Raw genomic sequence first — 72,089 nt, forward strand, 5'->3', positions numbered from 1 at the left:
ATACCAGAAAGAGCCCAGTATCTGGCCAACAGGTATGCGAAAGATGCGAAAGTATGAGCCAGATGAGGGCAAATGCCAGACATAACCCAGACCCAACCGGTGTTATCCTCTAAACTATACATCGAAACCAGATTTAATTGACAGTTTCAGTGTGCTACGACATTACTGCGTGATCCAAACCAGAAGAAAATCCAGGATCTGGCCAACAAGTATGCGATTAATGCGAAAGTATGAGCCAGATGAGGGCAAATCCCTGACATAACCCAGACATAACCGGTGTTATCCTCTAGAATATTGAACCAATCCAAGTTTAATTGACAGTTTCAGTGTGGCACCACATTACTACGCGATCCAAACTTGAACATCCCAGGATCTGGCCATCAAGTATGGGATTAATGCGAAAGTATGAGCCAGATAAGGGCAAATCCCAGACATAACCAAGACCTAACCGGCGTTACCCTCTAGAATATAGATCGAAACCAGGTATAATTGACTGTTTCAGGGTTATCCAAACCAGAAAATGCCCAGGATCTGGCCATCAGGTATGCGAAAGATGCGATAGTATGAGCCAGGCGAGGGCAAATCCCAGAAATAACCCAGACCTAACCGGTGTCATCCTCTAGAATATTGATCCAATCCAAGTTTAATTGACAATTTCAGTGTGGTACCACATTACTACGTGATCCAAACCAGAAAATCCCAGGATCTGTCCAACAGGTATGCGAAAGATGCGACAGTATGAGCCAGATGAGGGCAAATCCCAGACATAAGCCAGACCTAACCGGTGTCATCCTCTAGAATATTGATCCAATCCAAGTTTAATTGACAATTTCAGTGTGGTACCACATTACTACGTGATCCAAACCAGAAGATCCCAGGATCTGTCCAACAGGTATGCGAAAGATGCGACAGTATGAGCCAGATGGGGGCAAATCCCAGACATAACCCAGACCTAACCGGTGTTATCCTCTAAAATATAGATCGAATCCAGGTTTAATGGACTGTTTCAGTGTGGTACCACATTTCTACGTGATGCAAACCGGTAATAACCCAGGATCTGGCTAACAAGTATGCGAAAAAAGCGAATGTATGAGCCAGATGAGGGCAAATGCCAGACATAACCCAGACCCAACCGGTGTTATCCTCTAAAATATACATCGAAACCAGGTATAATTGACTGTTTCAGGGTTATACAAACCAGAAAAAGCCCAGGATCTGGCCAACAGGTATGCGAAAGATGCGATAGTATGAGCCAGATGAGGTCAAATCCCAGACATAACCCAGACCTAACCGCTGTTATCCTCGAGAATATTGATCCAGTCCAAGTTTAATTGATAATTTCAGTGTGGTACCACATTACTACGTGATCCAAACCAGAAAATCGCAGGATCTGTCCAACAGGTATGCGAAAGATGCGGTACCATGAGCCAGATGAGGGCAAATCCCAGACATAACCCAGACCCAACCGGTGTTATCCTCTAAAATATAGATCGAAACCAGGTTTAGTTGACTATATCGGGGTTATCCAAACCTGAAGAAAACCCAGGATTTGGCCAAGAATTATGAGAAAAACGCGAACGTATGAGGAAGATGAGGGCAAGTCGCCTATCTAAACGAGACACAACCAGTGTTATCCTTTAAAATATTTGATCGTGGCCTGGTTTAATTGACTGTTTCAGTGTGGTACCACATTACTACGAGATCCAAGCCAGAAAGAGCCCAGGATCTGGCCAACAACTATGCGAAGAATGCGAAATTATGAGCCAGATGAGGGCAAATCCCAGACATAACCCAGACCAAACCGGTGTTATCCTCTAAAATATAGATCGAAACCAGGTTTAATTGACAGTTTCAGTGTGGTACCACATTACTACGTGATCCAAACCAGAAAACCCCAGGATCTTGCCAACAGGTGTGCGAAAGATGCGATAGTATGTTCCAGACGATGGCAAATCCCAGACATAACCCAGACCCAACCGGTGTTATCCTCTAAAATATAGATCGAATCCAGGTTTAATGGACTGTTTCAGTGTGGTACCACATTTCTACGTGATACAAACCGGAAATAGCCCAGGATCTGGCCAACAGGTATGCGAAAGATGCGAAAGTATGAGCCAGATGAGGGCAAATGCCAGACATAACCCAGACCCAACCGGTGTTATCCTCTAAAATATACATCGAGACCAGGTATAATTGACTGTTTCAGGGTTATACAAACCAGAAAAAGCCCAGGATCTGGCCAACAGGTATGCGAAAGATGCGATAGTATGAGCCAGATGAGGTCAAATCCCAGACATAACCCAGACCTAACCGCTGTTATCCTCTAGAATATTGATCCAATCCAAGTTTAATTGAAAATTTCAGTGTGGTACCACATTACTACGTGATCCAAACCAGAAAATCGCAGGATCTGTCCAACAGGTATGCGAAAGATGCGAAAGTATGAGCCAGATGAGGGCAAATCCCAGACATAACCCAGACCTATTCGGTGTTATCCTCTAAAATATAGATCGAAACCAGGTTTAGTGGACTGTTTCAGTGTGGTACCACATTACTACGTGATCCAAACCAGAAAACCCCAGGATCTTGCCAACAGGTATGCGAAAGATGCGATAGTATGAGCCAGATGAGGGCAAATCCCAGACATATCCCTGACCTAACCGGTGTTTTCCTGTAAAATCTACATTGAAACCAGGTTTAATTGACCGTTTCAGTGTGGTACGACACTACTGCGTGATCCAAACCAGAAGAAAACCCAGGATCTGGCCAACAAGTATGCGATTAATGCGAAAGTATGAGCCAGATGAGGGCAAATCCCAGACAAAACCCAGTCCTAACTGGTGTTATCCTCTAAAGTATAGATCGAAACCAGGTTTAATTGACAGTTTCAGTGTGGTACCACATTACTACGTGATCCAAACAAGAAAAAGCCCAGGATCTGGCCAACAAGTATGCGATTAATGCGAAAGTATGAGCCAGATAAGGGCAAATCCCAGACATAGCCAAGACCTGACCGGCGTTACCCTCTAGAATATAGATCGAAACCAGGTTTAACTGACCGTTTCAGTGTGGTACCACATTACTAAGTGATCCAAACAAGGAAACCCCAGGATCTGGCTAACAAGTATTGCGAAAAAAGCAAATGTATGAGCCAGATGAGGGCCAATCTCAGACAATAAACCAGACCTAACCCAAACCAGAAATAGTCCAGGATCTGGCCAACAGGTATGCGAAAGATGCGATAGTATGAGCCAGATGAGTGTAAATCCCAGACATATCCCTGACCTAACCGGTGTTTTCCTGTAAAATCTACATTGAAACCAGGTTTAATTGCCCGTTTCAGTGTGGTACGACACTACTGCGTGATCCAAACCAGAAGAAAATCCAGGATCTGGCCAACAAGTATGCGATTAATGCGAAAGTATGAGCCAGATGAGCGCAAATCCCAGACACGACCCAGACCTAACCGGTGTTATCCTCTAAAATATAGATCGAAACCAGGTTTAATTGACAGTTTCAGTGTGGTACCACAATACTACGTGATCCAAACCAGAAAACCCCAGGATCTTGCCAACAGGTATGCGAAAGATGCGATAGTATGAGCCAGATGAGGGCAAATCCCAGACATATCCCTGACCTAACCGGTGTTTTCCTGTAAAATCTACATTGAAACCAGGTTTAATTGACCGTTTCAGTGTGGTACGACACTACTGCGTGATCCAAACCAGAAGAAAACCCAGGATCTGGCCAAAAAGTATGCGATTAATGCGAAAGTATGAGCCAGATGAGGGCAAATCCCAGACAAAACCCAGTCCTAACTGGTGTTATCCTCTAAAGTATAGATCGAAACCAGGTTTAATTGACAGTTTCAGTGTGGTACCACATTACTACGTGATCCAAACAAGAAAAAGCCCAGGATCTGGCCAACAAGTATGCGATTAATGCGAAAGTATGTGCCAGATAAGGGCAAATCCCAGACATAACCAAGACCTGACCGGCGTTACCCTCTAGAACATAGATCGAAACCAGGTTTAACTGACCGTTTCAGTGTGGTACCACATTACTAAGTGATCCAAACCAGGAAACCCCAGGATCTGGCTAACAAGTATTGCGAAAAAAGCAAATGTATGAGCCAGATGAGGGCCAATCTCAGACAATAAACCAGACCTAACCCAAACCAGAAATAGTCCAGGATCTGGCCAACAGGTATGCGAAAGATGCGATAGTATGAGCCAGATGAGTGTAAATCCCAGACATATCCCTGACCTAACCGGTGTTTTCCTGTAAAATCTACATTGAAACCAGGTTTAATTGCCCGTTTCAGTGTGGTACGACATTACTGCGTGATCCAAACCAGAGGAAAACCCAGGATCTGGCCAACAAGTATGCGATTAATGCGAAATTGTGAGCTAGATAAGGGCAAATCCCACACATAACCAAGACCTAACCGTTGTTATCCTCTAGAGTATAGATCGAAATCAGGTTTAATTGACTGTTTCAGTGTGGTACGACACTACTGCGTGATCCAAACCAGAAGAAAACCCAGGATCTGGCCAACAAGAATGCGATTAATGCGAAAGTATGAGCCAGATGATTGCAAATACCAGACCTAACACAAACCTAACCGTTGTTATCCTCTAAAATATTGTTCGAATCCAGGTTGAATTGACTGTTTCAGTGTGGTACCACATTACTACGTGATCCAAACAAGTAAAACCCTAGGATCTGGCCAACAGGTATGCGAAAGATGCGACAGTATGAGCCAGATGAGGGCAAATCCCAGACATAAGCCAGACCTAAGCGGTGCTATCTTCTAAAATATAAATCGAAACCAGGTTTAATTTTCTGTTTCAGTGTGGTACAACATTTACTACGTGATCCAAACAAGAAAAAGCCCAGGATCTGGCCAACAGGTATGCGAAAGATGCGAAAGTATGAGCTAGATGAGGGCAATTGCCAGACATAACCCAGACCCAACCGGGGTTATCCTCTAAAATATACATCGAAACCAGGTATAATTGACTGTTTCAGGGTTATCCAAACCAGAAAATGCCCAGGATCTGGCCAACAGGTATGCGAAAGATGCGACAGTATGAGCCAGACGAGGGCAAATCCCAGAAATAACCCAGACCTAACCGGTGTCATCCTCTAGAATATTGATCCAATCCAAGTTTAATTGACAATTTCAGTGTGGTACCACATTACTACGTGATCCAAACCAGAAAATCCCAGGATCTGTCCAACAGGTATGCGAAAGATGCGACAGTATGAGCCAGATGAGGGCAAATCCCAGACATAAGCCAGACCTAACCGTTGTCATCCTCTAGAATATTGATCCAATCCAAGTTTAATTGACAATTTCAGTGTGGTACCACATTACTACGTGATCCAAACCAGAAAATCCCAGGATCTGTCCAACAGGCATGCGAAAGATGCGGTAGTATGAGCCAGATGTGGGTAAATCCCAGACATAAGCCATACCAAACCGGTGCTAGCCTCTAAAATATAGATCGAAACCAGGTTTAGTTGACTATATCGGGGTTATCCAAACCTGAGGAAAACCCAGGATCTGGCTAAGAATTATGAGAAAAATGCGAACGTATGGGCAAAATGAGGGCAAGTCGACTATCTAAACGAGACCCAACCGGTGTTATCCTGTAAAGTATTTGATCGTGGCCTGGTTTAATTGACTGTTTCAGTGTGGTACCACATTACTGCGCGATCCAAGCCAGACAGAGCCCAGGATCTGGTCAACAACTGTGCGAAGAATGCGAAATTATGAGCCTGATGAGGGCAAATCCCAGACATAACCCTGACCTACCCGTTGTTATCCTCTAAAATATACATCGAAACCAGGTTTAATTGACTCTTTCAGTATGGTACGACATTACTACGTGATGCAAACCAGAGGAAAACCCAGGATCTGGCGAACATGTTTGCGACAAATGCGAAAGTATGAGCCAGATGTGGGCAAACCCCAGACATATGCCAGACCTAACCGGTGTTATCCTCTAAAATATTGATCCAATCCAAGTTTAATTGACAGTTTCAGTGTGGAACCACATTACTGCGTGATCCAAACCAGAAATAGCCCAGGATCTGGCCAACAGGTATGCGAAAGATGCGAAAGTATGAGCCAGATGAGGGCAAATCCCAGACATAACCCAGACCCAACCGGTGTTATCCTCTAAAATATACATCGAAACCAGGTTTAATTGACTGTTTCAGTGTGGTACCACATTTCTACGTGATACAAACCAGAAATAAGCCAGGATCTGGCTAACAAGTGTGCAAAAGATGCGATAGTATAAGCCTGATGAGGGCAAATCCCAGACATAACCCTCACCTAACCGTTGTTCTCCTCTAAAATATTGATCCAATCCAAGTTTAATTGACTGTTTCAGTGTGGTACCACATTACTGCGTGATCCAAACCAGAAAATCCCAGGATCTGTCCAACAGGTATGCGAAAGATGCGATAGTATGAGCCAGATGAGGGCAAATCCAAGACAAAACCCAGTCCTAACCTGTCTTATCCTCTAAAATATGGATCGAAACCAGGTTTAATTGACAGTTTCAGTGTGGTACCACATTACTACATGATCCAAACCAGAAATCCCCAGGATCTGGCTAACAAGTATGCGAAAGATGCGATAGTATAAGCCTGATGAGGGCAAACCCCAGATATAACCCTCACCTAACCGTTGTTCTCGTCTAAAATATTGATCCAATCCATGTTTAATTGACTGTTTCAGTGTGGTACCACATTACTGCGTGATCCAAACCAGAAAATCCCAGGATCTGTCCAACAGGTATGCGAAAGATGCGATAGTATGAGCCAGATGAGGGCAAATCCAATACATAACCCAGTCCTAACCTGTGTTATCCTCTAAAATATGGATCGAAACCAGGTTTAATTGCCAGTTTCAGTGTGGTACCACATTACTACATGATCCAAACCAGAAATCCCCAGGATCTGGCCTACGGGTATGCGAAAGATGCGACAGTATGAGCCAGATGAGGGCAAATCCCAGACATAACCCAGACCTAACCGGTGTTATCGTCTAAAATATAGATCGAATCCAGGTTTAGTGGACTGTTTCAGTGTGTTACCACATTTCTACGTGATACAACCAGAAATAAGCCAGGATCTGGCTAACAAGTATGCGAAAACAGCGAATGTATGAGCCAGATGAGGGCAAATCCCAGACATAACCCAGACCTAACCGGTGTTATCCTCTAAAATATAGATCGAAACCAGGTTTAATTGACAGTTTCAGTGTGGTACCACATTACTACGTGATCCAAACCGGAATACCCCAGGATCTGGCCAACATGTATCCGAAAAATGCGAAAGGGTGAGTCAGATGAATGCAAATCCCAGACATATCCCTGACCTAACCGGTGTTTTCCTGTAAAATCTACATTGAAACCAGGTTTAATTGACCGTTTCAGTGTGGTACGACATAACTGCGTGATCCAAACCAGAAGAAAACCCAGGATCTGGCCAACAAGTATGCGATTAATGCGAAATTGTGAGCTAGATAAGGGCAAATCCCACACATAACCAAGACCTAACCGTTGTTATCCTCTAGAGTATAGATCGAAATCAGGTTTAATTGACTGTCTCAGTGTGGTACGACACTACTGCGTGATCCAAACCAGAAGAAAACCTGGGATCTGGCCAACAAGTATGCGATTAATGCGAAAGTATGAGCCAGATGAGGGCAAATCCCAGACAAAACCCAGTCCTAACCGGTGTTATCCTCTAAAGTATAGATCGAAACCAGGTTTAATTGACAGTTTCAGTGTGGTACCACATTACTACGTGATCCAAACCGGAAAACCCCAGGATCTTGCCAACAGGTATGCGAAAGATGCGATAGTATGAGCCAGATGAGGGCAAATCCCAGACATATCCCTGACCTAACCGGTGTTTTCCTGTAAAATCTACATTGAAACCAGGTTTAATTGACCGTTTCAGTGTGGTACGACATTACTGCGTGATCCAAACCAGAAGAAAACCCAGGATCTGGCCAACAAGTATGCGATTAATGCGAAATTGTGAGCTAGATAAGGGCAAATCCCACACATAACCAAGACCTAACCGTTGTTATCCTCTAGAGTATAGATCGAAATCAGGTTTAATTGACTGTTTCAGTGTGGTACGACACTACTGCGTGATCGAAACCAGAAGAAAGCCCAGGATCTGGGCAACAAGTATGCGATTAATGCGAAAGTATGAGCCAGATGATTGCATATACCAGACCTAACACAAACCTAACCGTTGTTATCCTCTAAAATATAGATCGAAACCAGGTTCAATTGACAGCTTCAGTGTGGTACCACATTACTACGTGATCCAAACAAGAAAACCGCAGGATCTTGCCAACAGGTATGCGAAAGATGCGATAGTATGAGCCAGATGAGGGCAAATGCCAGACATAACCCAGACCCAACCGGCGTTATCCTCTAAAATATAGATCGAATCAAGGTTTAATGGACTGTTTCAGTGTGGTACCACATTACTAAGTGATCCAAACCAGGAAACCCCAGGATCTGGCTAACAAGTATTGCGAAAAAAGCAAATGTATGAGCCAGATGAGGGCCAATCTGAGACATAACCCAGACCTAACCCAAACCAGAAATAGTCCAGGATCTGGCCAACAGGTATGCGAAAGATGCGATAGTATGAGCCAGATGAGTGTAAATCCCAGACATATCCCTGACCTAACCGGTGATTTCCTGTAAAATCTATATTGAAACCAGGTTTAATTGACCGTTTCAGTGTGGTACGACATTACTGCGTGATCCAAACCAGAAGAAAGCCCAGGATCTGGCCAACAAGTATGCGACTAATGCGAAATTGTGAGCCAGATGATTGCAAATACCAGACCTAACACAAACCTAACCGTTGTTATCCTCTAAAATATTGTTCGAATCCAGGTTGAATTGACTGTTTCAGTGTGGTACCACATTACTACGTGATTCAAACAAGTAAAACCCTAGGATCTGGCCAACAGGCATGCGAAAGATGCGAAAGTATGAGCCAGTTGAGGGCAAATCCCAGACATAAGCCAGACCTAAGCGTTGCTATCTTCTAAAATATAAATCGAAACCAGGTTTAATTTTCTGTTTCAGTGTGGTACAACATTTACTACGTGATCCAAACAAGAAAACCCCAGGATCTTGCCAACAGGTATGCGAAAGATGCGATAGTATGAGCCAGATGAGGGCAAATGCCAGACATAACCCAGACCCAACCGGCGTTATCCTCTAAAATATAGATCGAATCAAGGTTTAATGGACTGTTTCAGAGTGGTACCACATTTCTACGTGATACAAACCAGAAATAACCCAGGATCTGGCTAACAAGTATGCGAAAGAAGCGAATGTATGAGCCAGATGAGGGCAAATCTAAGACTAAACCCAGTCCTAACCTGTGTTATCCTCTAAAATATAGATGGAAACCAGGTTTAATTGACTGTTGCAGTGTTGTATCACATTACCACATGATCCATACCAGAAAGAGCCCAGTATCTGGCCAACAGGTATGCGAAAGATGCGAAAGTATGAGCCAGATGAGGGCAAATGCCAGACATAACCCAGACCCAACCGGTGTTATCCTCTAAACTATACATCGAAACCAGATTTAATTGACAGTTTCAGTGTGCTACGACATTACTGCGTGATCCAAACCAGAAGAAAATCCAGGATCTGGCCAACAAGTATGCGATTAATGCGAAAGTATGAGCCAGATGAGGGCAAATCCCTGACATAACCCAGACATAACTGGTGTTATCCTCTAGAATATTGAACCAATCCAAGTTTAATTGACAGTTTCAGTGTGGCACCACATTACTACGCGATCCAAACTTGAACATCCCAGGATCTGGCCAACAAGTATGGGATTAATGCGAAAGTATGAGCCAGATAAGGGCAAATCCCAGACATAACCAAGACCTAACCGGCGTTACCCTCTAGAATATAGATCGAAACCAGGTATAATTGACTGTTTCAGGGTTATCCAAACCAGAAAATGCCCAGGATCTGGCCATCAGGTATGCGAAAGATGCGATAGTATGAGCCAGGCGAGGGCAAATCCCAGAAATAACCCAGACCTAACCGGTGTCATCCTCTAGAATATTGATCCAATCCAAGTTTAATTGACAATTTCAGTGTGGTACCACATTACTACGTGATCCAAACCAGAAAATCCCAGGATCTGTCCAACAGGTATGCGAAAGATGCGACAGTATGAGCCAGATGAGGGCAAATCCCAGACATAAGCCAGACCTAACCGGTGTCATCCTCCAGAATATTGATCCAATCCAAGTTTAATTGACAATTTCAGTGTGGTACCACATTACTACGTGATCCAAACCAGAAGATCCCAGGATCTGTCCAACAGGTATGCGAAAGATGCGACAGTATGAGCCAGATGGGGGCAAATCCCAGACATAACCCAGACCTAACCGGTGTTATCCTCTAAAATATAGATCGAATCCAGGTTTAATGGACTGTTTCAGTGTGGTACCACATTTCTACGTGATGCAAACCGGTAATAACCCAGGATCTGGCTAACAAGTATGCGAAAAAAGCGAATGTATGAGCCAGATGAGGGCAAATGCCAGACATAACCCAGACCCAACCGGTGTTATCCTCTAAAATATACATCGAAACCAGGTATAATTGACTGTTTCAGGGTTATACAAACCAGAAAAAGCCCAGGATCTGGCCAACAGGTATGCGAAAGATACGATAGTATGAGCCAGATGAGGTCAAATCCCAGACATAACCCAGACCTAACCGCTGTTATCCTCGAGAATATTGATCCAGTCCAAGTTTAATTGATAATTTCAGTGTGGTACCACATTACTACGTGATCCAAACCAGACAATCGCAGGATCTGTCCAACAGGTATGCGAAAGATGCGGTACCATGAGCCAGATGAGGGCAAATCCCAGACATAACCCAGACCCAACCGGTGTTATCCTCTAAAATATAGATCGAAACCAGGTTTAGTTGACTATATCGGGGTTATCCAAACCTGAAGAAAACCCAGGATTTGGCCAAGAATTATGAGAAAAACGCGAACGTATGAGGAAGATGAGGGCAAGTCGCCTATCTAAACGAGACACAACCAGTGTTATCCTTTAAAATATTTGATCGTGGCCTGGTTTAATTGACTGTTTCAGTGTGGTACCACATTACTACGAGATCCAAGCCAGAAAGAGCCCAGGATCTGGCCAACAACTATGCGAAGAATGCGAAATTATGAGCCAGATGAGGGCAAATCCCAGACATAACCCAGACCAAACCGGTGTTATCCTCTAAAATATAGATCGAAACCAGGTTTAATTGACAGTTTCAGTGTGGTACCACATTACTACGTGATCCAAACCAGAAAACCCCAGGATCTTGCCAACAGGTGTGCGAAAGATGCGATAGTATGTTCCAGACGATGGCAAATCCCAGACATAACCCAGACCCAACCGGTGTTATCCTCTAAAATATAGATCGAATCCAGGTTTAATGGACTGTTTCAGTGTGGTACCACATTTCTACGTGATACAAACCGGAAATAGCCCAGGATCTGGCCAACAGGTATGCGAAAGATGCGAAAGTATGAGCCAGATGAGGGCAAATGCCAGACATAACCCTGACCTAACCGGTGTTATCCTCTAAAATATACATTGAAACTAGGTTTAATTGAATGTTTCAGTGTGGTACGACATTACTGCGTGACCCAAATCAGAAGAAAACCCAGGATCTGGCCAACAAGTATGCGATTAATGCGAAAGTATGAGCCAGATGAGGGCAAATGCCAGACATAACCCAGACCCAACCGGTGATATCCTCTAAAATATAGATCAAATCCAGGTTTAGTGGACTGTTTCAGTATGGTACGACATTACTACGTGATGCAAACCAGAGGAAAACCCAGGATCTGGCGAACATGTTTGCGATAAAAGCGAAAGTATGAGCCAGATGAGGGCAAATGCCAGACATAACCCAGACCCAACCGGTGTTATCCTCTAAAATATACATCGAGACCAGGTATAATTGACTGTTTCAGGGTTATACAAACCAGAAAAAGCCCAGGATCTGGCCAACAGGTATGCGAAAGATGCGATAGTATGAGCCAGATGAGGTCAAATCCCAGACATAACCCAGACCTAACCGCTGTTATCCTCTAGAATATTGATCCAATCCAAGTTTAATTGAAAATTTCAGTGTGGTACCACATTACTACGTGATCCAAACCAGAAAATCGCAGGATCTGTCCAACAGGTATGCGAAAGATGCGAAAGTATGAGCCAGATGAGGGCAAATCCCAGACATAACCCAGACCTATTCGGTGTTATCCTCTAAAATATAGATCGAAACCAGGTTTAGTGGACTGTTTCAGTGTGGTACCACATTTCTACGTGATACGAACCCAGAAATAACCCAGGATCTGGCAAACAAGTATGCGAAAAAAGCAAATGTATGAGCCAGATGAGGGCAAATATCAGACATAACCCAGACCTAACCGGTGTTATTCTCTAAAATATAGATCGAAACCAGGTTTAATTGACAGTTTCAGTGTGGTACCACATTACTACGTGATCCAAACCAGAAAACCCCTGGATCTGGCCAACAGGTATGCGAAAGATGCGGTAGCATGAGCCAGATGAGGGCAAATCCCAGACATAAGCCATACCAAACCGGTGCTAGCCTGTAAAATATAGATCGAAACCAGGTTTAGTTGACTATATCGGGGTTATCCAAACCTGAAGAAAACCCAGGATTTGGCCAAGAATTATGAGAAAAATGCGAACGTATGAGGAAGATGAGGGCAAGTCGCCTATCTAAACGAGACACAACCAGTGTTATCCTTTAAAATATTTGATCGTGGCCTGGTTTAATTGACTGTTTCAGTGTGGTACCACATTACTACGAGATCCAAGCCAGAAAGAGCCCAGGATCTGGCCAACAACTATGCGAAGAATGCGAAATTATGAGCCAGATGAGGGCAAATCCCAGACATAACCCAGACCAAACCGGTGTTATCCTCTAAAATATAGATCGAAACAAGGTTTAATTGACAGTTTCAGTGTGGTACCACATTACTACGTGATCCAAACCTGAAAACCCCAGGATCTTGCCAAGAGGTGTGCGAAAGATGCGATAGTATGTTCCAGATGATGGCAAATCCCAGACATAACCCAGACCCAACCGGTGTTATCCTCTAAAATATAGATCGAATCCAGGTTTAATGGACTGTTTCAGTGTGGTACCACATTTCTACGTGATACAAACCGGAAATAACCTAGGATCTGGCTAACAAGTGTGCGAAAAAAGTGAATGTATGAGCCAGATGAGGGCAAATGCCAAACATAAACCAGACCCAACCGGTGATATCCTCTAAAATATAGATCGAAACCAGGTATAATTGACTGTTTCAGGGTTATACAAACCAGAAAAAGCCCAGGATCTGGCCGACAGGTATGCGAAAGATGCGAATGTATGAGCCAGATGAGGGCAAATCCCAGACATAACCCAGACCAAACCAGTGTTATCCTCTAAAATATACATCGAAACCAGGTATAATTGACTGTTTCAGGGTTATACAAACCAGAAAAAGCCCAGGATCTGGCCCACAGGTATGCGAAAGATGCGAATGTATGACCCAGATGAGGGCAAATGCCAGACATATCCCTGACCTAACCGGTGTTATCCTCTAAAATATACATTGAAACTAGGTTTAATTGAATGTTTCAGTGTGGTACGACATTACTGCGTGACCCAAATCAGAAGAAAACCCAGGATCTGGCCAACAAGTATGCGATTAATGCGAAAGTATGAGCCAGATGAGGGCAAATGCCAGACATAACCCAGACCCAACCGGTGATATCCTCTAAAATATAGATCGAATCCAGGTTTAGTGGACTGTTTCAGTATGGTACGACATTACTACGTGATGCAAACCAGAGGAAAACCCAGGATCTGGCGAACATGTTTGCGATAATTGCGAAAGTATGAGCCAGATGTGGGCCAACCCCAGACATAAGCCAGACCTCACCGGTGTTATCCTCTAAAATATTGATCCAATCCAAGTTTAATTGACTGTTTCAGTGTGGTACCACATTACTGCGTGATCCAAACCAGAAAATCCCAGGATCTGTCCAACAGGTATGCGAAAGATGCGATAGTATGAGCCAGATGAGGGCAAATCCAAAACAAAACCCAGTCCTAACCTGTGTTATCCTCTAAAATATAGATCGAAACCAGGTTTAATTGACAGTTTCAGTGTGGTACCACATTACTACATGATCCAAACCAGAAATCCCCAGGATCTGGCTAACAAGTATGCGAAAGATGCGATGGTATAAGCCTGATGAGGGCAAATCCCAGACATAACCCTCACCTAACCGTTGTTCTCGTCTAAAATATTGATCCAATCCATGTTTAATTGACTGTTTCAGTGTGGTACCACATTACTGTGTGTTCCAAACCAGAAAATCCCAGGATCTGTCCAACAGGTATGCGAAAGATGCGATAGTATGAGCCAGATGAGGGCAAATCCAATACAAAACCCAGTCCTAACCTGTGTTATCCTCTAAAATATAGATCGAAACCAGGTTTAATTGACAGTTTCAGTGTGGTACCACATTACTACATGATCCAAACCAGAAATCCCCAGGATCTGGCCTACGGGTATGCGAAAGATGCGACAGTATGAGCCAGATGAGGGCAAATCCCAGACATAACCCAGACCTAACCGGTGTTATCGTCTAAAATATAGATCGAATCCAGGTTTAGTGGACTGTTTCAGTGTGTTACCACATTTCTACGTGATCCAAACCAGAAAACCCCAGGATCTTGCCAACAGGTATGCGAAAGATGCGATAGTATGAGCCAGATGAGGGCAAATCCCAGACATATCCCTGACCTAACCGGTGTTTTCCTGTAAGATCTACATTGAAACCAGGTTTAATTGACCGTTTCAGTGTGGTACGACATTACTGCGTGATCCAAACCAGAAGAAAACCCAGGATCTGGCCAACAAGTATGCGATTAATGCGAAATTGTGAGCTAGATAAGGGCAAATCCCACACATAACCAAGACCTAACCGTTGTTATCCTCTAGAGTATAGATCGAAATCTGGTTTAATTGACTGTTTCAGTGTGGTACGACACTACTGCGTGATCCAAACCAGAAGAAAACTCAGGATCTGGCCAACAAGTATGCGATTAATGCGAAAGTATGAGCCAGATGAGGGCAAATTCCAGACAAAACCCAGTCCTAACCGGTGTTATCCTCTAAAGTATACATCGAAACCAGGTATAATTGACTGTTTCAGGGTTATCCAAACCAGAAAATGCCCAGGATCTGGCCAACAGGTATGCGAAAGATGCGACAGTATGAGCCAGACGAGGGCAAATCCCAGAAATAACCCAGACCTAACCGGTGTCATCCTCTAGAATATTGATCCAATCCAAGTTTAATTGACAATTTCAGTGTGGTACCACATTACTACGTGATCCAAACCAGAAAATCCCAGGATCTGTCCAACAGGTATGCGAAAGATGCGACAGTATGAGCCAGATGAGGGCAAATCCCAGACATAAGCCAGACCTAACCGTTGTCATCCTCTAGAATATTGATCCAATCCAAGTTTAATTGACAATTTCAGTGTGGTACCACATTACTACGTGATCCAAACCAGAAAATCCCAGGATCTGTCCAACAGGCATGCGAAAGATGCGGTAGTATGAGCCAGATGTGGGTAAATCCCAGACATAAGCCATACCAAACCGGTGCTAGCCTCTAAAATATAGATCGAAACCAGGTTTAGTTGACTATATCGGGGTTATCCAAACCTGAGGAAAACCCAGGATCTGGCTAAGAATTATGAGAAAAATGCGAACGTATGGGCAAAATGAGGGCAAGTCGACTATCTAAACGAGACCCAACCGGTGTTATCCTGTAAAGTATTTGATCGTGGCCTGGTTTAATTGACTGTTTCAGTGTGGTACCACATTACTGCGCGATCCAAGCCAGACAGAGCCCAGGATCTGGTCAACAACTGTGCGAAGAATGCGAAATTATGAGCCTGATGAGGGCAAATCCCAGACATAACCCTGACCTACCCGTTGTTATCCTCTAAAATATACATCGAAACCAGGTTTAATTGACTCTTTCAGTATGGTACGACATTACTACGTGATGCAAACCAGAGGAAAACCCAGGATCTGGCGAACATGTTTGCGACAAATGCGAAAGTATGAGCCAGATGTGGGCAAACCCCAGACATATGCCAGACCTAACCGGTGTTATCCTCTAAAATATTGATCCAATCCAAGTTTAATTGACAGTTTCAGTGTGGAACCACATTACTGCGTGATCCAAACCAGAAATAGCCCAGGATCTGGCCAACAGGTATGCGAAAGATGCGAAAGTATGAGCCAGATGAGGGCAAATCCCAGACATAACCCAGACCCAACCGGTGTTATCCTCTAAAATATACATCGAAACCAGGTTTAATTGACTGTTTCAGTGTGGTACCACATTTCTACGTGATACAAACCAGAAATAAGCCAGGATCTGGCTAACAAGTGTGCAAAAGATGCGATAGTATAAGCCTGATGAGGGCAAATCCCAGACATAACCCTCACCTAACCGTTGTTCTCCTCTAAAATATTGATCCAATCCAAGTTTAATTGACTGTTTCAGTGTGGTACCACATTACTGCGTGATCCAAACCAGAAAATCCCAGGATCTGTCCAACAGGTATGCGAAAGATGCGATAGTATGAGCCAGATGAGGGCAAATCCAAGACAAAACCCAGTCCTAACCTGTCTTATCCTCTAAAATATGGATCGAAACCAGGTTTAATTGACAGTTTCAGTGTGGTACCACATTACTACATGATCCAAACCAGAAATCCCCAGGATCTGGCTAACAAGTATGCGAAAGATGCGATAGTATAAGCCTGATGAGGGCAAACCCCAGATATAACCCTCACCTAACCGTTGTTCTCGTCTAAAATATTGATCCAATCCATGTTTAATTGACTGTTTCAGTGTGGTACCACATTACTGCGTGATCCAAACCAGAAAATCCCAGGATCTGTCCAACAGGTATGCGAAAGATGCGATAGTATGAGCCAGATGAGGGCAAATCCAATACATAACCCAGTCCTAACCTGTGTTATCCTCTAAAATATGGATCGAAACCAGGTTTAATTGCCAGTTTCAGTGTGGTACCACATTACTACATGATCCAAACCAGAAATCCCCAGGATCTGGCCTACGGGTATGCGAAAGATGCGACAGTATGAGCCAGATGAGGGCAAATCCCAGACATAACCCAGACCTAACCGGTGTTATCGTCTAAAATATAGATCGAATCCAGGTTTAGTGGACTGTTTCAGTGTGTTACCACATTTCTACGTGATACAACCAGAAATAAGCCAGGATCTGGCTAACAAGTATGCGAAAACAGCGAATGTATGAGCCAGATGAGGGCAAATCCCAGACATAACCCAGACCTAACCGGTGTTATCCTCTAAAATATAGATCGAAACCAGGTTTAATTGACAGTTTCAGTGTGGTACCACATTACTACGTGATCCAAACCGGAATACCCCAGGATCTGGCCAACATGTATCCGAAAAATGCGAAAGGGTGAGTCAGATGAATGCAAATCCCAGACATATCCCTGACCTAACCGGTGTTTTCCTGTAAAATCTACATTGAAACCAGGTTTAATTGACCGTTTCAGTGTGGTACGACATAACTGCGTGATCCAAACCAGAAGAAAACCCAGGATCTGGCCAACAAGTATGCGATTAATGCGAAATTGTGAGCTAGATAAGGGCAAATCCCACACATAACCAAGACCTAACCGTTGTTATCCTCTAGAGTATAGATCGAAATCAGGTTTAATTGACTGTCTCAGTGTGGTACGACACTACTGCGTGATCCAAACCAGAAGAAAACCTGGGATCTGGCCAACAAGTATGCGATTAATGCGAAAGTATGAGCCAGATGAGGGCAAATCCCAGACAAAACCCAGTCCTAACCGGTGTTATCCTCTAAAGTATAGATCGAAACCAGGTTTAATTGACAGTTTCAGTGTGGTACCACATTACTACGTGATCCAAACCGGAAAACCCCAGGATCTTGCCAACAGGTATGCGAAAGATGCGATAGTATGAGCCAGATGAGGGCAAATCCCAGACATATCCCTGACCTAACCGGTGTTTTCCTGTAAAATCTACATTGAAACCAGGTTTAATTGACCGTTTCAGTGTGGTACGACATTACTGCGTGATCCAAACCAGAAGAAAACCCAGGATCTGGCCAACAAGTATGCGATTAATGCGAAATTGTGAGCTAGATAAGGGCAAATCCCACACATAACCAAGACCTAACCGTTGTTATCCTCTAGAGTATAGATCGAAATCAGGTTTAATTGACTGTTTCAGTGTGGTACGACACTACTGCGTGATCGAAACCAGAAGAAAGCCCAGGATCTGGGCAACAAGTATGCGATTAATGCGAAAGTATGAGCCAGATGATTGCATATACCAGACCTAACACAAACCTAACCGTTGTTATCCTCTAAAATATAGATCGAAACCAGGTTCAATTGACAGCTTCAGTGTGGTACCACATTACTACGTGATCCAAACAAGAAAACCGCAGGATCTTGCCAACAGGTATGCGAAAGATGCGATAGTATGAGCCAGATGAGGGCAAATGCCAGACATAACCCAGACCCAACCGGCGTTATCCTCTAAAATATAGATCGAATCAAGGTTTAATGGACTGTTTCAGTGTGGTACCACATTACTAAGTGATCCAAACCAGGAAACCCCAGGATCTGGCTAACAAGTATTGCGAAAAAAGCAAATGTATGAGCCAGATGAGGGCCAATCTGAGACATAACCCAGACCTAACCCAAACCAGAAATAGTCCAGGATCTGGCCAACAGGTATGCGAAAGATGCGATAGTATGAGCCAGATGAGTGTAAATCCCAGACATATCCCTGACCTAACCGGTGATTTCCTGTAAAATCTATATTGAAACCAGGTTTAATTGACCGTTTCAGTGTGGTACGACATTACTGCGTGATCCAAACCAGAAGAAAGCCCAGGATCTGGCCAACAAGTATGCGACTAATGCGAAATTGTGAGCCAGATGATTGCAAATACCAGACCTAACACAAACCTAACCGTTGTTATCCTCTAAAATATTGTTCGAATCCAGGTTGAATTGACTGTTTCAGTGTGGTACCACATTACTACGTGATTCAAACAAGTAAAACCCTAGGATCTGGCCAACAGGCATGCGAAAGATGCGAAAGTATGAGCCAGTTGAGGGCAAATCCCAGACATAAGCCAGACCTAAGCGTTGCTATCTTCTAAAATATAAATCGAAACCAGGTTTAATTTTCTGTTTCAGTGTGGTACAACATTTACTACGTGATCCAAACAAGAAAACCCCAGGATCTTGCCAACAGGTATGCGAAAGATGCGATAGTATGAGCCAGATGAGGGCAAATGCCAGACATAACCCAGACCCAACCGGCGTTATCCTCTAAAATATAGATCGAATCAAGGTTTAATGGACTGTTTCAGAGTGGTACCACATTTCTACGTGATACAAACCAGAAATAACCCAGGATCTGGCTAACAAGTATGCGAAAGAAGCGAATGTATGAGCCAGATGAGGGCAAATCTAAGACTAAACCCAGTCCTAACCTGTGTTATCCTCTAAAATATAGATGGAAACCAGGTTTAATTGACTGTTGCAGTGTTGTATCACATTACCACATGATCCATACCAGAAAGAGCCCAGTATCTGGCCAACAGGTATGCGAAAGATGCGAAAGTATGAGCCAGATGAGGGCAAATGCCAGACATAACCCAGACCCAACCGGTGTTATCCTCTAAACTATACATCGAAACCAGATTTAATTGACAGTTTCAGTGTGCTACGACATTACTGCGTGATCCAAACCAGAAGAAAATCCAGGATCTGGCCAACAAGTATGCGATTAATGCGAAAGTATGAGCCAGATGAGGGCAAATCCCTGACATAACCCAGACATAACTGGTGTTATCCTCTAGAATATTGAACCAATCCAAGTTTAATTGACAGTTTCAGTGTGGCACCACATTACTACGCGATCCAAACTTGAACATCCCAGGATCTGGCCAACAAGTATGGGATTAATGCGAAAGTATGAGCCAGATAAGGGCAAATCCCAGACATAACCAAGACCTAACCGGCGTTACCCTCTAGAATATAGATCGAAACCAGGTATAATTGACTGTTTCAGGGTTATCCAAACCAGAAAATGCCCAGGATCTGGCCATCAGGTATGCGAAAGATGCGATAGTATGAGCCAGGCGAGGGCAAATCCCAGAAATAACCCAGACCTAACCGGTGTCATCCTCTAGAATATTGATCCAATCCAAGTTTAATTGACAATTTCAGTGTGGTACCACATTACTACGTGATCCAAACCAGAAAATCCCAGGATCTGTCCAACAGGTATGCGAAAGATGCGACAGTATGAGCCAGATGAGGGCAAATCCCAGACATAAGCCAGACCTAACCGGTGTCATCCTCCAGAATATTGATCCAATCCAAGTTTAATTGACAATTTCAGTGTGGTACCACATTACTACGTGATCCAAACCAGAAGATCCCAGGATCTGTCCAACAGGTATGCGAAAGATGCGACAGTATGAGCCAGATGGGGGCAAATCCCAGACATAACCCAGACCTAACCGGTGTTATCCTCTAAAATATAGATCGAATCCAGGTTTAATGGACTGTTTCAGTGTGGTACCACATTTCTACGTGATGCAAACCGGTAATAACCCAGGATCTGGCTAACAAGTATGCGAAAAAAGCGAATGTATGAGCCAGATGAGGGCAAATGCCAGACATAACCCAGACCCAACCGGTGTTATCCTCTAAAATATACATCGAAACCAGGTATAATTGACTGTTTCAGGGTTATACAAACCAGAAAAAGCCCAGGATCTGGCCAACAGGTATGCGAAAGATACGATAGTATGAGCCAGATGAGGTCAAATCCCAGACATAACCCAGACCTAACCGCTGTTATCCTCGAGAATATTGATCCAGTCCAAGTTTAATTGATAATTTCAGTGTGGTACCACATTACTACGTGATCCAAACCAGACAATCGCAGGATCTGTCCAACAGGTATGCGAAAGATGCGGTACCATGAGCCAGATGAGGGCAAATCCCAGACATAACCCAGACCCAACCGGTGTTATCCTCTAAAATATAGATCGAAACCAGGTTTAGTTGACTATATCGGGGTTATCCAAACCTGAAGAAAACCCAGGATTTGGCCAAGAATTATGAGAAAAACGCGAACGTATGAGGAAGATGAGGGCAAGTCGCCTATCTAAACGAGACACAACCAGTGTTATCCTTTAAAATATTTGATCGTGGCCTGGTTTAATTGACTGTTTCAGTGTGGTACCACATTACTACGAGATCCAAGCCAGAAAGAGCCCAGGATCTGGCCAACAACTATGCGAAGAATGCGAAATTATGAGCCAGATGAGGGCAAATCCCAGACATAACCCAGACCAAACCGGTGTTATCCTCTAAAATATAGATCGAAACCAGGTTTAATTGACAGTTTCAGTGTGGTACCACATTACTACGTGATCCAAACCAGAAAACCCCAGGATCTTGCCAACAGGTGTGCGAAAGATGCGATAGTATGTTCCAGACGATGGCAAATCCCAGACATAACCCAGACCCAACCGGTGTTATCCTCTAAAATATAGATCGAATCCAGGTTTAATGGACTGTTTCAGTGTGGTACCACATTTCTACGTGATACAAACCGGAAATAGCCCAGGATCTGGCCAACAGGTATGCGAAAGATGCGAAAGTATGAGCCAGATGAGGGCAAATGCCAGACATAACCCTGACCTAACCGGTGTTATCCTCTAAAATATACATTGAAACTAGGTTTAATTGAATGTTTCAGTGTGGTACGACATTACTGCGTGACCCAAATCAGAAGAAAACCCAGGATCTGGCCAACAAGTATGCGATTAATGCGAAAGTATGAGCCAGATGAGGGCAAATGCCAGACATAACCCAGACCCAACCGGTGATATCCTCTAAAATATAGATCAAATCCAGGTTTAGTGGACTGTTTCAGTATGGTACGACATTACTACGTGATGCAAACCAGAGGAAAACCCAGGATCTGGCGAACATGTTTGCGATAAAAGCGAAAGTATGAGCCAGATGAGGGCAAATGCCAGACATAACCCAGACCCAACCGGTGTTATCCTCTAAAATATACATCGAGACCAGGTATAATTGACTGTTTCAGGGTTATACAAACCAGAAAAAGCCCAGGATCTGGCCAACAGGTATGCGAAAGATGCGATAGTATGAGCCAGATGAGGTCAAATCCCAGACATAACCCAGACCTAACCGCTGTTATCCTCTAGAATATTGATCCAATCCAAGTTTAATTGAAAATTTCAGTGTGGTACCACATTACTACGTGATCCAAACCAGAAAATCGCAGGATCTGTCCAACAGGTATGCGAAAGATGCGAAAGTATGAGCCAGATGAGGGCAAATCCCAGACATAACCCAGACCTATTCGGTGTTATCCTCTAAAATATAGATCGAAACCAGGTTTAGTGGACTGTTTCAGTGTGGTACCACATTTCTACGTGATACGAACCCAGAAATAACCCAGGATCTGGCAAACAAGTATGCGAAAAAAGCAAATGTATGAGCCAGATGAGGGCAAATATCAGACATAACCCAGACCTAACCGGTGTTATTCTCTAAAATATAGATCGAAACCAGGTTTAATTGACAGTTTCAGTGTGGTACCACATTACTACGTGATCCAAACCAGAAAACCCCTGGATCTGGCCAACAGGTATGCGAAAGATGCGGTAGCATGAGCCAGATGAGGGCAAATCCCAGACATAAGCCATACCAAACCGGTGCTAGCCTGTAAAATATAGATCGAAACCAGGTTTAGTTGACTATATCGGGGTTATCCAAACCTGAAGAAAACCCAGGATTTGGCCAAGAATTATGAGAAAAATGCGAACGTATGAGGAAGATGAGGGCAAGTCGCCTATCTAAACGAGACACAACCAGTGTTATCCTTTAAAATATTTGATCGTGGCCTGGTTTAATTGACTGTTTCAGTGTGGTACCACATTACTACGAGATCCAAGCCAGAAAGAGCCCAGGATCTGGCCAACAACTATGCGAAGAATGCGAAATTATGAGCCAGATGAGGGCAAATCCCAGACATAACCCAGACCAAACCGGTGTTATCCTCTAAAATATAGATCGAAACAAGGTTTAATTGACAGTTTCAGTGTGGTACCACATTACTACGTGATCCAAACCTGAAAACCCCAGGATCTTGCCAAGAGGTGTGCGAAAGATGCGATAGTATGTTCCAGATGATGGCAAATCCCAGACATAACCCAGACCCAACCGGTGTTATCCTCTAAAATATAGATCGAATCCAGGTTTAATGGACTGTTTCAGTGTGGTACCACATTTCTACGTGATACAAACCGGAAATAACCTAGGATCTGGCTAACAAGTGTGCGAAAAAAGTGAATGTATGAGCCAGATGAGGGCAAATGCCAAACATAAACCAGACCCAACCGGTGATATCCTCTAAAATATAGATCGAAACCAGGTATAATTGACTGTTTCAGGGTTATACAAACCAGAAAAAGCCCAGGATCTGGCCGACAGGTATGCGAAAGATGCGAATGTATGAGCCAGATGAGGGCAAATCCCAGACATAACCCAGACCAAACCAGTGTTATCCTCTAAAATATACATCGAAACCAGGTATAATTGACTGTTTCAGGGTTATACAAACCAGAAAAAGCCCAGGATCTGGCCCACAGGTATGCGAAAGATGCGAATGTATGACCCAGATGAGGGCAAATGCCAGACATATCCCTGACCTAACCGGTGTTATCCTCTAAAATATACATTGAAACTAGGTTTAATTGAATGTTTCAGTGTGGTACGACATTACTGCGTGACCCAAATCAGAAGAAAACCCAGGATCTGGCCAACAAGTATGCGATTAATGCGAAAGTATGAGCCAGATGAGGGCAAATGCCAGACATAACCCAGACCCAACCGGTGATATCCTCTAAAATATAGATCGAATCCAGGTTTAGTGGACTGTTTCAGTATGGTACGACATTACTACGTGATGCAAACCAGAGGAAAACCCAGGATCTGGCGAACATGTTTGCGATAATTGCGAAAGTATGAGCCAGATGTGGGCCAACCCCAGACATAAGCCAGACCTCACCGGTGTTATCCTCTAAAATATTGATCCAATCCAAGTTTAATTGACTGTTTCAGTGTGGTACCACATTACTGCGTGATCCAAACCAGAAAATCCCAGGATCTGTCCAACAGGTATGCGAAAGATGCGATAGTATGAGCCAGATGAGGGCAAATCCAAAACAAAACCCAGTCCTAACCTGTGTTATCCTCTAAAATATAGATCGAAACCAGGTTTAATTGACAGTTTCAGTGTGGTACCACATTACTACATGATCCAAACCAGAAATCCCCAGGATCTGGCTAACAAGTATGCGAAAGATGCGATGGTATAAGCCTGATGAGGGCAAATCCCAGACATAACCCTCACCTAACCGTTGTTCTCGTCTAAAATATTGATCCAATCCATGTTTAATTGACTGTTTCAGTGTGGTACCACATTACTGTGTGTTCCAAACCAGAAAATCCCAGGATCTGTCCAACAGGTATGCGAAAGATGCGATAGTATGAGCCAGATGAGGGCAAATCCAATACAAAACCCAGTCCTAACCTGTGTTATCCTCTAAAATATAGATCGAAACCAGGTTTAATTGACAGTTTCAGTGTGGTACCACATTACTACATGATCCAAACCAGAAATCCCCAGGATCTGGCCTACGGGTATGCGAAAGATGCGACAGTATGAGCCAGATGAGGGCAAATCCCAGACATAACCCAGACCTAACCGGTGTTATCGTCTAAAATATAGATCGAATCCAGGTTTAGTGGACTGTTTCAGTGTGTTACCACATTTCTACGTGATCCAAACCAGAAAACCCCAGGATCTTGCCAACAGGTATGCGAAAGATGCGATAGTATGAGCCAGATGAGGGCAAATCCCAGACATATCCCTGACCTAACCGGTGTTTTCCTGTAAGATCTACATTGAAACCAGGTTTAATTGACCGTTTCAGTGTGGTACGACATTACTGCGTGATCCAAACCAGAAGAAAACCCAGGATCTGGCCAACAAGTATGCGATTAATGCGAAATTGTGAGCTAGATAAGGGCAAATCCCACACATAACCAAGACCTAACCGTTGTTATCCTCTAGAGTATAGATCGAAATCTGGTTTAATTGACTGTTTCAGTGTGGTACGACACTACTGCGTGATCCAAACCAGAAGAAAACTCAGGATCTGGCCAACAAGTATGCGATTAATGCGAAAGTATGAGCCAGATGAGGGCAAATTCCAGACAAAACCCAGTCCTAACCGGTGTTATCCTCTAAAGTATACATCGAAACCAGGTTTAATTGACAGTTTCAGTGTGGTACCACATTACTACGTGATCCAAACCAGAAAACCCCAGGATCTTGCCAACAGGTATGCGAAAGATGCGATAGTATGAGCCAGATGAGGGCAAATCCCAGACATATCCCTGACCTAACCGGTGTTTTCCTGTAAGATCTACATTGAAACCAGGTTTAGTTGACCGTTTCAGTGTGGTACGACATTACTGCGTGATCCAAACCAGAAGAAAACCCAGGATCTGGCCAACAAGTATGCGATTAATGCGAAATTGTGAGCTAGATAAGGGCAAATCCCACACATAACCAAGACCTAACCGTTGTTATCCTCTAGAGTATAGATCGAAATCAGGTTTAATTGACCGTTTCAGTGTGGTACGACATTACTGCGTGATCCAACCAGAAGAAAACCCAGGATCTGGCCAACAAGTATGCGATTAATGCGAAATTGTGAGCCAGACGATTGCAAATACCAGACCTAACACAAACCTAACCGTTGTTATCCTCTAAAATATTGTTCGAATCCAGGTTGAATTGACTGTTTCAGTGTGGTACCACATTACTACGTGATCCAAACAAGTAAAACCCTAGGATCTGGCCAACAGGCATGCGAAAGATGCGAAAGTATGAGCCAGTTGAGGGCAAATCCCAGACATAACCCAGACCTAACCGTTGTTGTCCTCTAAAATATAGATCGAAACCAGGTTCAATTGACAGTTTCAGTGTGGTACCACATTACTACGTGATCCAAACAAGAAAACCCCAGGATCTTGCCAACAGGTAAGCGAAAGATGCGATAGTATGAGCCAGATGAGGGCAAATGCCAGACATAACCCAGACCTAACCGGTGTTATCCTCTAAAATATAGATCGAAACCAGGTTTAATTGATAGTTTCAGTGTGGTACCATATTTCTACGTGATACAAACCAGAAATAACCCAGGATCTGGCTAACAAGTATGCGAAAGAAGCGAATGTATGAGCCAGATGAGGGCAAATCTAAGACTAAACCCAGTCCTAACCTGTGTTATCCTCTAAAATATAGATGGAAACCAGGTTTAATTGACTGTTGCAGTGTTGTATCACATTACCACATGATCCATACCAGAAAAAGCCCAGTATCTGGCCAACAGGTATGCGAAAGATGCGAAAGTATGAGCCAGATGAGGGCAAATGCCAGACATAACCCAGACCCAACCGGTGTTATCCTCTAAACTATACATCGAAACCAGATTTAATTGACTGTTTCAGGGTTATCCAAACCAGAAAAAGCCCAGGATCTGGCCAACAGGTATGCGAAAGATGCGAAAGTATGAGCCAGATGAGGGCAAATCCCAGACATAACCCAGACCTAACCGGTGTTATCCTCTAGAATATTGAACCAATCCAAGTTTAATTGACAGTTTCAGTGTGGTACCACATTACTACGCGATCCAAACCAGAAAATCCCAGGATCTGTCCAACAGGTATGCGAAAGATGCGATAGTATGAGCCAGATGAGGGCAAATCCCAGACATAACCCTGACCTAACCGGTGTTATCCTCTAGAATATTGAACCAATCCAAGTTTAATTGACAGTTTCAGTGTGGCACCACATTACTACGCGATCCAAACTTGAACATCCCAGGATCTGGCCAACAAGTATGCGATTAATGCGAAAGTATGAGCCAGATGAGGGCAAATCCCAGACATAACCAAGACCTAACCGGCGTTACCCTCTAGAATATAGATCGAAACCAGGTTTAACTGACTGTTTCAGTGTGGTACCACATTACTAAGTGATCCAAACCAGGAAACCCCAGGATCTGGCTAACAAGTATTGCGAAAAAAGCAAATGTATGAGCCAGATGAGGGCCAATCTCAGACATAACCCAGACCTAACCCAAACCAGAAATAGTCCAGGATCTGGCCAACAGGTATGCGAAAGATGCAATAGTATAAGCCAGATGAGCGTAAATCCCAGATATATCCCTGACCTAACCAGTGTTTTCCTGTAAAATCTACATTGAAACCAGGTTTAATTGACTGTTTCAGTGTGGTACGACATTACTGCGTGATCCAAACCAGAAGAAAACCCAGGATCTGGCCAACAAGTATGCGATTAATGCGAAACTGTGAGCTAGATAAGGGCAAATCCCAGACATAAGCAAGACCTAACCGGTGTTTTCACCTAAAATATTGTTCGAATCCAGGTTTCATTGACTGTTTCCGTGTGGGAGCACATTACTACGTCATCCAAACCAGAAGAAAACCCAGGATCCTGCCAACAAGTATGCGATTAATGCGAAAGTATGAGCCAGATGATTGCAAATACCAGACCAACAGAAACCTAACCGTTGTTATCCACTAAAATATTGTTCGAATCCAGGATGAATTGACCGTTTCAGTGTGGTACCACATTACTACGTGATCCAAACAAGTAAAACCCTAGGATCCGGCCAACAGGTATGCGAAAGATGCGAAAGTATGAGCCAGTTGAGGGCAAATCCCAGACATAAGCCAGACCTAACCGGTGCTATCCTCTAAAATATAAATCGAAACCAGGTTTAATGTTCTGTTTCAGTGTGGTACAACATTTACTACGTGATCCAAAATAGAAAAAGCCCAGGATCGGGCCAACAAGTATGCGAAAAATGCGATAGTATGAGCCAGATGAGGGCAAATCCCAGACATAACCCAGACCTAACCGTTGTTATCCTCTAAAATATAGATCGAATCCAGGTTTAATGGACTGTTTCAGTGTGGTGCCACATTTCTACGTGATACAAACCGATAATAACCCAGGATCTAGCTAACAAGTATGCGAAAAAAGCGAATGTATGAGCCAGATGAGGGCAAATCCCAGACATAACCCAGACCTAACCGGTGTTATCCTCTAAAATATAGATCGAATCCAGGTTTAATTGGCTGTTGCAGTGTTGTATCACATTACTACCTGATCCATACCAGAAAAAGCCCAGTATCTGGCCAACAGGTACGCGAACGATGCGATAGTATGATCCAGATGATGGCAAATCCCAGACATATCCCTGACCTAACCGGTGTTTTCCTGTAAGATCTACATTGAAACCAGGTTTAATTGACCGTTTCAGTGTGGTACGACATTACTGCGTGATCCAAACCAGAAGAAAACCCAGGATCTGGCCAACAAGTATGCGATTAATGCGAAATTGTGAGCTAGATAAGGGCAAATCCCACACATAACCAAGACCTAACCGTTGTTATCCTCTAGAGTATAGATCGAAATCAGGTTTAATTGACTGTTTCAGTGTGGTACGACACTACTGCGTGATCCAAACCAGAAGAAAACTCAGGATCTGGCCAACAAGTATGCGATTAATGCGAAAGTATGAGCCAGATGAGGGCAAATTCCAGACAAAACCCAGTCCTAACCGGTGTTATCCTCTAAAGTATAGATCGAAACCAGGTTTAATTGACAGTTTCAGTGTGGTACCACATTACTACGTGATCCAAACCAGAAAACCCCAGGATCTTGCCAACAGGTATGCGAAAGATGCGATAGTATGAGCCAGATGAGGGCAAATCCCAGACATATCCCTGACCTAACCGGTGTTTTCCTGTAAGATCTACATTGAAACCAGGTTTAGTTGACCGTTTCAGTGTGGTACGACATTACTGCGTGATCCAAACCAGAAGAAAACCCAGGATCTGGCCAACAAGTATGCGATTAATGCGAAATTGTGAGCTAGATAAGGGCAAATCCCACACATAACCAAGACCTAACCGTTGTTATCCTCTAGAGTATAGATCGAAATCAGGTTTAATTGACCGTTTCAGTGTGGTACGACATTACTGCGTGATCCAACCAGAAGAAAACCCAGGATCTGGCCAACAAGTATGCGATTAATGCGAAATTGTGAGCCAGACGATTGCAAATACCAGACCTAACACAAACCTAACCGTTGTTATCCTCTAAAATATTGTTCGAATCCAGGTTGAATTGACTGTTTCAGTGTGGTACCACATTACTACGTGATCCAAACAAGTAAAACCCTAGGATCTGGCCAACAGGCATGCGAAAGATGCGAAAGTATGAGCCAGTTGAGGGCAAATCCCAGACATAACCCAGACCTAACCGTTGTTGTCCTCTAAAATATAGATCGAAACCAGGTTCAATTGACAGTTTCAGTGTGGTACCACATTACTACGTGATCCAAACAAGAAAACCCCAGGATCTTGCCAACAGGTAAGCGAAAGATGCGATAGTATGAGCCAGATGAGGGCAAATGCCAGACATAACCCAGACCTAACCGGTGTTATCCTCTAAAATATAGATCGAAACCAGGTTTAATTGATAGTTTCAGTGTGGTACCATATTTCTACGTGATACAAACCAGAAATAACCCAGGATCTGGCTAACAAGTATGCGAAAGAAGCGAATGTATGAGCCAGATGAGGGCAAATCTAAGACTAAACCCAGTCCTAACCTGTGTTATCCTCTAAAATATAGATGGAAACCAGGTTTAATTGACTGTTGCAGTGTTGTATCACATTACCACATGATCCATACCAGAAAAAGCCCAGTATCTGGCCAACAGGTATGCGAAAGATGCGAAAGTATGAGCCAGATGAGGGCAAATGCCAGACATAACCCAGACCCAACCGGTGTTATCCTCTAAACTATACATCGAAACCAGATTTAATTGACTGTTTCAGGGTTATCCAAACCAGAAAAAGCCCAGGATCTGGCCAACAGGTATGCGAAAGATGCGAAAGTATGAGCCAGATGAGGGCAAATCCCAGACATAACCCAGACCTAACCGGTGTTATCCTCTAGAATATTGAACCAATCCAAGTTTAATTGACAGTTTCAGTGTGGTACCACATTACTACGCGATCCAAACCAGAAAATCCCAGGATCTGTCCAACAGGTATGCGAAAGATGCGATAGTATGAGCCAGATGAGGGCAAATCCCAGACATAACCCTGACCTAACCGGTGTTATCCTCTAGAATATTGAACCAATCCAAGTTTAATTGACAGTTTCAGTGTGGCACCACATTACTACGCGATCCAAACTTGAACATCCCAGGATCTGGCCAACAAGTATGCGATTAATGCGAAAGTATGAGCCAGATGAGGGCAAATCCCAGACATAACCAAGACCTAACCGGCGTTACCCTCTAGAATATAGATCGAAACCAGGTTTAACTGACTGTTTCAGTGTGGTACCACATTACTAAGTGATCCAAACCAGGAAACCCCAGGATCTGGCTAACAAGTATTGCGAAAAAAGCAAATGTATGAGCCAGATGAGGGCCAATCTCAGACATAACCCAGACCTAACCCAAACCAGAAATAGTCCAGGATCTGGCCAACAGGTATGCGAAAGATGCAATAGTATAAGCCAGATGAGCGTAAATCCCAGATATATCCCTGACCTAACCAGTGTTTTCCTGTAAAATCTACATTGAAACCAGGTTTAATTGACTGTTTCAGTGTGGTACGACATTACTGCGTGATCCAAACCAGAAGAAAACCCAGGATCTGGCCAACAAGTATGCGATTAATGCGAAACTGTGAGCTAGATAAGGGCAAATCCCAGACATAAGCAAGACCTAACCGGTGTTTTCACCTAAAATATTGTTCGAATCCAGGTTTCATTGACTGTTTCCGTGTGGGAGCACATTACTACGTCATCCAAACCAGAAGAAAACCCAGGATCCTGCCAACAAGTATGCGATTAATGCGAAAGTATGAGCCAGATGATTGCAAATACCAGACCAACAGAAACCTAACCGTTGTTATCCACTAAAATATTGTTCGAATCCAGGATGAATTGACCGTTTCAGTGTGGTACCACATTACTACGTGATCCAAACAAGTAAAACCCTAGGATCCGGCCAACAGGTATGCGAAAGATGCGAAAGTATGAGCCAGTTGAGGGCAAATCCCAGACATAAGCCAGACCTAACCGGTGCTATCCTCTAAAATATAAATCGAAACCAGGTTTAATGTTCTGTTTCAGTGTGGTACAACATTTACTACGTGATCCAAAATAGAAAAAGCCCAGGATCGGGCCAACAAGTATGCGAAAAATGCGATAGTATGAGCCAGATGAGGGCAAATCCCAGACATAACCCAGACCTAACCGTTGTTATCCTCTAAAATATAGTTCGAATCCAGGTTTAATGGACTGTTTCAGTGTGGTGCCACATTTCTACGTGATACAAACCGATAATAACCCAGGATCTAGCTAACAAGTATGCGAAAAAAGCGAATGTATGAGCCAGATGAGGGCAAATCCCAGACATAACCCAGACCTAACCGGTGTTATCCTCTAAAATATAGATCGAATCCAGGTTTAATTGGCTGTTGCAGTGTTGTATCACATTACTACCTGATCCATACCAGAAAAAGCCCAGTATCTGGCCAACAGGTACGCGAACGATGCGATAGTATGATCCAGATGATGGCAAATCCCAGACATATCCCTGACCTAACCGGTGTTTTCCTGTAAGATCTACATTGAAACCAGGTTTAATTGACCGTTTCAGTGTGGTACGACATTACTGCGTGATCCAAACCAGAAGAAAACCCAGGATCTGGCCAACAAGTATGCGATTAATGCGAAATTGTGAGCTAGATAAGGGCAAATCCCACACATAACCAAGACCTAACCGTTGTTATCCTCTAGAGTATAGATCGAAATCAGGTTTAATTGACTGTTTCAGTGTGGTACGACACTACTGCGTGATCCAAACCAGAAGAAAACTCAGGATCTGGCCAACAAGTATGCGATTAATGCGAAAGTATGAGCCAGATGAGGGCAAATTCCAGACAAAACCCTGTCCTAACCGGTGTTATCCTCTAAAGTATAGATCGAAACCAGGTTTAATTGACAGTTTCAGTGTGGTACCACATTACTACGTGATCCAAACCAGAAAACCCCAGGATCTTGCCAACAGGTATGCGAAAGATGCGATAGTATGAGCCAGATGAGGGCAAATCCCAGACATATCCCTGACCTAACCGGTGTTTTCCTGTAAGATCTACATTGAAACCAGGTTTAGTTGACCGTTTCAGTGTGGTACGACATTACTGCGTGATCCAAACCAGAAGAAAACCCAGGATCTGGCCAACAAGTATGCGATTAATGCGAAATTGTGAGCTAGATAAGGGCAAATCCCACACATAACCAAGACCTAACCGTTGTTATCCTCTAGAGTATAGATCGAAATCAGGTTTAATTGACCGTTTCAGTGTGGTACGACATTACTGCGTGATCCAACCAGAAGAAAACCCAGGATCTGGCCAACAAGTATGCGATTAATGCGAAATTGTGAGCCAGACGATTGCAAATACCAGACCTAACACAAACCTAACCGTTGTTATCCTCTAAAATATTGTTCGAATCCAGGTTGAATTGACTGTTTCAGTGTGGTACCACATTACTACGTGATCCAAACAAGTAAAACCCTAGGATCTGGCCAACAGGCATGCGAAAGATGCGAAAGTATGAGCCAGTTGAGGGCAAATCCCAGACATAACCCAGACCTAACCGTTGTTGTCCTCTAAAATATAGATCGAAACCAGGTTCAATTGACAGTTTCAGTGTGGTACCACATTACTACGTGATCCAAACAAGAAAACCCCAGGATCTTGCCAACAGGTAAGCGAAAGATGCGATAGTATGAGCCAGATGAGGGCAAATGCCAGACATAACCCAGACCTAACCGGTGTTATCCTCTAAAATATAGATCGAAACCAGGTTTAATTGATAGTTTCAGTGTGGTACCATATTTCTACGTGATACAAACCAGAAATAACCCAGGATCTGGCTAACAAGTATGCGAAAGAAGCGAATGTATGAGCCAGATGAGGGCAAATCTAAGACTAAACCCAGTCCTAACCTGTGTTATCCTCTAAAATATAGATGGAAACCAGGTTTAATTGACTGTTGCAGTGTTGTATCACATTACCACATGATCCATACCAGAAAAAGCCCAGTATCTGGCCAACAGGTATGCGAAAGATGCGAAAGTATGAGCCAGATGAGGGCAAATGCCAGACATAACCCAGACCCAACCGGTGTTATCCTCTAAACTATACATCGAAACCAGATTTAATTGACTGTTTCAGGGTTATCCAAACCAGAAAAACCCCAGGATCTGGCCAACAGGTATGCGAAAGATGCGAAAGTATGAGCCAGATGAGGGCAAATCCCAGACATAACCCAGACCTAACCGGTGTTATCCTCTAGAATATTGAACCAATCCAAGTTTAATTGACAGTTTCAGTGTGGTACCACATTACTACGCGATCCAAACCAGAAAATCCCAGGATCTGTCCAACAGGTATGCGAAAGATGCGATAGTATGAGCCAGATGAGGGCAAATCCCAGACATAACCCTGACCTAACCGGTGTTATCCTCTAGAATATTGAACCAATCCAAGTTTAATTGACAGTTTCAGTGTGGCACCACATTACTACGCGATCCAAACTTGAACATCCCAGGATCTGGCCAACAAGTATGCGATTAATGCGAAAGTATGAGCCAGATGAGGGCAAATCCCAGACATAACCAAGACCTAACCGGCGTTACCCTCTAGAATATAGATCGAAACCAGGTTTAACTGACTGTTTCAGTGTGGTACCACATTACTAAGTGATCCAAACCAGGAAACCCCAGGATCTGGCTAACAAGTATTGCGAAAAAAGCAAATGTATGAGCCAGATGAGGGCCAATCTCAGACATAACCCAGACCTAACCCAAACCAGAAATAGTCCAGGATCTGGCCAACAGGTATGCGAAAGATGCAATAGTATAAGCCAGATGAGCGTAAATCCCAGATATATCCCTGACCTAACCAGTGTTTTCCTGTAAAATCTACATTGAAACCAGGTTTAATTGACTGTTTCAGTGTGGTACGACATTACTGCGTGATCCAAACCAGAAGAAAACCCAGGATCTGGCCAACAAGTATGCGATTAATGCGAAACTGTGAGCTAGATAAGGGCAAATCCCAGACATAAGCAAGACCTAACCGGTGTTTTCACCTAAAATATTGTTCGAATCCAGGTTTCATTGACTGTTTCCGTGTGGGAGCACATTACTACGTCATCCAAACCAGAAGAAAACCCAGGATCCTGCCAACAAGTATGCGATTAATGCGAAAGTATGAGCCAGATGATTGCAAATACCAGACCAACAGAAACCTAACCGTTGTTATCCACTAAAATATTGTTCGAATCCAGGATGAATTGACCGTTTCAGTGTGGTACCACATTACTACGTGATCCAAACAAGTAAAACCCTAGGATCCGGCCAACAGGTATGCGAAAGATGCGAAAGTATGAGCCAGTTGAGGGCAAATCCCAGACATAAGCCAGACCTAACCGGTGCTATCCTCTAAAATATAAATCGAAACCAGGTTTAATGTTCTGTTTCAGTGTGGTACAACATTTACTACGTGATCCAAAATAGAAAAAGCCCAGGATCGGGCCAACAAGTATGCGAAAAATGCGATAGTATGAGCCAGATGAGGGCAAATCCCAGACATAACCCAGACCTAACCGTTGTTATCCTCTAAAATATAGATCGAATCCAGGTTTAATGGACTGTTTCAGTGTGGTGCCACATTTCTACGTGATACAAACCGATAATAACCCAGGATCTAGCTAACAAGTATGCGAAAAAAGCGAATGTATGAGCCAGATGATGGCAAATCCCAGACATATCCCTGACCTAACCGGTGTTTTCCTGTAAGATCTACATTGAAACCAGGTTTAATTGACCGTTTCAGTGTGGTACGACAATACTGCGTGATCCAAACCAGAAGAAAACCCAGGATCTGGCCAACAAGTATGCGATTAATGCGAAATTGTGAGCTAGATAAGGGCAAATCCCACACATAACCAAGACCTAACCGTTGTTATCCTCTAGAGTATAGATCGAAATCAGGTTTAATTGACTGTTTCAGTGTGGTATGACACTACTGCGTGATCCAAACCAGAAGAAAACTCAGGATCTGGCCAACAAGTATGCGATTAATGCGAAAGTATGAGCCAGATGAGGGCAAATTCCAGACAAAACCCAGTCCTAACCGGTGTTATCCTCTAAAGTATAGATCGAAACCAGGTTTAATTGACAGTTTCAGTGTGGTACCACATTACTACGTGATCCAAACCAGAAAACCCCAGGATCTTGCCAACAGGTATGCGAAAGATGCGATAGTATGAGCCAGATGAGGGCAAATCCCAGACATATCCCTGACCTAACCGGTGTTTTCCTGTAAGATCTACATTGAAACCAGGTTTAGTTGACCGTTTCAGTGTGGTACGACATTACTGCGTGATCCAAACCAGAAGAAAACCCAGGATCTGGCCAACAAGTATGCGATTAATGCGAAATTGTGAGCTAGATAAGGGCAAATCCCACACATAACCAAGACCTAACCGTTGTTATCCTCTAGAGTATAGATCGAAATCAGGTTTAATTGACCGTTTCAGTGTGGTACGACATTACTGCGTGATCCAACCAGAAGAAAACCCAGGATCTGGCCAACAAGTATGCGATTAATGCGAAATTGTGAGCCAGACGATTGCAAATACCAGACCTAACACAAACCTAACCGTTGTTATCCTCTAAAATATTGTTCGAATCCAGGTTGAATTGACTGTTTCAGTGTGGTACCACATTACTACGTGATCCAAACAAGTAAAACCCTAGGATCTGGCCAACAGGCATGCGAAAGATGCGAAAGTATGAGCCAGTTGAGGGCATATCCCAGACATAACCCAGACCTAACCGTTGTTGTCCTCTAAAATATAGATCGAAACCAGGTTCAATTGACAGTTTCAGTGTGGTACCACATTACTACGTGATCCAAACAAGAAAACCCCAGGATCTTGCCAACAGGTAAGCGAAAGATGCGATAGTATGAGCCAGATGAGGGCAAATGCCAGACATAACCCAGACCTAACCGGTGTTATCCTCTAAAATATAGATCGAAACCAGGTTTAATTGATAGTTTCAGTGTGGTACCATATTTCTACGTGATACAAACCAGAAATAACCCAGGATCTGGCTAACAAGTATGCGAAAGAAGCGAATGTATGAGCCAGATGAGGGCAAATCTAAGACTAAACCCAGTCCTAACCTGTGTTATCCTCTAAAATATAGATGGAAACCAGGTTTAATTGACTGTTGCAGTGTTGTATCACATTACCACATGATCCATACCAGAAAAAGCCCAGTATCTGGCCAACAGGTATGCGAAAGATGCGAAAGTATGAGCCAGATGAGGGCAAATGCCAGACATAACCCAGACCCAACCGGTGTTATCCTCTAAACTATACATCGAAACCAGATTTAATTGACTGTTTCAGGGTTATCCAAACCAGAAAAAGCCCAGGATCTGGCCAACAGGTATGCGAAAGATGCGAAAGTATGAGCCAGATGAGGGCAGATCCCAGACATAACCCAGACCTAACCGGTGTTATCCTCTAGAATATTGAACCAATCCAAGTTTAATTGACAGTTTCAGTGTGGTACCACATTACTACGCGATCCAAACCAGAAAATCCCAGGATCTGTCCAACAGGTATGCGAAAGATGCGATAGTATGAGCCAGATGAGGGCAAATCCCAGACATAACCCTGACCTAACCGGTGTTATCCTCTAGAATATTGAACCAATCCAAGTTTAATTGACAGTTTCAGTGTGGCACCACATTACTACGCGATCCAAACTTGAACATCCCAGGATCTGGCCAACAAGTATGCGATTAATGCGAAAGTATGAGCCAGATGAGGGCAAATCCCAGACATAACCAAGACCTAACCGGCGTTACCCTCTAGAATATAGATCGAAACCAGGTTTAACTGACTGTTTCAGTGTGGTACCACATTACTAAGTGATCCAAACCAGGAAACCCCAGGATCTGGCTAACAAGTATTGCGAAAAAAGCAAATGTATGAGCCAGATGAGGGCCAATCTCAGACATAACCCAGACCTAACCCAAACCAGAAATAGTCCAGGATCTGGCCAACAGGTATGCGAAAGATGCAATAGTATAAGCCAGATGAGCGTAAATCCCAGATATATCCCTGACCTAACCAGTGTTTTCCTGTAAAATCTACATTGAAACCAGGTTTAATTGACTGTTTCAGTGTGGTACGACATTACTGCGTGATCCAAACCAGAAGAAAACCCAGGATCTGGCCAACAAGTATGCGATTAATGCGAAACTGTGAGCTAGATAAGGGCAAATCCCAGACATAAGCAAGACCTAACCGGTGTTTTCACCTAAAATATTGTTCGAATCCAGGTTTCATTGACTGTTTCCGTGTGGGAGCACATTACTACGTCATCCAAACCAGAAGAAAACCCAGGATCCTGCCAACAAGTATGCGATTAATGCGAAAGTATGAGCCAGATGATTGCAAATACCAGACCAACAGAAACCTAACCGTTGTTATCCACTAAAATATTGTTCGAATCCAGGATGAATTGACCGTTTCAGTGTGGTACCACATTACTACGTGATCCAAACAAGTAAAACCCTAGGATCCGGCCAACAGGTATGCGAAAGATGCGAAAGTATGAGCCAGTTGAGGGCAAATCCCAGACATAAGCCAGACCTAACCGGTGCTATCCTCTAAAATATAAATCGAAACCAGGTTTAATGTTCTGTTTCAGTGTGGTACAACATTTACTACGTGATCCAAAATAGAAAAAGCCCAGGATCGGGCCAACAAGTATGCGAAAAATGCGATAGTATGAGCCAGATGAGGGCAAATCCCAGACATAACCCAGACCTAACCGTTGTTATCCTCTAAAATATAGATCGAATCCAGGTTTAATGGACTGTTTCAGTGTGGTGCCACATTTCTACGTGATACAAACCGATAATAACCCAGGATCTAGCTAACAAGTATGCGAAAAAAGCGAATGTATGAGCCAGATGAGGGCAAATCCCAGACATAACCCAGACCTAACCTGTCTTATCCTCTAAAATATAGATGGAAACCAGGTTTAATTGACAGTTTCAGTGTGGTACCACATTACTACATGATCCAAACCAGAAAACCCCAGGATCTGGCCAACGGGTATGCGAAAGATGCGACAGTATGAGACAGATGAGGGCAAATCCCAGACACAAACCAGACCTAACCGGTGTTATTCTTTAAAATATAGATCGAGTCCTGGTTTAGTGGACTGGTTCAGTGTGGTACCACATTTCTACGTGATACAAACCAGAAATAAGCCAGGATCTGGCTAACAAGTATGCGAAAAAAGTGAATGTATGAGCCAGATGAGGGCAAATCCCAGACATAACCCAGACCTAACCGGTGTTATCCTCTAAAATATAGATCGAATCCAGGTTTAATTGGTTGTTGCAGTGTTGTATCACATTACTACCTGATCCATACCAGAAAAAGCCCAGTATCTGGCCAACACGTATGCGAACGATGCGATAGTATGATCCAGATGATGGCAAGTTCCAGACATAACCCAGACTCAACCGGTGTTATCCTCAAAAATATACATCGAAACCAGGTATAAATGACTGTTTCAGAGTTATCCAAACCAGAAAATGCCCAGGATCTGGCCAACAGGTATGCGAACGATGCGATAGTATGAGCCAGATGAGGGCAAATCCCAGACATAACCCAGACCTAACCGGTGTTATCCTGTAAAATATAGATCGAAACCAGGTTTAATTGACAGTTTCAGTGTGGTACCACATTACTGCGTGATCCAAACCAGAAAACCCCAGGATCTGGCCAACATGTATCCGAAAAATGCGAAAGTGTGAGTCAGATGTGGGCAAATCCCAGACAGAAACGTGTGGCAACAGGTGTTTTCCTCTAAAATATTGTTCGAATCCAGGTTTCGTTGACCGTTTCAGTGTAGTAGCACATTACTGCGTCATCCAAACCAGAAAACTCCAGGATATTTCCAACAGGTATGCGAAAGATGCGATAGTATGATCCAGATGATGGCAAATCCCAGACATAACCCAGACTCAACCGGTGTTATCCTCTAAAATATTGATCCAATCCAAGTTTAATTGACTGTTCAGTGTGGTACTACATTACTGCGTGATCCAAACCAGAAATAGCCCAGGATCTGGCCAACAGGTATGCGAAAGATGCGAAAGTATGAGGCAGATGAGGGCAAATGCCAGACATAGCCCAGACCCAACCGGGGTTATCCTCTAAAATATACATCGAAACCAGCTTTAATTGACTGTTTCAGTGTGGTACCACATTACTACGTGATCCAAACCAGTAAAACCCTAGGATCTGGCCAACAGGTATGCGAAAGATGCGAAAGTATGAGCCAGTTGAGGGCAAATCCCAGACATAAGCCAGACCTAACCTGTGCTATCCTCTAAAATATAGATGGAAACCAGGTTTAATTGACAGTTTCAGTGTGGTACCACATTACTACATGATTCAAACCAGAAAACCCCAGGATCTGGCCAACGGGTATGCGAAAGATGCGACAGTATCAGACAGATGAGGGCAAATCCCAGACACAAACCAGACCTATCCGGTGTTATTCTTTAAAATATAGATCGCGTCCTGGTTTAGTGGACTGTTTCAGTGTGGCACCACATTCCTACGTGATACAAACCAGAAATAAGCCAGGATCTGGCTAACAAGTATGCGAAAAAAGCAAATGTATGAGCCAGATGAGGGCAAATCCCAGACATAACGCAGACCTAACCGGTGTTATCCTCTAAAATATAGATCGAATCCAGGTTTAGTGGACTGTTTCAGTGTGGTACCACATTTCTACGTGATACGAACCAGAAATAACCCAGGATCTGGCTGACATGTATGCGAAAAATGCGATAGTATGAGCCAGATGAGGGCAAATCCCAGACATAACCCAGACCTAACCGGTGTTATCCTCTAAAATATACATCGAAACCAGGTTTAATTGACTGTTTCAGTGTGGTGCCGCATTTCTACGTGATACAAACCGGTAATAACCCAGGATCTGGCTAACAAGTATGCGAAAAATGCGATAGTATGAGCCAGATGAGGGCAAATCCCAGACAACCCAGACCTAACCGGTGTTATCCTTTAAAATATAGATCGAAACCAGGTATAATTGACAGTTTCAGTGTGGTACCACATTACTGCGTGATCCAAACCAGAAATAGCCCAGGAACTGGCCAACATGTATGCGAAAGATGCGAAAGTATGAGCCAGATGAGGGCAAATGGCAGACATAACCCAGACCTAACCGGTGTTATCCTCTAAAATATACATCGAAACCAGGTTTAATTGACTGTTTCAGTGTGGTGCCGCATTTCTACGTGATACAAACCGGTAATAACCCAGGATCTGGCTAACAAGTATGCGAAAAAAGCGAATGTATGAGCCAGATGAAGGCAAATCCCAGACATAACCCAGACCCAACCGGTGTTATCCCCTAAAATATACATCGAAACCAGGTATAATTGACTGTTTCAGTGTGGTACCACATTACTGCGTGATCCAAACTAGAAAAAGCCCTGGATCGGGCCAACATGTATGCGAAAAATGCGATAGTATGAGCCAGATGAGGGCAAATCCCAGACGTAACCCAGACCTAACCGGTGTTATCCTCTAAAATATAGATCGAAACCAGGCTTAATTGACAGTTTCAGTGTGGTACCACATTTCTACGTGATACGAACCAGAAATAACCCAGGATCTGGCTGACATGTATGCGAAAAATGCGATAGTATGAGCCAGATGAGGGCAAATCCCAGACATAACCCAGACCTAACCGGTGTTATCCTCTAAAATATAGATCGAAACCAGGTTTAATTGACAGTTTCAGTGTGGTCCCACATTTCTACGTGATACGAACCAGAAACAGCCCAGGATCTGGCTAACAAGTATGCGAAAGAAGCGAATGTCTGACCCACATGAGGGCAAATCCAAGACAAAACCCAGACCTACCCGGTGTTATCCTTTAAAATATAGATCGAAACCAGGTATAATTGAATGTTTCAGTGTGGTACCACATTACTGCGTGATCCAAACCAGAAATAGCCCAGGAACTGGCCAACAGGTATGCGAAAGATGCGAAAGTATGAGCCAGATGAGGGCAAATGCCAGACATAACCCAGACCTAACCGGTGTTATCCTCTAAAATATACATCGAAACCAGGTTTAATTGACTGTTTCAGTGTGGTGCCGCATTTCTACGTGATACAAACCGGTAATAACCCAGGATCTGGCTAACAAGTATGCGAAAAAAGCGAATGTATGAGCCAGATGAAGGCAAATCCCAGACATAACCCAGACCTAACCGGTGCTATCCTCTAAAATATAAATCGAAACCAGGTTTAATTTTCTGTTTCAGTGTGGTACAACATTTACTACGTGATCCAAACTAGAAAAAGCCCAGGATCGGGCCAACAAGTTTGCGATAAATGCGAATGTATGAGCCAGATGAGGGCAAACCCCAGACATAAGCCAGACGTAACCGGTGTTATCCTCTAAAATATTGATCCAATCCAAGTTTAATTGACTGTTCAGTGTGCTACTACATTACTGCGTGATCCAAACCAGACATAGCCCAGGATCTGGCCAACAGGTATGCGAAAGATGCGAAAGTATGAGCCAGATGAGGGCAAATGCCAGACATAACCCAGACCCAACCGGTGTTATCCTCTAAAATATACATCGAAACCAGGTTTAATTGACTGTTTCAGTGTGGTACCACATTACTACGTGATCCAAACCAGTAAAACCCTAGGATCTGGCCAACAGGTATGCGAAAGATGCGAAAGTATGAGCCAGTTGGGGGCACATCCCAGACATAAGCCAGACCTAACCGGTGCTATCCTCTAAAATATAGATCGAAACCAGGTTTAATTGATAGTTTCAGTGTGGTGCCACATTTCTACGTGAGACAAACCAGAAATAACCCAGGATCTGGCTAACAAGTATGCGAAAGAAGCGAATGTATGAGCCAGATGAGGGCAAATCCAAGACAAAACCCAGTCCTAACCTGTGTTATCCTCTAAAATATAGAGGGAAACCAGGTTTAATTGACAGTTTCAGTGTGGTACCACATTACTACATGACCCAAACCAGAAAACCCCAGGATCTGGCCAACGGGTATGCGAAAGATGCGACAGTATGAGACAGATGAGGGCAAATCCCAGACACAAACCAGACCTAACCGGTGTTATTCTTTAAAATATAGATCGAGTCCTGGTTTAGTGGACTGTTTCAGTGTGGTACCACATTCCTACGTGATACAAACCAGAAATAAGCCAGGATCTGGCTAACAAGTATGCGAAAAAAGCGAATGTATGAGCCAGATGAGGGCAAATCCCAGACATAACCCAGACCTAACCGGTGTTATCCTCTAAAATATAGATCGAATCCAGGTTTAGTGGACTGCTTCAGTGTGGTACCACATTTCTACGTGATATGAACCAGAAATAACCCAGGATCTGGCTGACAAGTATGCGAAAAAAGCGAATGTATGAGCCAGATGAGGGCAAATCTCAGACATAACCCCGACCTGACCGTTGTTATCCTCTAAAATATGAATCGAATCCAGGTTTAATTGGCTGTTTCAGTGTGGTACGACATTACTGCGTGGTCCAAACCAGAAGAAAACCCAGGTTCTGGCCAACAAGTATGCGATTAATGCGAAAGTATGAGCCAGATGAGGGCAAATGCCAGACATAACCCAGACCCAACCGGTGTTATCCTCTAAAATATACATCGAAACCAGGTATAATTGACTGTTTCAGGGTTATCCAAACCAGAAAATGCCCAGGATCTGGCCAACAGGTATGCGAACGATGCGATAGTATGAGCCAGATAAGGGCAAATCCCAGACATAACCAGGACCAAACCGGTGTTATCCTCAACAATATAGATCGAAACCAGGCTTAATTGACTGTTTCAGTGTGGTACGACATTACTGCGTGGTCCAAACCAGAAGAAAACCCAGGATCTGGCCAACAAGTATGCGATTAATGCGAAAGTATGAGCCAGATGATTGCAAATCCCAGACATAACCCAGACTCAACCGGTGTTATCCTCTAAAGTATAGATCGAAACCAGGTTTAATTGACAGTCTCAGTGTGGTACCACATTTCTACGTGATACGAACCAGAAATAACCCAGGATCTGGTTGACATGTATGCGAAAAATGCGATAGTATGAGCCAGATGAGGGCAAATCCCAGACAAAACCCAGACCTAACCGGTGTTATCCGCTAAAATATAGATCGAAACCAGGTTTAATTGACAGTTTCAGTGTGGTACCACATTTCTACGTGATACGAACCAGAAATAACCCAGGATCTGGCTAACAAGTATGCGAAAGAAGCGAATGTCTGAGCCACATGAGGGCAAATCCAAGACAAACCCAGACCTAACCTGTGTTATCCTTTAAAATATAGATCGAAACCAGGTTTAAGTGACTGTTTCAGTGTGGTACCACATTTCTACATGATACAAACCAGAAATAACCCAGGATCTGGCTGACAAGTATGCGAAAAAAGCGAATGTATGAGCCAGATGAGGGCAAATCCGAGACATAACCCTGACCTAACCGGTGTTATCCTCTAGAATATAAATCGAAACCAGGTTTAGCTGACTGTTTCAGTGTGGTACCACATTACTGCGTGATCCAAACCAGAAATAGCCCAGGATCTGGCCAACAGGTATGCGAAAGATGCGAAAGTATGAACAAGATGAGGGCAAATGCCAGACATAACCCAGATCCAACCGGTGTTATCCTCTAAAATATACATCGAAACCAGGTATAATTGACTGTTTCAGAGTGGTACCACATTTCTACGTGATACGAACCAGAAATAACCCAGGATCTGGCTGACAAGTATGCGAAAAAAGCGAATGTATGAGCCAGATGAGGGCAAATCCCAGACATAACCCTGACCTAACCGTTGTTATCCTCTAAAATATAAATCGTATCCAGGTTTAATTGACTGTTGCAGTGTTGTATCGCATTACTACCTGATCCATACCAGAAAAAGCCCAGTATCTGGCCAACAGGTATGCGAAAGATGCGATAGTAAGAGCCAGATGAGGGCAAATCCCAGACATAACCCAGACCTAACCGGTGTTATTCTCTAAAATATTGATCCAATCCATGTTTAATTGACTGTTTCAGTGTGGTACCACATTAATACGTGATCCAAACTAGAAAAAGCCCAGGATCTGGCTAACAAGTATGCGAAAAAAGCGAATGTATGAGCCAGATGAGGGCAAATCCCAGACATAACCCAGACCTAACCGGTGTTATCCTCTACAATATAGATCGAAACGAGGTTTAATTGACTGTTTCAGTGTGGTACGACATTACTGCGTGGTCCAAACCAGAAGAAAACCCAGGATCTGGCCAACAAGTATGCGATTAATGCGAAAGTATGAGCCAGATAATTGCAAATACCAGACCTATCACAAACCTAACCCTTGTTATCCTCTAAAATATTGTTCGAATCCAGGTTGAATTGACTGTTTCAGTGTGGTACCACATTACTACGTGATCCAAACCAGTAAAACCCTAGGATCTGGCCAACAGGTATGCGAAAGATGCGAAAGTATGAGCCAGGTGAGGGCACATCCCAGACATAAGCCAGACCTAACCGGTGCTATCCTCTAAAATATAAATCGAAACCAGGTTTAATTTTCTGTTTCAGTGTGGTACGACATTTACTACGTGATCCAAACTACAAAAAGCCCAGGATCGGGCCAACATGTATGCGAAAAATGCGATAGTATGAGCCAGATGAGGGCAAATCCCAGACATAACCCAGACCTAACCGGTGTAATCCTCTAAAATATAGATCGAAACCAGGTTTAATTGATAGTTTCAGTGTGGTACCATATTTCTACGTGATACAAACCAGAAATAACCCAGGATCTGGCTAACAAGTATGCGAAAGAAGCGAATGTATGAACCAGATGAGGGCAAATCCAAGACAAAACCCAGTCCTAACCTGTGTTATCCTCTAAAATATAGATCGAATCCAGGTTTAGTGGACTGTTTCAGTGTGGTACCACATTTCTACGTGATACGAACCAGAAATAACCCAGGATCTGGCTGACAAGTATGCGAAAAAAGCGAATGTATGAGCCAGATGAGGGCAAATCCCAGACATAAACCAGACCTAACCTGTGCTATCCTCTAAAATATAAATCGAAACCAGGTTTAATTTTCTGTTTCAGTGTGGTACAACATTTACTACGTGATCCAAACTAGAAAAAGCCCAGGATCGGGCCAACAAGTTTGCGATAAATGCGAATGTATGAGCCAGATGATGGCAAACCCCAGACATAAGCCAGACGTAACCGGTGTTATCCTCTAAAATATTGATCCAATCCAAGTTTAATTGACTGTTCAGTGTGGTACTACATTTCTACGTGATACGAACCAGAAATAGCCCAGGATCTGGCTAACAAGTATGCGAAAGAAGCGAATGTCTGAGCCACATGAGGGCAAATCCAAGACAAAACCCAGACCTAACCGGTGTTATCCTTTAAAATATAGATCGAAACCAGGTTTAATTGACAGTTTCAGTGTGGTACCACATTTCTACGTGATACAAACCAGAAATAAGCCAGGATCTGGCCAACAGGTATGCGAAAGATGCGAAAGTATGAGCCAGATGAGGGCAAATGCCAGTCATAACCCAGACCCAAACGGTGTTATCCTCTAAAATATACATCGAAACCAGGTATAATTGACTGTTTCAGGGTTATCCAAACCAGAAAATGCCCAGGATCTGGCCAACAGGTATGCGAACGATGCGATAGTATGAGCCAGATGAGGGCAAATCCCAGACATAACCCAGACCTAACCGGTGTTATCCTGTAAAATATAGATCGAAACCAGGTTTAATTGACAGTTTCAGTGTGGTACCACATTACTACGTGATCCAAACCAGAAATAGCCCAGGATCTGACCAACAGGTATGCGAAAGATGCGAAAGTATGAGCCAGATGAGGGCAAATGCCAGACATAACCCAGACCCAACCGGTGTTATCCTCTAAAATATACATCGAAACCAGGTATAATTGACTGTTTCAGGGTTATCCAAACCAGAAAATGCCCAGGATCTGGCCAACAGGTATGCGAACGATGCGATAGTATGATCCAGATGATGGCAAATCCCAGACATAACCCAGACTCAACCGGTGTTATCCTCTAAAGTATAGATCGAATCCAGGTTTAATGGACTGTTTCAGTGTGGTGCCACATTTCTACGTGATACAAACCGGTAATAACCCAGGATCTGGCTAACAAGTATGCGAAAAAAGCGAATGTATGAGCCAGATGAGGGCAAATCCCAGACATAAACCAGACCTAACCGGTGCTATCCTCTAAAATATAAATCGAAACCAGGTTTAATTTTCTGTTTCAGTGTGGTACAACATTTACTACGTGATCCAAACTAGAAAAAGCCCAGGATCGGGCCAACAAGTTTGCGATAAATGCGAATGTATGAGCCAGATGAGGGCAAACCCCAGACATAAGCCTGACGTAACCGGTGTTATCCTCTAAAATATTGATCCAATCCAAGTTTAATTGACTGTTCAGTGTGGTACTACATTACTGCGTGATCCAAACCAGAAATAGCCCAGGATCTGGCCAACAGGTATGCGAAAGATGCGAAAGTATGAGCCAGATGAGGGCAAATGCCAGACATAACCCAGACCCAACCGGTGTTATCCTCTAAAATATAGATCGAATCCAGGTTTAGTGGACTGTTTCAGTGTGGTACCACATTTCTACGTGATACGAACCAGAAATAACCCAGGATCTGGCTGACAAGTATGCGAAAAAAGCGAATGTATGAGCCAGATGAGGGCAAATCCCAGACATAACCCTGACCTAACCGTTGTTATCCTCTAAAATATAAATCGGATCCAGGTTTAATTGACTGTTGCAGTGTTGTATCACATTACTACCTGATCCATACCAGAAAAAGCCCAGTATCTGGCCAACAGGTATGCGAAAGATGCGATAGTAAGAGCCAGATGAGGGCAAATCGTAGACATAACCCAGACCAAACCGGTGTTATTCTCTAAAATATAGATCGAAACCAGGTTTAATTGACAGTTTCAGTGTGGTACCACATTACTACAAGATCCAAACCAGAAAACCCCTGGATCTGGCCAACGGGTATGCGAAAGATGCGACCGTATGAGACAGATGAGGGCAAATCCCAGACACAAACCAGACCTAACCGGTGCTATCCTCTAAAATATAAATCGAAACCAGGTTTAATCTTCTGTTCCTGTGTGGTACAACATTTACTACGTGATCCAAACTAGAAAAAGCCCAGGATCGGGCCAACAAGTATGCGAAAAATGTGAAATTGTGAGCCAGATAAGGGCAAATCCCAGACATAACCAGGACCAAACCGGTGTTCTCCTCTACAATATAGCTCGAAACCAGGTTTAATTGACTGTTTCAGTGTGGTGCGACATTACTGCGTGGTCCAAACCAGAAGAAAGCCCAGGATCTGGCCAACAAGTATGCGATTAATGCGAAAGTATGAGCCAGTTGAGGGCACATCCCAGACATAAGCCAGACCTAACCGGTGCTATCCTCTGAAATATAAATCGAAACCAGGTTTAATTTTCTGTTTCAGTGGGGTACAACATTTACTACGTGATCCAAACTAGAAAAAGCCCTGGATCGTGCCAACATGTATGCGAAAAATGCGATAGTATGAGCCAGATGAGGGCAAATCCCAGACATAACCCAGACCTAACCGGTGTTATCCTCTAAAATATAGATCGAAACCAGGCTTAATTGACAGTTTCAGTGTGGTACCACATTTCTACGTGATACGAACCAGAAATAACCCAGGATCTGGCTGACATGTATGCGAAAAATGCGATAGTATGAGCCAGATGAGGGCAAATCCCAGACATAACCCAGACCTAACCGGTGTTATCCTCTAAAATATAGATCGAAACCAGGTTCAATTGACAGTTTCAGTGTGGTACCACATTTCTACGTGATACGAACCAGAAATAGCCCAGGATCTGGCTAACAAGTATGCGAAAGAAGCGAATGTCTGAGCCACATGAGGGCAAATCCAAGACAAAACCCAGACCTAACCGGTGTTATCCTCTAAAATATACATCGAAACCAGGTATAATTGACTGTTTCAGGGTTATCCAAACCAGAAAATGCCCAGGATCTGGCCAACAGGTATGCGAACGATGCGATAGTATGAGCCAGATGAGGGCAAATCCCAGACATAACCCAGACCTAACCGGTGTTATCCTGTAAATTATAGATCGAAACCAGGTTTAATTGACAGTTTCAGTGTGGTACCACATTACTACGTGATCCAAACCAGGAATAGCCCAGGATCTGACCAACAGGTATGCGAAAGATGCGAAAGTATGTGCCAGATGAGGGCAAATGCCAGACATAACCCAGACCCAACCGGTGTTATCCTCTAAAATATACATCGAAACCAGGTATAATTGACTGTTTCAGGGTTATCCAAACCAGAAAATGCCCAGGATCTAGCCAACATGTATCCGAAAAATGCGAAAGTGTGAGTTAGATGTGGGCAAATCCCAGACAGAAGCGAGTGGCAACAGGTGTTTTCCTCTAAAATATAGATCGAAACCAGGTTTAATTGACAGTTTCAGTGTGGTACCACATTACTACGTGATCCAAACCAGAAATAGCCCAGGATCTGACCAACAGGTATGCGAAAGATGCGAATGTATGAGACAGACGAGGGCAAATCCCAGACATAACCCAGACTCAACCGGTGTTATCCTCTAAAGTATAGATCGAATCCAGGTTTAATTGACTGTTTCAGGGTTATCCAAACCAGAAAATGCCCAGGATCTGGCCAACAGGTATGCGAACGATGCGATAGTATGAGCCAGATGAGGGCAAATCCCAGACATAACCCAGACCTAACCGGTGTTATCCTGTAAATTATAGATCGAAACCAGGTTTAATTGACAGTTTCAGTGTGGTACCACATTACTACGTGATCCAAACCAGGAATAGCCCAGGATCTGACCAACAGGTATGCGAAAGATGCGAAAGTATGTGCCAGATGAGGGCAAATGCCAGACATAACCCAGACCTAACCGGTGTTATCCTCTAAAATATAGATCGAATCCAGGTTTAATTGACTGTTTCAGAGTGGTGCCACATTTCTACGTGTTCCAAACCAGTAAAACCCTAGGATCTGGCCAACAGGTATGCGAAAGATGCGAAAGTATGAGCCAGTTGAGGGCACATCCCAGACATAAGCCAGACCTAACCGGTGTTATCCTCTAAAATATAGATCGAAACCAGGTTTAATTGACAGTTTCAGTGTGGTACCACATTTCTACGTGATACAAACCAGAAATAACCCAGGATCTGGCTAACAAGTATGCGAAAGAAGCGAATGTATGAGCCAGATCAGGGCAAATCCAAGACAAAACCCAGTCCTAACCTGTGTTATCCTCTAAAGTATAGATCGAATCCAGGTTTAATTGACTGTTTCAGAGTGGTGCCACATTTCTACGTGTTCCAAACCAGTAAAACCCTAGGATCTGGCCAACAGGTATGCGAAAGATGCGAAAGTATGAGCCAGTTGAGGGCACATCCCAGACATAACCCCGACCTGACCGTTGTTATCCTCTAAAATATGAATCGAATCCAGGTTTAATTGGCTGTTGCAGTGTTGTATCTCATTACTACCTGACCCATACCAGAAAAAGCCCAGTATCTGGCCAACAGGTATGCGAAAGATGCGAAAGTAAGAGCCAGATGAGGGCAAACCCCAGACATAACCCAGACCTAACCGGTGTTATTCTCTAAAATATAGATCGAATCCAGGTTTAATGGACTGTTTCAGTGTGGCACCACATTCCTACGTGATACAAACCAGAAATAAGCCAGGATCTGGCTAACAAGTATGCGAAAAAAGCGAATGTATGAGCCAGATGAGGGCAAATCCCAGACATAACCCTGACCTAACCGGTGTTATCCTCTAAAATATAAATCGAAAGCAGGTTTAGTTGACTGTTTCAATGTGGTACCACATTACTGCGTGATCCAAACCAGAAATAGCCCAGGATCTGGCCAACAGGTATGCGAGAGACGCGAAAGTATGAGCCAGATGAGGGCAAATGCCAGACATAACCCTGACCCAACCGGTGTTATCCTCTAAAATATACATTGAAACCAGGTATAATTGACTGTTTCAGGGTTATCGAAACCAGAAAATGCCCAGGATCTGGCCAACAGGTATGCGAAAGATGCGATAGTATGAGCCAGATGAGGGCAAATCCCAGACATAACCAGGACCAAACCGGTGTTATCCTCTACAATATAGATCGAAACGAGGTTTAATTGACTGTTTCAGTGTGATACGACATTACTGCGTGGTCCAAACCAGAAGAAAACCCAGGATCTGGCCAACAAGTATGCGATTAATGCGAAAGTATGAGCCAGATGATTGCAAATACCAGACCTATCACAAACCTAACCGTTGTTATCCTCTAAAATATAGTCCGAATCCAGGTTGAATTGACTGTTTCAGTGTGGTACCAGATTACTACGTGATCCAAACCATTAAAACCCTAGGATCTGGCCAACAGGTATGCGAAAGATGCGAAAGTAAGAGCCAGATGAGGGCAAATCCCAGACATAAGCCAGACCTAACCGGTGCTATCCTCTAAAATATAAATCGAAACCAGGTTTAATTTTCTGTTTCAGTGTGGTACAACATTTACTACGAGATCCAAACTAGAAAAAGCCCAGGATCGGGCCAACAAGTATGCGAAAAATGTGAAATTGTGAGCCAGATAAGGGCAAATCCCAGGCATAACCAGGACCAAACCGGTGTTATCCTCTACAATATAGATCGAAACCAGGTTTAATTGACTGTTTCAGTGTGGTACGACATTACTGCGTGGTCCAAACCAGAAGAAAACCCAGGATCTGGCCAACAAGTATGCGATTAATGCGAAAGTATGAGCCAGATGATTGCAAATACCGGATCTAACCCAGACCTAACCGGTGTTATCCTCTGTAGTATTGATCCAATCTAAGTTTAATTGACTATTTCAGTGAGGTACCACATTACTACGTGATCCAAACCAGAAAATCCCAGGATCAGTCCAACAGGTATGCGAAAGATGCGATAGTATGAGCCAGATGAGGGCAAATCCCAGACATAACCCAGACCTAACCGGTGTTTTCCTCTGTAATATTGATCCAATCCAAGTTTAATTGACTATTTCAGTGAGGTTCCACATTACTACCTGATCCAAACCAGTAAAACCCTAGGATCTGGCCAACAGGTATGCGAAAGATGCGAAAGTATGAGCCAGTTGAGGGCACATCCCAGACATAAGCCAGACCTAAGCGGTGCTATCCTCTAAAATATAAATCGAGACCAGGTTTAATTTTCTGTTTCAGTGTGGTACAACATTTACTACGTGATCCAAACTAGAAAAAGCCCAGGATCGGGCCAACATGTATGCGAAAGATGCGATAGTATGAGCCAGATGAGGGCAAATCCCAGACATAACCCAGACCTAACCGGTGTTACCCTCTACAATACAGATCGAAACCAGGTTTAATTGACAGTTGTGTGTGGTACCACATTTCTACGTGATACATACCAGAAATAACCCAGGATCTGGCTGACAAGTATGCGAAGAAAGCGAATGTATGAGCCAGATGAGGGCAAATCCAAGACAAACCCCAGTCCTAACCTGTGTTATCCTCTAAAATATAGATCGAATCCAGGTTTAGTGGGCTGTTTCAGTGTGGTACCACATTTCTACGTGATACGAACCAGAAAAAGCCCAGTATCTGGCCAACAGGTATGCGAAAGATGCGGAAGTAAGAGCCAGATGAGGGCAAATCGTAGACATAACCCAGACCTAACCGGTGTGATTCTCTAAAATATAGATCGAAACCAGGTTTAATTGACAGTTTTAGTGTGGTACCACATTACTACAAGATCCAAACCAGAAAACCCCAGGATCTGGCCAGCGGGTATGCGAAAGATGCCCCAGTATGGGACAGATGAGGGCAAATCCCAAACACAAACCAGACCTAACCGTTGTTATCCGCTAAAATATAGATCGAATCCAGGTTTAGTGGGCTGTTTCAGTGTGGTACCACATTTCTACGTGATACGAACCAGAAAAAGCCCAGTATCTGGCCAACAGGTATGCGAATGATGCGAAAGTAAGAGCCAGATGAGGGCAAATCGTAGACATAACCCAGACCTAACCGGTGTGATTCTCTAAAATATAGATCGAAACCAGGTTTAATTGACAGTTTCAGTGTGGTACCACATTACTACAAGATCCAAACCAGAAAACCCCAGGATCTGGCCAGCGGGTATGCGAAAGATGCGCCAGTATGGGACAGATGAGGGCAAATCCCAGACATAACCCAGACCTAACCGGTGTTATCCTCTAAAATATAGATCGAATCCAGGTTTAGTGGACTGTTTCAGTGTGGTACCACATTTCTACGTGATACGAACCAGAAATAACCCAGGATCTGGCTGACAAGTATGCGAAAAAAGCGAATGTATGAGCCAGATGAGGGCAAATGCCAGACATAACTCAGACCCAACCGGTGTTATCCTCTAAAATATACATCGAAACCAGGTTTAATTGACAGTTTCCGTGTGGTACCACATTTCTACGTGATACAAACCAGAAATAACCCAGGATCAGGCCAACAAGTATGCGAAAAATGAGAAATTGTGAGCCAGATAAGGGCAAATCCCAGACATAACCAAGACCAAACCGGTGTTATCCTCTACAATATAGATCGAAACCAGGTTTAATTGACTGTTTCAGTGTGGTACGACATTACTGCGTAATCCAAACCAGAAGAAAACCCAGGATCTGGCCAACAAGTATGCGATTAATGCGAAAGTATGAGCCAGATGATTGCAAAAACCAGATCTAACACAAACCTAACCGTTGTTATCCTCTAAAATATTGTTCGAATCCAGGTTGAATTGACTGTTTCAGTAAGGTACCACATTACTACGTGATCCAAACTAGTAAAACCCTAGGATCTGGCCAACAGGTATGCGAAAGATGCGATAGTATGAGCCTGATGAGGGCAAATCCCAGATATAACCCAGACCTAACCGGTGTTATCCTCTAAAATATAGATCGAAACCAGGTTTAATTGACAGTTTCAGTGTGGTACCACATTACTACGTGATCCAAACCAGTAAAACCCTAGGATCTGGCCAACAGGTATGCGAAAGATGCGATAGTATGAGCCTGATGAGGGCAAATCCCAGACATAACCCAGACCTAACCGGTGTTATCCTCTAAAATATAGATCGAATTCAGGTTTAGTGGACTGTTTCAGTGTTGTACCACATTTCTACGTGATCCAAACCAGAGTAAAACCCAGGACCTGGCGAACAAGTTTGCGATAAATGCGAAAGTATGAGCAAGATGAGGGCAAATCCCAGACGGAAGCCAGACCTAACCGGTTTTATCCTCTAAAATATTGATCCAATCCATGTTTAATTGACTGTTTCTGTGTGGTACCACACTAATACGTGATCCAAAATAGAAAAAGCCCAGGATCTGGCCAACAGATATGCGAATGATGCGATAGTATGAGCCAGATGACGACAAATCCCAGACATAACCCAGACCTAACCGATGTTATCCTCTAAAATATAGATCGAAACCAGGTTTAATTGACAGTTGCAGTGTGGTACCACATTCCTACGCGATACAAACCAGAAATAAGCCAGGATCTGGCTAACAAGTATGCGAAAAAAGCGAATGTATGAGCCAGATCAGGGCAAATCACAGACATAATCCTGACCTATCCAATGTTATCCTCGAAAATATAGATCGAGTCCTGGTTTAGTGGACTGTTTCAGTGTGGTACAACATTTACTACGTGATCCAAACTAGAAAAAGCCCAGGATCGGGCCAACAAGTATGCGAAAAATGCGATAGTATGAGCCAGATGACGGCAAATCCCAGACATAACCCAGACCTAACCGGTGTTATCCTTTACAATATAGATCGAAACCAGGTTTAACTGACTGTTTCAGTGTGGTACGACATTACTGCGTAATCCAAACCAGAAGAAAACCCAGGATCTGGCCAACAAGTATGCGATTAATGCGAAAGTATGAGCCAGATGATTGCAAAAACCAGATCTAACACAAACCTAACCGTTGTTATCCTCTAAAATATTGTTCGAATCCAGGTTGAATTGACTGTTTCAGTGAGGTACCACATTACTACGTGATCCAAACCAGTAAAACCCTAGGATCTGGCCAACAGGTATGCGAAAGATGCGATAGTATGAGCCAGTTGAGGGCACATCCCAGGCATAAGCCAGACCTAACCGGTGCTATCCTCTAAAATATAAATCGAAACCAGGTTTAATTTTCTGTTTCAGTGTGGTACAACATTTACTACGTGATCCAAACTAGAAAAAGCCCAGGATCGGGCCAACAAGAATGCGAAAAATGCGATAGTATGAGCCATAGGAGGGCAAATCCCAGACATAGCCCAGACCTAACCGGTGTTATCCTCTAAAATATAGATCGAAAACAGGTTTAATTGACAGTTTCAGTGTGGTACCACATTTCTACGTGATACAAACCACTAATAACCCAGGATCTGGCTAACAAGTATGCGAAAGAAGCGAATGTATGAGCCAGATGAGGGCAAATCCAAGACAAAACCCAGTCCTAACCTGTGTTATCCTCTAAAATATAGACGGAAACCAGGTTTAATTAACAGTTTCAGTGTGGTACCACATTACTACATGATCCAAACCTGAAAACCCCAGGATCTGGCCAACGGGTATGCGAAAGATGCGAAAGTATGAGCCAGATGAGGGCAAATCCCAGATATAACCCAGACCTAACCGGTGTTATCCTCTAAAATATAGACCGAATCCAGGTTTAGTGGACTGTTTCAGTGTTGTACCACATTTCTACGTGATCCAAACCAGAGTAAAACCCAGGACCTGGCGAACAAGTTTGCGATAAATGCGAAAGTATGAGCAAGATGAGGGCAAATCCCAGACGGAAGCCAGACCTAACCGGTTTTATCCTCTAAAATATTGATCCAATCCATGTTTAATTGACTGTTTCTGTGTGGTACCACACTAATACGTGATCCAAAATAGAAAAAGCCCAGGATCTGGCCAAAAGATATGCGAATGATGCGATAGTATGAACCAAACGAGGGCAAATCCCAGACATAACCAAGACCTAACCGGTGTTATCCTCTAAAATATAGATCGAATCCAGCTTTAGTGGACTGTTTCAGTGTGGTACCACATTCCTACGTGATACAAACCAGAAATAAGCCAGGATCTGGCTAACAAGTATGCGAAAAAAGCGAATGTATGAGCCAGATCAGGGCAAATCCCAGACATAATCCTGACCTATCCGATGTTATCCTCTAAAATATAGATCGAGTCCTGGTTTAGTGGACTGTTTCAGTGTGGTACAACATTTACTACGTGATCCAAACTAGAAAAAGCCCAGGATCGGGCCAACAAGTATGCGAAAAATGCGATAGTATGAGCCAGATGACGGCAAATCCCAGACATAACCCAGACCTAACCGATGTTATCCTCTAAAATATAGATCGAAACCAGGTTTAATTGACAGTTGCAGTGTGGTACCACATTCCTACGCGATACAAACCAGAAATAAGCCAGGATCTGGCTAACAAGTATGCGAAAAAAGCGAATGTATGAGCCAGATCAGGGCAAATCCCAGACATAATCCTGACCTATCCGATGTTATCCTCGAAAATATAGATCGAGTCCTGGTTTAGTGGACTGTTTCAGTGTGGTACCACATTTCTACGTGATACAAACCAGAAATAACCCAGGATCTGGCTAACAAGTATGCGAAAGAAGCGAATGTATGAGCCAGATGAGGGCAAATCCCAGACAGAAGCCAGACCTAACCGGTTTTATCCTCTAAAATATTGATCCAATCCATGTTTAATTGACTGTTTCAGTGTGGTACCACATTAATACGTGATCCAAACTAGAAAAAGCCCAGGATCTGGCCAACAGATATGCGAATGATGCGATAGTATGAGCCAGACGAGGGCAAATCCCAGACATAACCCAGACCTAACCGGTGTTATCCTCTAAAATATAGATCGAAACCAGATTTAATTGACAGTTTCAGTGTGGTACCACATTCCTACGTGATACAAACCAGAAAAAGCCCAGGATCTGGCCAACAGGTATGCGAAAGATGCGATAGTATGAGCCAGATGAGGGCAAATCCCAGACATAATCCAGACCCAACCGGTGTTATCCTCTAAAATATAGGTCGAATCCAGGTTTAATGGACTGTTTCAGTGTGGTACCACATTTCTACGTGATACAAACCGGTAATAACCCAGGATCTGGCTAACAAGTATGCGAAAAAAGCGAATGTATGAGCTAGATGAGGGCAAATCCCAGACATAACCCAGACCTAACCGGCGTTATCCTCTAAAATATAGATCGAAACCAGGTTTAATTGACAGTTTCAGTGTGGTACCACATTACTACGGGATCCAAACCAGAAAACCCCAGGATCTTGCCAACAGGTATGCGAAAGATGCGATAGTAGGAGCCAGATGAGGGCAAATCCCAGACAAAACCCAGACCTAACCGGTGTTATCCGCTAAAATATAGATCGAAACCAGGTTTAATTGACTGCTGCAGTGTTGTATCACATTACTACCTGATCCATACCAGAAAAAGCCCAGTATCTGGCCAACAGGTATGCGAAAGATGCGAAAGTATGAGCCAGATGAGGGCAAATCCCAGACATAACCCAGACCTAACCGGTGTTATCCTCTAAAATATAGATCGAAACCAGGTTTAATTGACTGTTGCAGTGTTGTATCACATTACTACCTGATCCATACTAGAAAAAGCCCAGTATCTGGCCAACAGGTGTGCGAAAGATGCGAAAGTATGGGCCAGATGAGGGCAAATCCCAGACATAACCCAGACCTAACCGGTGTTATTCTCTAAAATATAGATCGAAACCAGGTTTAATTGACAGTTTCAGTGTGGTACCACATTACTACGTGATCCAAACCAGAAAACCCCAGGATCTTGCCAACAGGTATGCGAAAGATGCGATAGTATGAGCCAGATGAGGGCAAATCCCAGACATAACCCAGACCCAACCGGTGTTATCCTCTAAAATATACATCGAAACCAGGTATAATTGACTGTTTCAGGGTTATACAAACCAGAAAAAGCCCAGGATCTGGCCAACAAGTATGCGAAAGATGCGATAGTATGAGCCAGATGAGGGCAAATCCCAGACATAACCCAGACCTAACCGGTGTTATCTTCTAAAATATAGATCGAAACCAGGTTTAATTGACAGTTTCAGTGTGGCACCACATTACTACGTGATCCAAACCAGAAAATCCCAGGATCTGTCCAACAGGTATGCGAAAGATGCGATAGTATGTGCCAGATGAGGGCAAATCCCAGACATAAGCCAGACCTAACCGGTGCTATCCTCTAAAATATAGATCGAAACTAGGTTTAATTGACAGTTTCAGAGTGGTACCACATTACTACGTGATCCAAACCTGAAAACCCCAGGATCTTGCCAACAGGTATGCGAAAGATGCGATAGTATGATCCAGATGATGGCAAATCCCAGACATAACCCAGACCCAACCGGTGTTGTCCTCCAAAATATAGGTCGAATCCAGGTTTAATGGACTGTTTCAGTGTGGTACCACATTTCTACGTGATACAAACCGGTAATAACCCAGGATCTGGCTAACAAGTATGCGAAAAAGCGAATGTATGAGCCAGATGAGGGCAAATCCCAGACATAACCCAGACCTAACCGGTGTTATCCTCTAAAATATAGATCGAAACCAGGTTTAATTGACAGTTTCAGTGTGGTACCACATTACTACGGGATCCAAACCAGAAAACCCCAGGATCTTGCCAACAGGTATGCGAAAGATGCGATAGTATGAGCCAGATGAGGGCAAATCCCAGACAAAACCCAGACCTAACCGGTGTTATCCGCTAAAATATAGATCGAAACCAGGTTTAATTGACTGTTGCAGTGTTGTATCACATTACTACCTGATCCATACCAGAAAAAGCGCAGTATCTGGCCAACAGGTATGCGAAAGATGCGAAAGTATGAGCCAGATGAGGGCAAATCCCAGACATAACCCAGACCTAACCGGTGTTATCCTCTAAAATATAGATCGAATCAAGGTTTAGTGGACTGTTTCAGTGTGGTACCACATTTCTACGTGATACGAACCAGAAAACCCCAGGATCTGGCCAACAGGTATGCGAAAGTTGCGAGAGTATGAGCCAGATGAGGGCAAATCCCAGACATAACCGAGACCTAACCGGTGTTATCCTCTAAAATATACATCGAAACCAGGTTTAATTGACTGTTTCTGAGAGGTACGACATTACTGCGTGATCCAAACCAGAGGAAAACCCAAGATCTGGCGAACAAGTTTGCGATAAATGGGAAAGAATGAGCCAGATGAGGGCAAATCCCAGACATAAGCCAGACCTAACCTGTGTTATCCTCTAAAATATTGATCTAATCCAAGTTTAATTGACAATTTCAGTGTGATACCACATTACTACGTGATCCAAACCAGAAAATCCCAGGATCTGGCCAACGGGTATGCGAAAGATGCGACGGTATGAGACAGATGAGGGCAAATCCCAGACACAAACCAGACCTAACCGGTGTTATCCGCTAAAATATAGATCGAAACCAGGTTTAATTGACTGTTGGAGTGTTGTATCACATTACTACCTGATCCATACCAGAAAAAGCCCAGTATCTGGCCAACAGGTATGCGAAAGATGCGAAAGTATGAGCCAGATGAGGGCAAATCCCAGACATAACCCAGACCTAACCGGTGTTATTCTCTAAAATATAGATCGAGCCCTGGTTTAGTGGACTGTTTCAGTGTGGTACCACATTCCTACGTGATACAAACCAGAAATAAGCCAGGATCTGGCTAACAAGTATGCGAAAAGAGCGAATGTATGAGCCAGATGAGGGCAAATCCCAGACATAACCCAGACCTAACCGGTGTTATCCTCTAAAATATACATCGAAGCCATATTTAATTGACTGTTTCAGGGTTATCCAAACCAGAAAAAGCCCAGGATCTGGCCAACAGGTATGCGAAGGATGCGAAAGTATGAGACAGACGAGGGCAAATCCCAGACATAACCCTGACCTAACCTGTGTTATCCTCTAAAATATACATCGAAACAAGGTTTAATTGAAGGTTTCAGTGTTGTACCACATTTCTACGTGATACAAACCAGAAATAAGCCAGGATCTGGCTAACAAGTATGAGAAAGAAGCGAATGTATGAGCCAGATGGGGGCAAATGCCAGACATAACCCAGACCCAACCGGTGTTATCCTCTAAAATATACATCGAAGCCATATTTAATTGACTGTTTCAGGGTTATCCAAACCAGAAAGAGCCCAGGATCTGGCCAACAGGTATGCGAAGGATGCGAAAGTATGAGCCAGATGATGGCAAATCCCAGACATAACCCAGTCCTAACCGGTGTTATCCTGTAAAATATAGTTCGAATCCAGGTTTAGTGGACTGTTTCAGTGTGGTACCACATTTCTACGTCATCCAAACCAGAATATACCCAGGATCTGGCTAACAAGTATGCGAAAGATGCGATAGTATGAGCCTGATGAGGGCAAATCCCAGGCATAACCCTGACCTAACCGTCGTTATCCTCTAAAATATACATCGAAACCAGGTTTAGTGGACTGTTTCAGTGTGGTACCACATTTCTACGTCATCCAAACCAGAATATACCCAGGATCTGGCTAACAAGTATGCGAAAGATGCGATAGTATGAGCCAGATAAGGGCAAACCCCAGACGTAAGCCAGACGTAACCGGTGTTATCCTCGAAAATATTGATCCAATCCAAGTTTAATTGACTGTTTCAGTGTGGTACTTCATTACTGCGTGATCCAAACCAGAAATAGCCCAGGATCTGGCCAACAGGTATGCGAAAGACGCCAAAGTATGAGCCAGATGAGGCCAATTGCCAGACATAGCCCAGACCCAACCGGCGTTATCCTCTAAAATATACATCGAAACTAGCTTTAATTGACAGTTTCAGTGTGGTACCACATTACTACGTGATCCAAACCAGAAAACCCCAGGATCTTGCCAACAGGTATGCGAAAGATGCGATAGTATGAGCCAGATGAGGGCAAATGCCAGACATAACCCAGACCCAACCGGTGATATCCTCTAAAATATACATCGAAACCAGGTTTAATTGACTGTTTCAGGGTTATCCAAATCGGAAAAATCCCAGGATCTGGCTAACAGGTATGCGAAAGATGCGATAGTAAGAGCCAGATGATGGCAAATCCCGGACATAACCCAGACATAACCGGTGTTATCCTTTAAAATATAAATCGAAACCAGGTTTAATTGACTGTTTCAGGGATATCAAAACCAGAAGAAAACCCACGATCTGGCCAAGACGTATGAGAAAAAGGTGAACGTATGAGCCAGATGAGGGCAAATCGCCGATATAAACGAGGCCCAACAGGTGTTATCCTTTAAAATATTGATCGGGGCCTGGTTTAATTGACTGTTTCAGTGTGGTACCACATTACTGCGTGACCCAAACCAGAAATAGCCCAGGATCTGGCGTATAGGTATGCGAAAGGTGCGATAGTATGAGCCAGAGGAGGCCAAATCCCAGACATAACCCAGACCTATCCGGTGTTATCCTCTAAAATATAGATCGAATCCAGGTTTAGTGGACTGTTTCAGTGTGGTACCACATTTCTACGTCATCCAAACCAGAAAATACCCAGGATCTGGCGAACAAGTATGCGAAAGATGCGATAGTATGAGCCAGATGAGGGCATATCCCAGACATAAGCCATACCAAACCGGTGCTAGCCACTAAAATATAGATCGAAACCAGGTTTAGTTAACTATATCGGGGTTATCGTAACCTGAAGAAAACCCAGGATCTGGCCAAGAATTATGAGAAAAATGCGACCGTATGAGCAAGATGAGGGCAAGTCGCCTATCTAAACGAGACCCAACCGGTGTTATCCTTTAAAATATTTGATCGTGGCCTGGTTTAATTGACTGTATCAGTGTGGTACCACATTACTACGCGATCCAAGCCAGAAAGAGCCCAGGAGCTGGCCAACAACTATGGGAAGAATGCGAAATTATGAGCCAGATGAGGGCAAATCCCAGACATAACCCAGATCTAACCGGTGTTATCCTCTAAAATATAGTTCGAATCCAGGTTTAGTGGACTGTTTCAGTGTGGTACCACATTTCTACGTCATCCAAACCAGAGGAAAACCCAGGATCTGGCGAACAATTTTGCGATAAATGCGAAAGTATGACCCAGATGAGGGCAAATGCCAGACATAACCCATACCCAACCGGTGTTATCCTCTAAAATATACATCGAAACTAGGTTTAATTGACTGTTTCAGTGTGGTACCACATTTCTACGTGATACAAACCAGAAATAAGCCAGAATCTGGCTAACAAGTATGCGAAAAAAGCGAATGTATGAGCCAGATGAGGGCAAATCCCAGACATAGCCCAGACCTAACCGGTGTTATCCTGTAAAATATTGATCGAAACCAGGTTTAATTGACAGTTTCAGTGTGGTACCACATTACTACGTGATCCAAACCAGAAAACCCCAGGATCTGGTCAACAGGTATGCGAAAGATGCGATAGTATGAGCCAGATGATGGCAGATCACAGACATAACCCTGACCTAACCGGTGTTATCCTCTAAAATATAAATCGAAACCAGGTTGAATTGACTGTTTCAGTGTGGTACCATATTACTACGTGATCCAAACCAGCAAAACCCTAGGATCTGGCCAACAAGTTTGCGATAAATGCGAAAGTATGAGCAAGATGAGAGCAAATCCCAGACATAACCCTGACCTAACCGGTGTTATCCTCTAAAATATACATCGAAACCAGGTTTAATTGTCTGTTTCTGAGAGGTACGACATTACTACGTGATCCAAACTAGAGGAAAACCCAAGATCTGGCGAACAAGTTTGCGATAAATGGGAAAGTATGAGCCAGATGAGGGCAAATCCCAGACATAAGCCAGACCTAACCTGTGTTATCCTCTAAAATATTGATCTAATCCAAGTTTAATTGACAACTTCAGTGTGGTACCACATTACTACGTGGTCCAAACCAGAAAATCCCAGAATCTGTCCAACAGGTATGCGAAAGATGCGAAAGTATGAGCCAGACGAGGCCAAATCCCAGACATATCCCGGACCTAACCGGTGCTATCCTATAAAATATAGTTCGAATCCAGGTTTATTGGACTGTTTCAGTGCGGTACCACATTTCTACGTCATCCAAGCCAGAAAATACCCGGGATCTGGCGAACAAGTATGCGAAAGATGCGATAGTATGAGCCAGATGAGGGCAAATCCCAGACATAACCCAGACCCAACCGGTGTTATGCTCTAAAATATACATCGAAACCAGGTTTAATTGACTGTTTCAGTGTGGTACCACATTACTACGCGATCCAAGCCAGAAAGAGCCCAGGGGCTGGCCAACAACTATGCGAAGAATGCGAAATTATGAGCCAGATGAGGGCAAATCCCAGACATAACCCAGACCTAACCGGTGTTATCCTCTAAAATATAGTTCGAATCCAGGTTTAGTGGACTGTTTCAGTGTGGTACCACATTTCTACGTTATCCAAACCAGAATATACCCAGGATCTGGCTAACAAGTATGCGAAAGATGCGATAGTATGAGCCTGATGAGGGCAAATCCCAGACATAACCCTGACCTAACCGTCGTTATGCCCTAAAATATACATCGAAACCAGGTTTCATTGACTGTTTCAGTATGGTACGACATTACTACGTTACCCAAACCAGAGGAAAACCCAGGATCTGGCGAACAAGTTTGCGATAAATGCGAAAGTATGTGCCAGATGAGGGCAAACCCCAGACATAAGCCAGACGTAACCGGTGTTATCCTCTAAAATATTGATCCAATCCAAGTTTAGTTGACTGTTTCAGTGTGGTACCACATTACTGCGTGATCCAAACCAGAAATAGCCCAGGATCCGGCCAACAGGTATGCGAAAGATGCGAAAGTATGAGCCAGATGAGGGCAAATGCCAGACAAAACCCAGACCCAACCGGGGTTATCCTCTAAAATATACATCGAAACCATGTTTAATTGACAGTTTCAGTGTGGTACCACATTTCTACGTGATACAAACCAGTAAAACCCTAGGATCTGGCCAACAAGAATGCGATAAATGCGAAAGTATGAGCCAGATGAGGGCAAATCCCAGACATAACCCAGACCTAAGCGGTGTTACCCTCTAGAATATTGATGCAATCCAAGTATAATTGACAATTTCAGTATGGTACCACATTACTACGTGATCCAAACCAGAAAGTCCCAGAATCTGTCCAACAGGTATGCGAAAGATGCGGTAGTATGAGCCAGATGATGGCAAATCCCAGACATAACCCTGACATAACCGGTGTTATCCTCTAAAATATAAATCGAAACCAGGTTTAATTGACTGTTTCAGTGTGGTACGCCATTATTGCGTGATCCATACCAGAAATAGTCCAGGATCTGGCCAACAGGTATGCGAAAGATGCGAAAGTATGAGACAGATCAGGGCAAATCCCAGTGTTACTTTAGGGAGGTTTCAAATATTTTACTTGAACGCCTCGTCTAACGGAGGTCCGGATCACGAGGGAAAGGACGTTGGAAATGTAGTAATTGCACGTTAGTTTATTTTTCGCTTCGTCGAATTTTCGACGAAGCCGTTTATTTCAGTACTTTTTCTCTTTCAGGACGAACACAAACACAAACTCTTAATTCTAGCCGCCTGGACGTCTGGCCGGCGTCTAGCCAGAAAAAGCCCCGCCGATGGGCCGTCTCCTTTTCGGCGGTTCGCGTCGCTCTATCCTGAAACAAAAGAGACGAGACTATGCGTAAATATCGAGTAACGTGAGTCACGTTGTCCGTCTCGTTCTAAGGTTCACGCGCTCTTGGTTGTGCGTGTCGCACTCACGAGCGGGGAACTCGGCCGCCGCGTTACGCAGCTAAGCTAGCGGACTGTATGTGAGAACGTTCCGTTTAAATCCGGAAACGTTTGATTGCAGATTTGGGAGACGAGAATCGATCTCGATTTTTCCCGACTGCTAATTTCGACTGTCGCAGGAGAGGTTAACAGAGGGAGGTTGTAAGGCTCCAACTATTTGCCTGCTCCTCGGCCGTTTATCGTCCTCGTAATGCGTACGGGCACTGTGTGGTGCAGTACCTTTACAGCGCATGCAGCGACTTGTAATTATAGTGCGTACACCACGGCGCTATACTGATCGGTTCTACGCACAGGGTCCGTACACACTGGCGATGATTGAACAGCGCTCTAGCTGGTCGCCGGATGCCGGAACTCAAGTATTGTCCCGAACACCGACTGGAGGACGGTAATACCACCCAGGGTATGCACGCCACGAAGGCCTCTAAGGGTAGGTTTGCACCGTTCGACAGTCGAGAGGTTCGAGGTTCAAATTCGAAACCTCGGACACGACCTCTGATTGCAGCGATACGTGTCTGATGTCAGACTGATGTGGACTATAGCCACCGCTGAATGGGAATTTCGGATTATAATTCACGAAATTCTACAGTCGCTTTGATCTGGTCGAAACCCGGCCTGATCTATATCGAATTACAACAAGTTGCGAAAGGAATCACGGGAAGAGATTGATTCACAATCCGTCCTCGTATTCGATTCCTTTCCTCGTTTACGGTTTTTTAATTTAAATTGTAAACGGGTTACGGAAGGAGTCACGGTAAAAGATTGTTTTTACAATCCGTTCTCGTATGGAGTCCTTCCTATTCCACGTTCAGAATTTATTCGAAAAGTTCGAGTGACTCGTAACTATTCGAGAACTATGGAATGCCCGAGGAGCGGGGTCGTATGCCCATGTGCTCCCGCCGGTTCCAGATTAAGAGTGACGGACGTGCACGGACAGTCAAAATGTTCGCTCGAAGGGTGAAACCTCCGTAGAGCGGCCCTGTGAACGTTTTTTGAGTCCGTCTTTGTCTAATACAAAATTGTCGTACCTTCTCTAGACACGCGCGTCGAAACTTTCGTTTCGAAATTGAGCGTTACGTGATCGATCGCGTGAGGTCTCGAAAAAAACCCGAGAGCGGCTGTTTTTCTATCCCGTACTGTTTTCGCGTAGCGGACACGACGACCGAGGTACCTCTGGTCTTATGTACGCCGAAAAAACAATACCGGGTGACGAATTATATTTTACTCGAAAATACGTCGAATTAACGCGATATTTAAACATACCGCCCCCCTTGCACGGTCCGTGCAATAATCCGGAGGAGCGGTAATTCGCGGTCACATGCAATCTACCGTAGAGAAGGTCGCTGTACACATAATTATATAAATCAAGGTACTTACTTAACGACGAGCTAGGGTCCGTCTGCCCTCCAAAATTTGGAGGGTGGTGAGGACAGCCTCCTGTAGTGCGGCCTGATCTAGGCTGCCCCGATTGGAGGGCCGTTGGCGTCCCGGCCGGCGGGTGGTCGGCTGCCGGTCCCTGGGGCGGCCTCTCCCAGCCTCCCTGGATCGTCTGTCCCCTCGGGAGGTGCCTTCCCTCGGGGGTGGTGTTGGCGCCGGGGTGCTCACCCCCGGCTGGTTCGGCTGGTTGGACTCCGGTCGCGGTGTCGGAGGGACGACTGTCGGCCGAAAATTACAGCCTATCAATCGCCCCCCCTTGGCCCACTTCAGCCTGAAGTGTCCCCCGGGGGCCTTGCACTTCAGGCGTCTCGATGTCCATGGGATGTGCGCTGGTATCTTTAGGACATCCTGCCCCAGGTCCAGCAGGAACTCCCGAGCCGGACCAGTGGGCTCAGCCTGCGCAGGTGTCGGTATCGGGGCGGCCTCCGTTTGTATCGGGGCGGCCTCCACCGTTGCTGGAGCGGTCGTTATGGGCCGCGTGGTGTCGACCAGCTTCAGCAGCTGGTCAAATTGCTTGTCGATCTCCGGGTCCTTTAGCGGCCCCACGACCGTCTTCCCACTTTCATCGGAGCTTGACATTTTGATTTTCCGCGTGTGACTTGGAACTGAGCGAATTCGGCCTACGAGTCCTGCTTTTAAAGCCTGGGACTCTCGCGAATTGCTCCCTTCCTTAATTGTTAACGGGATGGTAGGGAATAGATTCCCCTATCCTCGTTTTGTCGCCACATACGCAGGACACGTGGTAATCAACACCGTTGTTATTACCAACAGCGGTTTCCACATTCCTGTTTCTTTGTACCGCGGAATTCGGGATTTCTTATGTCCCGATAGCGTCGTCTTCGTTTATTGACGGCGTCGACTGTTCCACGGGCAATTTACACAGACGTGTGATTGGTCGTGTGTAGGTGGAAGTAGCTGTGCGTACTTTTACAACCCGTACGTGCCTATCCTTACCCGGGAATGTTTCCTCTATTCTTCCCATTTCCCATTGATTGGGGGGTAAGAGGGGGTTTTGTACTAATACCAAATCGTTTGGTTGTAGCTGCAATTGGGCGGTACGCCACTTAAAGCGGTTCTGGAGGTGCGTGAGATAATCACGCGTCCAATGCCTCCAGAGTTGCTCGTGGAATTTTTGAATCGCCCTCCATCGCGTGAGCCGCGAGAGGTTTTCATTTTCCACGGACTCGACCGGAAGTGCGTTTACCGGACTTCCGATTAAAAAGTGGCCCGGTGTGAGAGGTGCATAATCCTCCGGGTTATCGCTTAAAGCGGCGATCGGTCGAGAATTTAGGCTCGCTTCGATCTTGCAGAGCAGTGTCTGCATTTCTTCGCTTGTTGGCGCGAAATTACCGAGTATGCGTTTCAGGTGATGTTTCACCGATTTCACACCGGCTTCTTGCATACCGCCGAAGTGTGGTGCACTAGGTGGATTAAATTTCCACCGAATGCCTTTCTGGCCGCACGTATTTCGCATTTCCTGTGTATTATACACGAGGTTGAAATGCTCTCTCAATTGTCGATCCGCTCCGACGAAATTTGTCCCGTTGTCACTGCACATGCAGGACGGAACTCCTCGACGGGCGATGAATCATTCTAAGGCGGCCAAGAACGCACTCGTTGAATAATCGTGAACGAGTTCGATATGCACGGCTCTTGTAGCGAAACAGATAAAAACTGCTATGTAAGCTTTGTGAGCCGTTTTCCCTCGACCGGCGGAATCGCGGACCTTGTACGGTCCAGCGTAATCTACTCCGCAGTTCGAGAAAGGTCGTGCAGGGCGGCTGCGTTCTGGTATTAAATCCTGCATTATTTGCGTGGAGGTGGTTGCTTTCCATCTCACGCATCGCATGCATTTGTGGATAACCGTCCGCGCCGCATTACGAGCGCCGATGATCCAGAATTTCTGTCTCACCGTGTACATGGTTAATTGCAGACCCCCGTGCAACGTATTCACGTGACATTGCCTGATTATCATGTTTGAAACATGATGTTTCGGCAGAATTATCGGGTGTTTGGTCTCCCATGCGAGTGCCGCATTCTCCAACCTTCCACCCACTCTTAAGACATCTCGGTCGTCGAGGAAGGGGTTTAGGCTTTTTAATGGAGATTTTGTAGGGATTTCCCGTTGCTTTTTTAAGCATTGGTATTCGTCTGGAAAGTGCGTGCGTTGCAAGTAGCGTGCAATCCTTTCCGTTGCACGGCTATTTCCGAGGCTTCGATAATTTTGGCGTCGAATGACCGGCGTTCCCCATCCCACTCCCTTCGGAACCGAAGGCAGTAGGCGGTGACGCGTAGTAGTTTACTCCATTCAGAAAATCGGAATACAAAATCCCATTCCTTTTCCGGAGTTGCTACGAGGGTATGCGATACGCGTTTATCCTCCTCGGTCTCGATTGAAGTGGGCATTTTCGGCCATCTTTCTTCCGCCAGTCGAAGCCACGTCGGCCCTGAAATTCATAGCTCCGACTGAATAAGTTCCGCAGCTTCTACTCCACGCGAATTTAAATCTGCGGGATTTGAGCGTGTGGGAACGTGATACCATTCAGCGTTTGGGAGCATAGTTTGGATTTTGGAGACACGGTTGGCGATTAAAACCTTCCATGTCGTTGCATGCTTTCTCAACCAAGCGAGTGCAATCGTAGAATCTGTCCAGCAGATTATGCGGTCCAGCTTCATCGGAAGGGACCGCTTTACGTGCATCACAAGCTCGGAGAGGAGTACAGCCCCGTTTAATTCCAGCACGGGGATGGACTGCGTTTTAATTGGAGCCACTCGCGTTTTTGCCATTATCAATGTCGAAAAGACTTCATTGCTCGTTGTCGTCACGCGTAAATACGTGACGGCAGAGTAGGCTGCGAGGGAGACATCGCAGAATCCGTGCAACTCCACGGTCGCGGTATCTGCTCCATAACGTATCCATCTTGGAATTTTTAGTTCCTTTAAACTACTCCAATCCGTGCAGAACGTATTCCACGTTTTCTGCGTATTCGCGGAGATTTGGTCGTCCCACTGGATTTTCTCCAGCCACTGGGACTGCATTAAAATCTTTGCGCGAATTACGACGGGTGATAACCAGCCGAGCGGATCGAAGAGTTTGGCAATTTCCGAAAACAAATTTCTCTTTGTCATCGGTGATGCCGACGGTTGAAACTGTTGGAGATTGAAATAGAAATAATCTCCAGACGGAATCCATCGTAGACCGAGCACTTTTAGTTCGGAATCTTCGAACAGGGTGAGGTCCACGGCGTGGGAGTGAGCGCTGTGGGGGATGTTTCGCAGTAACTGTGGCGAATTTCCCGCCCACTTTCTCAGCTGAAACCCACCTTCTTGCAGAAGGTCACACACTTGCGTGCGGATTTCCTCCAGCAAGGGTTTGTCCGGTGCTCCCATGAATACATCATCGACGTAAATGTCCTTCTCGAGAATCGGGGCGGCTAAGGGAAATTTTTTCCCATCCTGCTCCTTTAATTCGAGAAAGGTACGCATCGATAAGTATGGGGCGCACGCCGTTCCGTATGTGACTGTATTTAGTTCGAACGCTTGCAGCTGTTCGGTTTCGGGTGCACACCACACGATGCATTGGAATCGACGATCCTGTGGGGCGACAAGAATCTGTCGAAACATTTTCTCAATGTCGGCCACTAACACATATTCGTACACACGCCACCTCGTTAATACCGAGGTGATATCGTTTTGTAATTTCGGACCTACGTGTAGGATGTCGTTTAGGGAGCGACCTCCAGTCGTCCTACTGGTCGCATTGAATACGACCCGTAGTTTCGTGGTCGCACTGTCCGTACGAACGACCGCTCTATGGGGTATGTAGAGTCTAGTTCGGTCTATGGGCTCGATACGAGCCATATGACCAAGGGACTCGTACTCGGTTAAAAACTCCGAGTATTCTTGACCCAGGGTCGAATTTGTTTCTAGTTTCCTTCGCAGCCTTGTGAGAGCGGAGAGCGCAATGTGAAATGAATTTCCCAACGCTTCTTCCGGTCTCGGGCAATTGAAAGGGAGTCGTACTAGAAACCTCCCAGTCTCGTTACGGACGACGGTTTTTCGGAAGAATGCTTCGCACTCTTCCTCTGCCTTTGTACGCAGTGGCGTCGCGGGAATTTCTTCCGATTCCCAGAATTTCCGAATCGCTTGATCCAGCGATTCGAGTACGGTGCAATGCAACGTCCGTACTGTATTCAGGGTTGCGCCCGCTGCACTTATCGGCCCGGAGATTACCCAGCCGAACGCAGTCTCTTGGGCTATCGGACCTTCCGCTGTTACGCGGCGGAATCCCGGACGCAGAATCTGTGCGTATAAGTCGGCGCCGATCAAAATCTCAATGTTTTGATCAGCTGTGACGTTGGAATCGGCGAGAGGTAGGTCCCGAAACGCTTCGTAGCCGAGCGTTTTTATGGACGACGTTGCGTAGGTCGTGATTCGAGGCACGACGTACGCATCGACCGTACATGTCGGTTTCCTATCTTCTTTCGCGCTGAGGTTCATTCCGACGCTATATTTGATCGCGTCTGTTCGTTTTCCTCCCAAGCCTGTTACCGTGGCTGGGGTTTCCCTCCGTGCGAGTTTGAGGTCATTCACCAAACTCGCGGAAATGAAGGAAGTTTCCGAACCTTGATCGAGCAGTGCGCGCGCGATTCGCGACGCACCGTGTTTTCCGTACACTCGCACTCGAGCCGTAGCCAACAACACGGGCCTCGGTACATGTGTACCGAATGTCGTACAGTGCGACGTCGTGGCTTTCGGTGTGTTGGCGCTCGGCGAGGTTTTTCCTTTTGGCCTGAATTTTCCAGGCCGCCGGGATGGGGCTTCTGACCGCCTTTCCTCTTTATCGCCGTACTCGGTTTCCGATACCGGCTGATTATTCTGAGGCTCCCGTGATATTTCGAAGTGCAGCAGGGTATGGTGTTTTCCGCTGCACCTCGTGCATGCCGTGGGGCTTTTGCACTTCATTACCGTATGAGTGGTGCCCAAGCATTGTATGCACCACCGACTACGTTTTACGTATTGACTGCGCATTTTTGCAGTCAATCGCATGAAGTTATCGCAATTCGTCAACTTGTGCGGCCCTGTACAGAATCCACACGACTTTATTGACGTAGTTCCAACCTGCCTGTTGTCGCGACTCGTTTCCGGGGGTTTTTCCGCCCGGATGTGGTCTAGGACAACATTATGGCTGCGCACGTGTTTGGAGGCGTCACCGGAAACCCGAGTGGCCTTCGTATTTCGTGCATTTTTGGTTGGAAGCCCTAAGGCTGCATTCCGCCGCTCCTCGGTCATGGAAAGAGGAGCGCAGGATTCTCGCTCCACGAACCTCCTTACGTCCTCGAACGTAGGATAGTCGGGCGAGCTGCCTAGTGTCCTCTGCCATTTCAACTCCATTTTACGGGTGAAATGTTGCTTCGCCCAGTGCGCTAGTAGCCACTCTACCAGCTGTTCTGGGGTTCCCTTTTTCCGGAGGGCAGCGAGGGCTTCTGTGCAATCCACCGTGATCTGCTGCATACTAACTAGATCATTTAGATCGATGGGGTTCATGTACAGAAGTTTGTCTAGTAGTTTTCCCGTTACTAGACGTGGGAGACCGAATTTTCTCTTGAGCTTTTTCCACGCTTCCGGGAAATTGCGACCGACGATTTCTATAGACGAAATCGTCGCCAGAGCCGGTCCCTCTAAGCATGCGTTTAAATGATGCAGTTTTTGTACATCGGACAACCATGCATTATTGATCACCCCGGAGGTGAACAGATCCTCGAACTGTTCCCACTCTCGAGGATCCCCTCCGAACTTTGGTAATCTTTGTTTTGGGAGCTCGATCGGTATACTGCATTGAGCTTCCGA

Source organism: Colletes latitarsis, chromosome 8 (assembly GCF_051014445.1).
Source record: "Colletes latitarsis isolate SP2378_abdomen chromosome 8, iyColLati1, whole genome shotgun sequence".
Taxonomy (NCBI): domain Eukaryota; kingdom Metazoa; phylum Arthropoda; class Insecta; order Hymenoptera; family Colletidae; genus Colletes; species Colletes latitarsis.